Below are 72,089 nucleotides of genomic sequence, written 5' to 3'. Positions count from 1 at the left end.
GGCATCATTGCCAACTGGTAGCACCAGCATGAGTGCGTTGACATAAGCAGGGTCGTGAATCACCTATGCACGAGCGTGCTTGACAAGTATCCTTATTACGTGTCGACTAGTTATGACATGTGAAAATGGTACAAATGATTAGAGATCCGCACAATCTGTGTCGCCTTGGCACGCCCGTGCAAGTGAAAAGTTGTGTGTGAACGAATCAATCATAGTCGTGGTTGTCACATCAATATAGTTCTTATGTGTTTCTCAACTTGAACACGGTTATACCTCATACCAAGAACAGTTGTGCCTAAGAACAATCATTCCTAGGAACAATCGTGCCTTGTCCAATGAACAAATAAGGCGTTTGTTCAATGTTTGGTCCGGTTATGCAAACATTGTCAAAGATCTCTCTCTATGTCTCTGTATTGGCGATATTTCCCCTATCCTAGTGACCATCATCGATGCAAATCTCCATCCCCTTCCCTTTCCCTTTACGGAGAACCACTTTCACGTTCTTCTTCTACATTTGTTTCTTCAACTTTGACTTAAGCCTTATTTCGGCATTCTTACCACCCCCTAGTTTTATAGAGTTTAGGAGATCTATTTGCAAGTCTAAAAGTACGAAGATAGGAAGGGATTAAAAGGAAAGCGTTAAGAGGAAAGATAGATTCAAAGTGACTAACATAGGTGAAAAATAGAGGGAGTTTCTTCACACGTCTATTGCAAGTTGATTTCTACCTCAAGTATGGCAAGTAATGGGGTTTATCGGCAATGGTGAGCCCATTGCAACCAATATACTTTGATCGAATTTCCTCACTGTATGGCGTATGTGTAGAAATATAATCCAACTTAAGATAGGTATAACACCTCCTATATTAAACCCCAAAACCTCCATTCGGGAATCCAAATTGAGTCAATTTGGTTTTTCAATTACCTAGGCATCAGAGTTTGAGTTTTATATGAGGTAGATCATATTGTTACATCTGATCTCTCATAACAAATAATATTGTCCACATCATGCACTTATGTCTGTATTTTGTCTTCCTTGTTTTGCCTGAGTAAAAACTCTCCATGAGTTCACCCATCGTGGATTGCTCTCATAGTCTAACCCAAACATGACTAAAACACATTGGTGCTATGCTAAAAAGGGTGTTGCTGATGGCCTAATATATCTGATGTAAATATAATACAACAATGTGAAATTCCTATGTCACACATATTGAATTTTGTGACCTGGCATTTAGTCAAGTCACCATTGTTGGGACTCAAACTCTTTGTTCATTTTGACATTAAATGGCAATAATATCGCCCATGACATTATAGACTAGTGGCGATTTATTGAGTTTCTTTCTAAATTGGTGTATAGGCATTATTGCATACTGGAGATGGATATGATCGGGTGGTTCCACCGGTGACACGATGATACTCCATTGTTCCGTCATCCGTGAATGATCCAAATTTGCCGGTAAAAAATAGATGGGCAATAATATCTTACTTATTTTTAATAGTTAACAAAATTTCAAGAAGGTATACACACTATTCTAGTAAATAAATTTCCATTTGTACATAACTTGAAATCACTCTAGAATTATTAAGTCGATGATCAAAATGTTTATTTTTCTAAATGTCCACCAGAACCATTAAATTTGATATACCAATATTGTACCGGTTTCCTCTCTCCTTAGCACAGATACGACGAGGTTAAAGACTAATTACAGGTCGTTATAGAGAAAGAAAATTGAAAAGTCAACTAAATTTAAGAATCATGAAAAAGTCAACTATATCTATAATTTATATAATAATTCATGCCATTATTAGTAAACAAGTTGATTAACCAGCCATTATTGGTAAACAAGTTGATTAACCAAAAAAGAACAAATGGGGACCTATTTCTCATCAAGCATGAGTTGACCACTTCTGTAATAGACTCTCAGGGGTTGGGCACTTAAACTGTTGCAAGCGTGTATCTTATATCTGCTCGGGTTAGACAGCATTTGGTCTAACGAGTGGTGCTGGCGAGTGGTGCCAATAAGTATGTGTGTGAGGGTAGGAGAGAGATAGAGAAAGTGTTAGGACCGGTTTGACTCCGAAACGATTGCGTATGACACGTTCGACGTGCGGAAACCGTGAACGTGAATAACCGAAACACACGAGACGTACTATTAACGTGATTCTTTGATAGATCTGAAAAGATACAAGAACCGTGAATCACCTTTTGCCTTTCTCTCTCTACTTTCTCTCTCTAGCTTCTCTCTCTAACCTTTAAGCTCCAAAGATCAAAATGGCAAAAGTTTCTAACTAAAAGCCTAAGGCTTCTATTTATAGGCCAAAGGTGATAAGGAATCTTTCCTTATTTACAATAATGCCACCTTGCCTTTAGTAACAAGATATTACATTGTAAACACTATAGTTCTTCTGTTTCAGCTACGAACTGAGATGACGGAGGCGATAGACATTAATGTACCAACAGACTCCCCCTTGGATATTGCCGTAGTCAATCTCAAACATTCAGACTCGTAGCTTCTTTTCTTTCTCTCTCTTTAGCTTGAATAGAATCCTGATGGATCTGTCTTCAGCTTCAGCTCCCCCTTTCGGTAAACTCTTCAGGCTCCCCCTTTTGACAAGCTTCCGTGCTTTGGGATCGACACCTGGCTTTCCAGTTACAAACTCTTCCAGGAACGATACCTGGCTCCTTACACGCTTCCGTTGGAATTGAGCTCGTCTTCAGACTCCCCCTCAGACTCAGCTGTCAGGATCGTAGTCTGGAATAACATCTGCAACACTCATACGTCTATAAGTGACAGTGTTTTGAAATTGTCCAGGAATCGTAATCTGGCTCTTTAAACTTTCTAAATCAAGATTCTGGCTTTAAGATATAATAATATGAATATATCCAGGATTATCTTGACTCTCTCCCCCTATCAAAATGCTTTATAGATTTGACAGCGTTAAAGAATCCAAATCGAAAAACTGACTCTTTTAAGATTTTAACAATATGAGCATCCAAATCCTTCACGGTTGATCATCCAAGTCCAAATTAATGACCTTGGAGATATCACAAACTGTTTTTAAATTTTGATTTTAAATTTTAAAACTTCAAGTTTCAAATTAATGAACTTGATTTATTTCCAGAAACATGATTAGCATACTTAGATCTTGAAACTTAGCACTCAGACATCGGTTGTCGAAAATAAAACGGAAATCAAAATCTTTTTGTATTTTTCTGAAAATATAAAGCAGTAAAGAAATATGTACAACCATATTTACAGACAATATTTTTGTTTGAGTTCGTGTAAAAGGATCATATCAGTTTTTGAAACAAATCACTAGCACCGTTAAGCTTTAATCATTTTAAGTTCTAAACGATTTTCCTCGATTGACGATATAGTTGTCCTCTTAAGTTTTCACACAATTTTCAATCTATTCAGGATACATTTTATATGTCTTAGGAACTTAGCTCAATTTATGTGTCCCACCTCTTGAATATACTCCCGTATCCAGAATCTCAATATTCAGTCTTACAGGCAAGAGTACTACAATGATGTCTGTACATAAATTAGGGGTTTAATGCGAGAATTGAGGGATCTCAGGTCAGAACTTCCATTCAGCAGAGAGATATCAATTTCGACTTTGCGGTGTGTCCCCTTTAGAGAATCTTTTAGCTACAACAGATGATTATCAATTTTATTGTCTAATCACTGAGGGCTAGAATGCTATATTTCAAGCATTTACTGCAAAGCATTATCCAAGGACTAGGTCAGAACTACCGTTCAGCAGAAGTCCCGGAATAATACCCCAGACATCATAGAGTATTAATACCTAGTATATCAGAATACGAGACCTTTCAAACGAGATTTCAGGGGTTACCTATATATCCAAGTAGTGTTCCCCACAAATTTCGCAAGTTTGAAATTTTAGGTTTATATCCCGAATAAATCTACTAAATGTACGAAAACCTATCGTCACATCATCAGTGAGACCATTTATCACATTTGACATTACATTTCTTTAGCATGCTGTGATATTCCACTGATGTACTATCATTTCCTCTTTTATCAACAAAAACTCAAATTTTTGAATTTTATCATGTTTTTGGCTTTTTCAAATTTTCTAATGTTTTTGGATTTTCTGACAATAATATCTCTTACTCCCCCTAAAATTCAAAACCATTTAAAGAAAATTTGACAACCTGATACTGATAGCTTTGTCTCGCCATCCATTTTCTGCATCTCATGCATAGATTTGCAAATGTACCCCCATGATTTACAACACATTGATCTTTTACAGTTTGAAAACCGTTTTTCAATCTTGTGAAATTAATCATGTTTGTTCAGCCGTGAGGGTTTCGGCGTATTCAATCAGAACTTCCCCTGATAACAAACTATTTTCCCATTATGATTTCAAAACACTTAAGTTTGTTTTAATCAAAATGGTTTTTCCGGAAAATAAGTTTTGTTTAATTCACACACGGGGTTTATTCATCACCTTGTTCTTTCATTAACTAATTCGAAAGTTAAATCAAGTACAATTTAATGTCCTTGATAAAACATTTCTCAAGAAAGATGCCAATTCCTACTCCTCAATTACCAACCTGGGAGTTCCGGCAAATTCAAATAATATATTTTTGAATTTTTTTTTCATTTTTGACAAATTTAAAAACAAACATATTTTTTTGATTTTCAAATTTTTTGACAAAATGAAAACATATTTTTGGTTTTTAAATTTTTAAATTTTTAGAGTTTTTGAAAATATTGTTTATTTATGTACAGAAATCAAACAAACTCCCTGTTTAACCGTTGCAGGTATCAGCAGCCTCCGGTGCCAGGCTGCTTCGTTTCTCCTTTGGTTGACATTCAGTTTTCTTCAGAAACACCTGCACATTCAAATTTTATCAAATACGACCCAATAATTTTCTTTTCATTAAAGATGGATGCCGATTCATGCTTCGCGATAAAGGAAGCTCCGGCAAATCAAATTGTTTAATCAAACATTGAATCCACCCAAGCCTCACCAGCCTTGGGTGTAACCTTGACTCTAGCAATCTGAATTTTAAAGTTTTCAGCCTTAAGTGGTGGAAAATTTGCATCATAATCAATCGAAATTGACTCCTCAGCCTTTTTCACCTCATAAGTTGAACTTTCTGTTTCTGTTTTCGATTTCCAGATTTGTTTTTGTTTCTCATTTTTAACCAAATCAACATGTTTCTTAACACTCCATGTTTGACCTTTTGGAGTCCCACGTTTGTAAAAATGTGACTCTTTTTGAACATTTGGACTCTGAACAACATCTTTTGATTTCCAAAATTGTTTTGGTTTTGTTGCATCAACAGTTGTTTTCCAACTTTGTGTTGTTCTAAGTTCGGGTGTCACTGGTTTCCAAGTTTGTTGTGAGTCAGCCTTTGACAATTTTGGCTTCCAAGTTTGCTTTGATTCAAACTTGGTTGACTTTTGATTCACAACTTCATATTTCTGTTTTTGAACATAAACAGACTTCTTTTTCGTCTCAACACCAACAGGTTTCAGATTTGGACATTTGCGAGCAAGATGTCCTGTTTGATCACATTTAAAGCATGTTCTCTTTGAAACATCTTTGACCTGTTGTTGTTGCTTTTTCTGGGCCTGAAACTCTTCATTTGACTGTTGTCTAAATTTGAGTTCTTTCTCTTCTTCTGAACTTGTTCCGTGAACGAAGTTCATTTTTGCCTGAAAATTCGGAGTTTTATTTTTATTCCAATTTTGTTTCTTCTTATAACCCAACCCAGCCTTCATGTTTTTCTTCTTGTAACCAGGTTTGTTATAAAAAGTTTTGTGACCTTTACCAGCAAATTTTGGAATTTCAGATTTTTCAATCTCAACCATCTTGAAAACTTTGTCAATCTTTTCTGAAATCACATTCTGAATCGGGAATACAACGTCTAAGAATAATTTGTCCGATCCAATCATGGTATAAACCAATCCCTTTGAATCATCATTCAAACTTTTCTCAGATTTTGTGTTTTTCAGATATGCATCATGAAGATTTCCTTCATCTTCATCATGTGATTCAGATTTACCTGTATGAATTGACTCTTCGTTCAAGACACTTTCAACGACTTTACCTACCACCTCTGAATCATGAATATCATCAGATTTGGAATAGGTTATGTCAATGTTGTCTGGCAATTTGTCTACCATGTTGAAAGCTTTTTCGACCTTTTCCTCATCATAAAATGCAAACTTTTCCGGTGGTGGAACTTGATGAAACTCTGAGCCAATGCCTTTCTTGTTCTGCTCAGACTCACCATCACCCGGTTTTATATTGAAAATTCGTTCAAGCACATATGACGACACATGGTAACTTTTTAACTTGTTGTTTTCCTGTTCTAAATCAACAATCTGTTGCTTTAGCTTAGCAACATCCTCAATATAGGAATTAACAACATCTTGTTTTATAGCATACATTCGTTTAAGCTCTTTTGTTGTTTCAGACATATAATTCATTCTTGATTGAGCATATTTCATTTCGTCTTTCACTTTTTCATATGACTCTTTTATAATCTCATATGATAATTTCATTGAATCATATTCCTTTTTCATTTCTTGACAAGCAATTTCTTTTTGTTTACATTCATTTGTTATTTTCAAAACGTTTTCTTTCAAAACTTTATTTTCTTTTTCCAATTTGTTACATCTTTCAGAAAGTTTTTCATCATTTTCTTTAAAAACCTTTTCTTTTTCTAACATTTCTTTGCATTTATTTTTGAAAATGTTTTCGATTTTTGTGAATTCAAGTTCTTTTGTTCTGAATTGCTCATCTTTTTCAGTACAAGCTCTGCACTGTTCCATGCATTTCTTGCACTGTTCAGCTGGTTTTAAGAATTCAGAATCAGAATGTACCTCAGTGTTTGGCACTTCGGTGTTTTCAGCTTCCTCTGGCTGCTTCATCTCAGCATCATTCAGCTTTTGTTCAACACTGACTTCTTCGTCAACATCACCAACATCTGATTTTTCATTCTTCTTTTCTTCTTCTTCAATTTGCTGTTCTTCAACTTCTTTCACCACTTCAGCTTCTACAGCTTCTGTTTCGACTTCTTCAGCAACCTTCTTCAGATTAACTACCATCTCTTCAACACTCTTCTTCATTTTCTCTTCATCCCTTTTTCTCAAGCATGACAGCATAGCATATCGGATATCTTTCTCGTATTGTTTAACATATGCATCATCTTTCGTCACTCTTCTGTAATATTCAGCTCTTAACGGGACAGCAAGAAGAACATCATCAAAGATTATATCTTTCTTTGGAACAACTGGTTCTCCTTCTCTGTTGTAATAACACTCTCTCTTCTTGTCCCATCGTTTGTTGCTGACAGCATTCTCATATTCTTCCTGCATCTCATCCATTCTTCTGTAAACCACATCTCTTTCTTTATGTGTTTTCTCACTCAAGATCTCTTCTCGAGTTTTCTCTTTGTTCTCAATCTTTTCTTCATGGTTTTTAGCAGGTTCTTTTTCTTCTTTAATTTCAGCAACATTCGCAAACTTTCTTGGTGCTGTCGTAGCTTTCCCATGAGCTGTTTTGCGAACAATATCATTTCGATCTTCTTCTGGACAAATTTGAGACCAATCATATCCTTCATCAGGATATATGACAGGACAAGCTCTTGAAGTTGTTTTTGGTCTATCTTCAATCAACTTTGGCTCTTCTCTGCTTCGATGGTAGATTGCCTTTTGATAATAATCATCATTGAAAGGACGTTCATTTCTTTCATCAACTTCTGCATTCTTACACTCTCTTTTGAAATGACCTTTTTGCTTGCATTTGAAGCAGGTCACTTTTGACTTGTCGAATCCGAGCTTTGTTGATGGACCACCAAGAGGTTGTTTTCCAGTAATTTCCATGTATCTTTGAGCTCTCCGAATGCAGCTTGCTAAACACCAACGAATATCAATAAGTTCCATCTCCTCTGGATCAATCTGGTCGTAGTCTTCTTTCGTCAGCTCAGAATTACCGATTTTTCCAGCTACCAGACCTTCATATGATTCCAGGATAGATGCAAGAAAGCTCATTTGCTGCTTCGCTGCATTGATACTCATTGCTGGAGAATTTTTCAGTTTAAGAGCAATGTTGCATAAAATTTCATCTGTCTCTTCTGAATTTGTTTGTGAAGATGAATGATATCCAGAATGATGACTTGTTGACGTTGTTTGAGATTCATTCATCTTTTCACCAACGAATGCTGTTTTTGGTGAACCAACGCCTTTCTCTGAAAGTACACTACTTTTGTAATACAAGCCGACATTCTGTTGTCGTGAAGACTCTGTCATCTTGCTTTGTTTCTGCAGCTCTAGATCATGACTCTCAATCTTTTCAAACAATGCATCAAGAGAAATTGTATCATATGAATCATCATTTTTCAAAATAAACACAAACGTTTGCCACTGATCAACTCGTGGTAATGCTTCAATCACTTTATCGATGATTTCTTCTCTTGTTTTAGCAATTTCAAATCTTTCGAGTTCGATTTTTAGGTGACAGAATCTTTCTATCATTTGTCTCACCGATTCTCCTTTTAAACTATCAAAAAGATCAAATTCTTTTTTAATTAGCGCTATTTTGTTCTTTTTAATTTGTTTGCCACCCTCAGCTTTAATACGTAGAGCTTCCCAAACCGATTTGGATGTCCCGCTATGATTTAATAATGCAAATATATCGTTTCTAATTGCTGATTGTATCAATGTGATCATCCTTTGTTCAGCGGCAAATTCTGCTCTGTCGTCTCTGGAGAATTTTTTGAACTGTAGATCTTCACCTTTATCATCTTTTGGCTTTTCGTATCCGTATTCTAGACAAAACCAACTTTCATGTGCATACGCTTTTGCCCAATTAATAAATCTTTCTTTCCACCAAGTATAATCTTCAATGCTTTCAAGCGTTGGTGGTTTAGAATGCGTTCCGTAAAAGTTATCATGCTTGATGTTCTCATTGATTGCCTTCGTGATGGTTTTTGGTGTAACAGTTGTAACTTCGGACGATTCGGATGTGAATGCGTTGAAAAACGTGTTATAAAATTCCTCAGCCATAGTTTTGAACTTTGAGTAAACACCTGAATGAATTTTGTAAACAACCGATTAGTTCAAAGACTTTTAACAAACTTAATTTTGAAAGTTAATTGATTTGATATGATTAAAAATTTTTATGATTCAAATCAATTCTAAAATATTTATTCAATTTGATTTTTGTCAACCGATTGGATGGGGATGGTTACTAGCCGATCGAGTAGTAATGGATGCTAGCCGATTGAGTAGGGATAGGATGCTAGCCGATCGAGTAGGGATAGGATGCTAGCCGATCGGGTAGGAAAGTGATGCTAGCCGTTCGGCTAGGAATGTTGTGCTGTTCGATCGAACAGAGTCAAAAAGTCAATGGCTTTTAATGAATGCTGCTGTTCGAACGACTTGGAGGTGCTAGCCGTTCGGTTAGAAATGCTACACCTGCTGCTGTTCGATCGAACAGGAGATGCTAGTCGTTCGATTAGGCCAATCGATCGAACAACTGTTCGATTCAAAGGTATGCTTATTCTGTTCGTTCGGCTGAGTGTAGTTGCTGTTCGAGTGATAATTTCCTGTTCGAACCAATTTTAACCAGCTGTTCGATTGAATGACTTTCTAGCCGATCGAACAGCTGTTCGATTGAAGTGCACTAATATGCTGTTCGATCAAGAGTTTCTAGCCGATCGGTTAGCACTTTGCTAGCCGATCGGTTGGGAATGGATGCTGTTCGATTGGTTGAAAAAGGAGGTGAGTCCTAGTCGTTCGGCTAGGTCAACAAGTCAACGTTTTAATGAATGTCTGAGGTTTCTATTCGATCGAACAGGAGGTGCTAGCCGTTCGATTAGGCCAACCGATCGAACAGCTATTCGATTCAAAATTCCTGTTCGATCCAAAATTCCTGTTCGAGTGATAACTTCCTGTTCGAACGGTTAGCACTTTGCTAGCCGTTCGACTAGCCTAACCGAACGGTTGGTCTACTCGATTCAAGTTCCTGTTCGATTAAACTTCCTGTTCGAACCAAAATCCTATTCGATCGAGTGACCTGTTCGAACGAGTTGCTAGTTCGATCGAACAAGAACTGATGACCAGTTTGACGAACGGTTTCAGCAAAAAGTTCACAAAAACGCAGATTTCTCCCAAACGGCTTGGAATTTTGACCTGAAAATTTGTAGGATCATAGATCAGATATAGGCGCACAACATATCAAAATTTCATCCAATTTCAACCGTAAAAACACTGTTAATTTTGAGATTTTCAGATAAAAACGTGAAGAACAAGAAAGTTAAGAAGAATTTGACAAATCTGAGTAAATTTGACTCTGAATCTGAAGGATTTCTGTGCGAATTCGTGCGTTTGATCTGTGCAATCGAGCTCCTGCTCTGATACCACTTGTTAGGACCGGTTTGACTCCGAAACGATTGCGTATGACACGTTCGACGTGCGGAAACCGTGAACGTGAATAACCGAAACACACGAGACGTACTATTAACGTGATTCTTTGATAGATCTGAAAAGATACAAGAACCGTGAATCACCTTTTGCCTTTCTCTCTCTACTTTCTCTCTCTAGCTTCTCTCTCTAACCTTTAAGCTCCAAAGATCAAAATGGCAAAAGTTTCTAACTAAAAGCCTAAGGCTTCTATTTATAGGCCAAAGGTGATAAGGAATCTTTCCTTATTTACAATAATGCCACCTTGCCTTTAGTAACAAGATATTACATTGTAAACACTATAGTTCTTCTGTTTCAGCTACGAACTGAGATGACGGAGGCGATAGACATTAATGTACCAACAGAAAGTTATGTATATGAAGGGAGAGTATGGTGTAAAACGGTGAGGGGGGTCTATGTTTTAGGGTAATGGTGCCATCAAATTGGGTAGTTTAGGGCAGTGGATGTACTCACTGATGCGGCGGGTAACGAGTGTAGGACGCTAGGGTAGGGAGGGCAAGTGGCCTGATGACTGTCGTGAGGGTTATGCAAAAACTTAATTAAACTAAGTAGATAGCGTAAGCAGGATATCGTATCCACGGGTAATTTGTTGTCAGTGTAAAAGAATCTAAGTAAAAACTAAACTATCTAATTGGGGGTTTGTTTGTTTGATTAAAAAGAAAACACAATTTGTCACGAAAAGTAATCGCCACCCGGAATCCCGAACGTTTTAACACAAAAATCCGTTTATTGATTCAAAACACCACATAAATGCAAGTAATAACCCGTTTGATTATATCAATTACACACCAATTTACCAACCCGCTAAAGATGCAAGTATATCGCCAATACGTTTGATACACAATAAACAGTACAAATATAGTAAATGTTTCACAAAATCAACACAAGTGGTCAATCTTTACCAGTTTACAAGAATCAAAAACAAGATAGTTGTGTCAAACAAAGCATTCGCTCATGGTTGTCATCAAAGCTTCAGTTGTCATCCCGAATTGATTAGACATGCACGAGTAGCTTGAAAGATGAGAAGATAGTGACACGCCCTGGAATGCGTACCCGACGACTGGAATCAAAGTTGTCAAAAGTATGACCTATTTTACATATTTTGGCCGTTTATAAAATTTTTCCCATAAACGACTTGCTCCGCGCGTCGCGGAGACATGCAACATACCCCCCCCTGCGTGTCGCTCCTAAAGAACTCATCAACTTAAGGTATTTTATATCAATCCTAAAGAACTCATCAACTTGCTGGGCCTACCCACATATCCTAAATTAGACGTATGAACGACCGTTCGTTATCTCATATATATAATAATCAAATGCCACGAACAGATTATACCTATCATCTTCCATTTGCAAAAACTTTCTCGAAACATTTTCTATTTTTTCAATTTTTTTCTTAATTTTTAATAACTCGACACTAACACTAATTAAGACACAACTAAACGCTAGTCTCCCTCCCCGCACTTATTTCCTTCATTGTCCTCAATAGGCCAATTCATTGCAACTAAACGCTAAAAACTAAATAATAAAGCTAAAGCCCTAAAAAACCTAAAAAATCTAAAAAACACACAAAAAAATTTATATTTTTTTAATAAAAATAGCTCGTTTTAGTTTCCAACAAAAATAATTTTTTTTATTGACGAAAAGTAGAGATTTTTATTAAAAAAAATATCAAAAAAAATTTGTGTGTTTTTTAGATTTCTTTAGGTATTTTTGGTTGTGTTCACATTGGTTCTCGCGATTCTCGCAATAAGGGCTGGTTCCTAACAGATTGTTCACACATACACACACACACACACACACACACACATTTATATATATATATGGAGGGAGTTAGGTTAACGTACAAGAGCCCTTATCCTACATTACGTACGTGATCATCTCAGTCGTTAGATCTTCCCATATTGAAATCGCATGTTGGTTTTTTGTAACAATTTCACATGTTGGTTTTTTAACATGCAGTTTCATCAAAATTATCACATGCGAAATTGTTACAAAAACCAACATGCGATTTCATTAAAATTATCACATGCGATTTCACATCGCGTACGTAGCGTACGTTAAGCCATTTTGTACAATACACTTTTCTATCTATCTATCTATCTACATATATATATATATAGGTAGAGAATCCTGTACATTAATCAAAAAGTGTGAGAATGGTGAGAAATATTGTGGTGGTGACATGTGTGCTCAATCTAAATTAATTCAAAAGGGTAAACAAGTAATTTTCTTATTGATTTAATTAATTGATAACCTTCTATAACCACCACCCTTAATTATAGGAATACGAATTAAGAATTAATCTACGAATTTGTGTCATCTCGTTCAGAAGAACTGTATAGTGTTATATTTTTTTATATAGTGTTATATAGTTTTACATAGTGTTATATGTTGTTATATACTGTTTTTTGGTGTTATATAGTGTTATATGATGGATGCATGGTGTTATATGGTATTATATGGTGTTATATAGTTTTATTGTGTTATATTTGTCTGATAGCATGTCTATACTACATGTATAGTGTTATATATTGTTATATAGTGTTACATAGTATTACATAGTATTATATGGTGTTATATGGTGTTACATAGTGTTATATGGTGTTATATAGTGTTATATACTGTTATAGGATGGACGTATAGTGTTATATATTTCTTGTAGCAGTAACATATTTCTGGATTTTTTAGATTGTCCGAATTTTAAAATAAGTTTAAAATTGAATCGCTAGATTTTAGGAGTGAATCGCTAGAATTTAGGAGAGGTTACCTGATTTGACACATATACAAAGACGCTATTACCCCTACAATTTTCAAATTAGTCCAAATAATTAAAAGACAATTTATAATTTGGTCCCTATTGATCTCAACCATTAGATCAGAGATCTAATGGTTTAAAACACTTCTCACACTTTTGAATTAATATACACTATCCTTACCTTTATATATATATATATATATATATATATATATATATATATATATATATATATATATTAGCCTAAGACACCGCGAGCTTCGCCGGTGGCTAAACACCAACTAAACATATAAAATAATTTAAACATAGAAGCGTTAAAGTGTGATTTGTTAAGCCTAATATTTTGAGAGATTTGAGCACGTCCCAATAGTACATCTACATGATGTTCGTTATACATTAAGTATTTGTATATGAAACCTTCATTATTTTTTAAATATTACAAACCGACAAAAAAAGAAATGAGGTCAACACATAACTTCAAATGTTGTATTAAACCAATGAAAAAAGAAAATATAATAAGGTCTTTAGTTATTCAAGTTAAGAAGGATATAATATAAAAAAACTTGAAACAATAAAATAAAAATTTCTAAACTATAGGCGACATAGTGGTCTCGATAAATAAGGCTCCTATCGAACTAGTGTAGTCATCAACATGTTCAAGGTACTTGAAAGATTCGTTGCAAAGGTCAACTTCAACAATATCACCCCAAATGCTTGTTATGAGATATTAGTCCTTCGAAGCCTTTCAAGATAATCAACAATATGAGGCGTATTGAAAGAAAACACCTTGATCCAAGCCTCATCTTCAAATTTGAACAAATCAGCAAATAGCTTATCAGACTGTCCAACAACAATCACATGCAGCTTCATTGCAATGCTCAAAAAATGTTCTTGCCAAGGATTCACTTCCAAAACCTCGGGAAAAGGAAGAGTGCTGAAAGTTTCAGAAAGAACATCGAAAACTACTATGTCTCTCTCACCTGGTGGAAACCAATAATTGGAAACCATGAAATATATGTTTTTCCCCGAATAAATTCCGGGAGACCATGAGTAATATGTTGAAGCAAAATTAGTTACGTTCAATGAATTTATCATTCTCCATGACTCACGACGACGTGAGTAAACTCGAGCATTAACAACATTACGGTAACGTTTGATGTGAAGAATTTGAGATCGTTCGAGTCGTCAAAGAACATTCCACCAGTATCAGCGTTTCACTCGAAATTACGATCAAAGTAGTCATCGCCCAAAAATTTAAAGCGCCTTGTTGTTGGATTCCAAAGTATGAGCTCACAACAAAACCTTCCATTGCAAATTAATAGCAGACCTTTAAAGGACGCTATAACACGTAAGAAAGAATGATGGACATCCAATGGAGAAATTATGGTTTTGGTTGTATCGGCATGCAAATTCCCGCCTACTATGTTGTCAACAACAATTGAGTTATCTTTTAAGGAGAGAAGCTTCTTTTGTAGCGAACTTAGAATTCGCCGAGAATGCATAATCTCAAAATTATCATTTGGCAGTTCGTTACGATAAAATTTGGAAAGACCTTTGAAACAGCCTATAGCTTTTGCAGGCAGCCTTGTGAAAATTTCGTCCACAATCAATTCAGACCCAAGCTTTTCCATTTTATGATATACTTTTGCTACAATGGAAGATATAAAAAATGAAATAAAATAGTTTATGTATATGTTAAAAAATGTAATCAGAATTTCTATCTATGATGAAACAAAAAATTTATAATAGAAAGTGATTATGTGTAACAATAAAGGCAATTAACCTTAATATTAGAAACACGTAACCATCTTAAAAATTGTATTAAAACATATAAGAACGTTAATTTTACTTGTTACTTTAAACCATACATATATGTATAATAATGTCATTATAACAATGAAAAAATGAACAACAAATACGAATTGTAATTGTAATATACATTAAAAGTTTATGTATATGTTACAATAGATATAACAATAGAAGATATAACAAATCAAATAAAATAGTTTATCTATATGTTAAAAAAAGGTTGATCAGAATTTCTATCTATGATTAGAGACAAAAAATTTACCAAAAAAAAAAAAACAGATGAAAAGAAAGCATAATATGTTAGGTCGATATTAATATAAATTGCTGAATGATGAAATGGATAATACCCATACCTTTGATCGTAATTCGATTCACAGAAACTCCAAATGTTAGATGTGAATGAAAGAAAATGAAAGACAAGTATTTATAATAGATGGTGGTTAAAAATTTTAGCAATGAAATTTGAAATTTAAATTTTGATTCTGAACATTTACTAAATTAATCAAATCAAGGTAATCAAATTTATTTGATTAAGCAGTTCCCAAAAATAATGTTAATGTTAATAGTACTATAAAAGTGGTTTTTTAAACTATAAAAGTTAAACATATTAGGTAAAATCTTACTTCATAATAATACACTGTCAATTTGTAAACAAAATCATTAACTCAAATTAAAAAAATAAATCTATGTATCGACTATGGAGTATACATTGGTAAACATACACGAAATACTCAAAATTACAGAGACAAATTTCAATAATTTGTTTGATTTACAAAATATTTTATAAATTTATATTAACAAACGAAAAAAATTAAAGATACAATATAAATTATTAATGTTAAGTTTTTTTAACAAATTCGAAACCTTAAAGATATATATACTTTGATTTAAAAAATAAAAGAAAAAGTACTAAATTTTACGTTATTGTGGTTTTTAAATTCAAGTTGTTTGTTTTTAAGAATAAATTAATTTGGAAATTCAAATTGTTTGTGTAATAAAATATTCATGTGTCTTTATCGATCAAATAAAACATTGTATCCAAATGACTTGTTTCCCGAATATCTTTTTAAAGTACGTTCTAAAATTATTAGGTGGGTTGTATGTAAAATAATAGATGTTTACATTGCTTAGATTTATGCTTATAATTATAATGTCTTTATATAAATTAGGAAAAAAAAAATTTAAAAATAATATGTACTGGATAGATTAAATTGATTTCCAAAACCAATTAAATTTAATTAATACCTTTAAATAACATGGCTTCATATCATGATTGAAACTTAATCTTTACTTTGATAGGTAACATTTAGAAGATATATATTAGTTATCATAACAAAATCCAATATCGCTTCATACAAACAAAATGGTATAATTAAGTTATAGACATACATATTGAAAACATCAATGAGTAGCACAGCAACGCATATGATAATAAACATAAACAAAAGTACTTGTTCAAAACACAAACGTTAACCAACAAACAAAAGCTTAGTTCATATCAACCACCGGTTAACTACGAATTATAGATATATAGAGTTTTACTATCCGGATCGGGCGTTTCTCAAGATTATGGTGTTTTTTGAAGTAACAAAGGTGAAATCAAGCATCACACTATCAATCAAGTTGTTGTCAGCCATAAATTTTTGCCAGTTGTCGACCGAATAACGTTTCGCACATCCATTTTTTTCAGTCTTGGTTGTGTAAACAACAACATGTTCTTCCAAGTTCTGAACTTTCAACGAATGTTTCTTCTTCATAAACTCGGCTCGATTAGCAACCTCGACAAGAAGACGCTGCATTTAACAACGTACATTAAAAATCAAAGTTGTTTAAAATTATTTAATAATTACTAAAATGTAAATCGAAAGTTTAAGAAACGAAAAATCATACCAGCCTATATTCTCCTTTGTGTAAAGTCAAAATTTTTAGCATCTACGGGAAAATTCCATGTTTGACCTTTCTTCGGGAGGATATGTTTCTTCAAACTGGAAGTGCCAACCGAGGGTACATTTTGCTTTACCTATATGATTGGTTAAACATATAAGTAATATTATTCTAATGACAATCCTTAGGATTAAAAATTTAGATGATCATGTGGCATTAATAATACAAAGTAAATCATTAACAAATGCTTGTCTTCAGTTTGACAAAAATTTGAAACAATTGATGTTTTAAAGTTGATGTCTTAAACTTATAAATTAAAAAAGAATTGTTCACAAATTGAAGATATAGATTACCATTTCGGAGGCTTTTTTCGGTGCTTAGAACGTACACGACGACCATGAAAATAATTTTTAGCTTCTCGAATAAAAGAATTTTTCGAACCGAAGCACCTCTACATATCTTCAACTTAATATCCACCTACAAAATCCCAAAAAAGGAAAAATAATCAAATATGGCAAAATTGTAATAAGTTAGAGTAAAATCCTCATAATTGTATCCATCAAAATCAAAGTCAAAATCAAATTCAAATTATCTCAATTAAATGAGGTTTAATGCTCTTAATTGAGTAGCATTTGAAGTAAATCAATCAATTCAACTGATCACTTTCTTCAAAATTTGAAACAACTCCAAAAATAGCCCTACCAAGAGTCGTGTGTTGTAAGGCCATTCAGGTCATTTTGATTTTGAGAGCTGGCAAACATTTCCAACCAATGTACAAAAAACTAATGTACAAAAAACTGGATTAAAACATGTTCAATAAACTTGGATTGAAGATGATAAATATACAAACAATAAGAACACTTGCAAAATTTAATCAATAACTCACTTGCAACCAACTACTGCAATCAAAAGAAATTCCCCACCTGTATTATAAAGTAAAAACAACAATATGAATAAAAATAGATATGCAACTTGATACCATTTTTTATTAATGTTGTTTAGAAGGTTGTTGTATGCAACAAAAATGAAGCAGTTGACATTCTTTTCTAGCTATTTCTTTTATTTAAACAAATTTCCAATTACCTGATCTTGCAACTTGCACCAGCTCTGTAGAGATATCGAACTGAGATGAACAACGCCTAGCAACTTGCTAAGGATCAACTTGTCGGGACCATAGCCTTCAACATAAAAAACTTATAAATTAAAAAAGAATTGTTCACAAATTGAAGATATAGATTACCATTTCGGAGGCTTTTTCGGTGCTTAGAACGCACACGACGACCATGAAAATAAGATTTAGCTTCTCGAATAAAAGAATTTTTCAAACCGAAGCACCTCTACATATCTTTGAATTAAGATCCACCTACAAAATCCCAAAAAAGGAAAAATAGTCAAATATGGCAAAATTGTAATAAATTAGAGTAAAATCCTCATAATTGTATCTATCAAAATCAAAGTCAAAATCAAATTCAAATTCAAATTATCTCAATTAAATGAGGTTTTGTCACACCCTGGCTTTGCGGAAGCGTGGTTAATTTTGGTGTGACTTCTTAATACCATAGCTTAACCATAACAAGCTATATGAAATAAAAACCATGCAAGATCATCCATGAAATTAAGTTTTAAAAACCAAATACAACAACATTGTCTCAACGGAAACACATCCTAACAACATAAACAGTGTTCAACAGACACAAACATCAACATGACATAAACACAGTTAAGGGTTGTGACTTGTCCAGGAAAGAGTCACATCCCCTAAACCCGGATGACCTCGAAACTAGTGCAGCGGGAAAACGTGTCATACCGCGCCAGATCCTTTAATTCCCTGAAATACATGTAAGTTGGAAAAATCAACAATAATGTTGAGCGAGTTCATGTGTAAGTGAGTAAATAAACCTTTGTAAGTATAAAAATCCTGGTATGTAGCAAATAAGGAAAAAGAGATCACCAATGGTTTGCAAGGCCATTGATATGTGTGAAGTGCAAGTAGGGAGACTCAAACCTAGCGGATTTATGCGTTGGGCACAAAGTCACCCCGAGGTCCGTACTGTTGGGCCTGGGGCTGGGCTCGCTACACCCAGATAGATCTACCGCTCCTGTCCCTCGGTCCTACCCTGAGGATTAATGGCCTCAAGTTTCCGCCTACCCACTCACATGATCTAAGTAGTAAACCTCCTTACGCTAACCATACCATGTATAAAGTTCTCATAAATATAGTAACATGTATTTCACCCCCGCGGTTTAGAAAACTGAAAACAGTTAAGAGAAAAGGGAGACATGAACTCACAGTGGTGCGTCTCTACCAAGTATATCTCCTGATCAAGCAGCTGTGCGACGACCTACACGTACTAACTCTATTAGACGGATGGCCGTGCCTTAGCTTTATGGTTTAAGTTTTTGGGAAATAGTTAGACAACTATTTCGCGTTTACATTCTGTATACACTTGGTAATTCTTTTCCTTCCCAAGGATGGGGGATTTAATACATGTGCGTTCGTATACTTCGGAATATATTATTAAGTCTCACTTAATATATATTTTACTTCTTATTCCAAAATATAAATATTCTTCCCAAAAATATTATATTTTAATACATGTGATTTTCCCAAAATAATACCTTGACAAAAATACGCGTTCATAAATATTTCCTTAAATGTATGAGTTACGTTTTAAGGATCGAGTGGTAATAATAATTACCGGTGTAACTTAAATAATTATTGCGAAGGCGTTCGTATTATTTTGGAGTCGTTAACACGATAATATTATTTTTACCCTAAAAAGAATATTTGTATATTTCACGAAATAATCATAAACACATAACAAGTGACGTTATGAAAAATATATACTAAATATATATTTACCAAGTTTTATTTTGTGAAATCCCACCTCCGATATTTTGTAAATAAAGTCGTGGCGAAATCTATAATTTGAAAACATGTCAAAATGTATTTCTAACACTTGTAGTGAAAATATTTCTAACTGTTAGGTTTTTGGAAAAATTTCGCCAGAGTTTCCCCTGTAACTGGAGGTGGCCACGCTTTCAAGCGTATCATTTTCTTTTATAAATTCAATTCAACAATTTTCTTATTCAACCAAAACAATGTTCAGAGCATCAAACTTAGTCAATAAATATGTAATCGCAAGAATCACATGAACTTGTAGTTTTTCCAAAACTATGAAGTAAATCCCATTACTTTTAGTGGATCTTTATGTAAATCAATCCGGTTTCACAAAAATCTTGCTTTTAAAGAAATTCCATCTTTACAACTTCTTATAAAATTTGACAAAACTAGTTCTTTGTCGAAACTTAGTGTTACACAAGTGTTTACACACTTGTGTGTTTAAAAATCATTCTTGTTCATGTAAGATCCGACTTTAGAAAATATGATTTCTTGGACACTTGGTCCTTTGAAAATACCGCTTGTAGATCCGTAGATCTATTAGTTTTAAACACTATTTCGTAAGTAAAATCGTTTTTACACAAGTTCAAGTTTCTCGTGTGGTAGAGTTTCATCACTTAACCCTTGTTACACTTAAACAAGCTCTATGTCATGACCCATGATCATGACCAATCCGGGTTAAACGATGATCTGAGCTACCACAACATAGATCGGGCCCAAATAATTACACAAAACAAATCCTACAAGATTTACACAACAATCAAGCTTTTAACCATCATTATTAGCATTTTTAGTAGACTTTTACTTATCATTTTGCAAGTTCATGAAATTTAACCGTCACATATCGTTTTAACCACTTTAAAATAGATCGAGAGTGTGATTATAGTAACTTACTACTAGCTCGAGGCTAGGGAAGATTCTAGACGCAAAAAGAGTGGATAAAAGCAATGAGAAGAGGTCCTTCGCCTTCCGAATGCACCAAGCCTCCTCGTATGTGATCCTTAACACTTGAATGATCTTGGAATGGCTTGAACAAAGCTCGAAAGATGGATGGATGGTATAGGGGTGTTCGGTCGAGAGCCTTTGAGAGAGAGAGAGAGAGTGTTGTTGAGTTTAAGTGTTGGTGAAAATGATTAGTGGTTCAAGTCTACTACTTATAGACAACATCCTTGTTCATTAACCAATGGTTTGTATGTCTTCTAGATATTAGACATAAGTGATTAGTTAAATCAAAATAGGACATGAGGTGTCCCTCTTGGGGACGGTTTGGTTAAGGGGGGGGGGGGTCTTGGTTCATTTTCAACCATGTAGTTAGTATATAGTTAGGTTAGTTAAGTTAGTTTAGGGATTAACCCGGTTACTAGTGTGTTGTGCATTACAGTGGGTATTAGGGTATCCGGGGACCCTAACTGGCTCAGAAAAAGATAAATAATGTAAGTGGCAATATTTTTATGTTCCGGGTATAGTCCGGTTGTTCGGTTGGATAGTAATCCGTTAATGTGCTTAACAAAGCTTTAAAGTGTCGTTTATATTAATTTTTGTGACACAACTTATTCCCGACACTTTGGAAAGTGTCTAGTAATATCTTTCTCATGTTTTGGCACTTTATTAGTTAGCTAAAAGCTGAATTGTTAATTAAAGTGCTAAATTTTGTACTTAGAGTACGTTTTAGGCACATCCTGTCACTGTAACTTATTCCTAGTGACGCAGTTCTACAACCCTCGTATCCCTACACTCACTACTAGTGTAGTAACTATCTCTGGTTCATACAGACCTTAGAGGCAGTGTTTGCCTGATGCTGGCTATATCAGCATGTTTAATAGGTTATCCGTTCATAGTGCTACTGTGCTTTCGTGCATCAAGGTTGTCACTAGAGTTCAGTATGTAAATAATGGAGTGACAGCAAATAGAGTATGATGCAAGTAAGTGTACGTATCAGTATTTCAAGTAGCAGTTTATCCAAACTTTCAAGTAGGCACAGTAATTAAGCAGTAATTAATTGTTAATTAAGTCGTACAGATACCTGATTTAGTGAGGGTTGTCACATTCTCCCCCCGTTAGAAAAATTTCGTCCCGAAATTTTAAGTTCTGCTTCTAGAAGCAGGGTTTTTGGGAAATAAGTGGGGGTACTTTTCTTTCATCCGGTCCTCACGCTCCCAGGTGTATTTAGGACCATGTCTGGCATTCCAACGAACTTTGACGAGCTTGACACTGCTCCGGCGGGTCTTGTTCACTTTCCAATCCGTAACCTCAACAGGTTCTTCAACGAAGTGGAGCGTGTCGTCAACATGAATTTCGTCGGTAGGAATGACAACGGTATCTTGAGTTGGACTTTTCTTCAAATTGGATACATGAAATGTATCTTGAACTCCATTTAGTTCAGCAGGTAAATCCAACTTGTATGCTACTAACCCGATTCTTTCCAAGATTCTGAACGGACCAATATACCGCGGATTCAACTTTCCACGCTTCCCGAAGCGTGCCACACCCTTCCAGGGTGATACCTTCAACAAAACCATATCACCAACCTCGAACTCTAGAGGTTTCCTTCTTCGATCCGCATAACACTTTTGACGATCACGAGCCGCCTTGATGCGATCTCGGATCTGTGCGATCTTATCCGTGGTTTCCTGGACCATATCAGGACCAACCAATTGTCTATCACCTGCGTCAGACCAACAAAGCGGTGATCTGCACTTGCGGCCATAAAGAGCTTCGAATGGCGCGGCACCAAGTGGTGTGGTAGCTGTTGTTGTATGAAAATTCGACCAATGGCAAATGTTAATCCCAGCTACCGCCCAAATCCATCACACATGCTCTCAGCATATCTTCCAAAGTCTGTATCGTCCGTTCACTTTGTCCGTCGGTCTGTGGGTGAAATGCAGTGCTCAGATTCAATTGTGAGCCAAAAGTTTCTTGGAAGGATTGCCAAATCCTTGATACGAACCTTCCGTCTCTATCAGAGATGATTGAGAGAGGTACTCCATGGCGCGTAACGATTTCTCTCATGTAAATTTCAGCCAACTTGCTCGTATTATCCTTCTCCCTGATAGGTAAGAAATGTGCAGATTTCGTTAATCGGTCCACTATTACCCGAATAGTGTCATGGCCTCTTGGCGTTCTTGGCAACTTTGTAATAAAATCCATGGAGATTTGTTCCCACTTCCACTTGGGAATCTCGGGTTGTTGCAGAAGTCCTGAAGGCTTCTTGTATTCCGCTTTCACTTTAGCGCACGTTAAACATTTGCTCACATAAACAGCAACATCGCCTTTCATCTTAGGCCACCAATAGTAATCCTTGAGATCTTGGTACATCTTATCCGCTCCTGGATGGATAGAGTACCGTGTTTGTGAGCTTCATCAAAAATAACTTTCCTTAAACCTCCAAACAGAGGAACCCAAATCCTTTTCTCAAAACATAACGTTCCTTCCTTGTTTGGAACCAATTGCTTCTCCATCCCACGGAGATATTCTTCTTCAAGGTTCCCTTCCTTGAGAGCTTCTTTCTGCGCGGCACGAATGCGCAAGGAAAGATCGGTTTGGATAATCATCTCTAAAGCCCTAACCCTTATGGGCTTGATACTTTCTTTTCGACTTAAGGCATCGGCAACCACATTCGCCTTCCCTGGATGATACTTTATCTCGCAGTCGTAATCATTCAATAATTCAACCCATCGTCTTTGCCTCATGTTCAACTCCTTCTGATTGAATATGTGTTGTAGGCTCTTGTGATCTGTGAAGATCGTACATTTCGTACCATAAAGGTAGGGTCTCCAGATCTTTAATGCAAAAACCACTGCGCCTAGTTCCAAATCGTGCGTTGTATAGTTCTTTTCATGTACTTTCAATTGACGCGATGCGTAAGCAATAACCTTTTGGCGTTGCATCAACACGCAACCCAATCCTTGACGTGAGGCGTCGCAGTATACCACAAAATCATCTGTACCTTCCGGTAGTGCTAAGATTGGCGCATTGCAGAGCTTATCTTTCAATATCTGGAATGCTTCTTCCTGTTTGATTCCCCAATCAAACTTCTTATCTTTCTGCGTGAGGAGCGTCAATGGTTGAGCGATTTTCGAAAAATCCTCAATGAATCTCCGATAGTAGCCAGCCAAACCCAAGAATTGTCGAATCTCGGTTGGCGTCTTTGGCGTTTCCCAATTCTTAATTGCTTCGATCTTGGTTGGATCCACGTGGATTCCATCTCCATTCACCACATGTCCGAGGAACTGGACTTCTCGCAGCCAAAACTCGCACTTAGAGAATTTGGCATACATCTGTTCCTTCTTCAGCAATTCCAAAATGGCTCTTAAATGCTGTTCGTGCTCAGCCTTTGTCTTTGAATAAATCAAAATGTCGTCGATAAACACAATCACGAACTTATCCAAGTACGGCTTGCAAACTCTATTCGTCAAATCCATGAACACTGCAGGTGCGTTTGTCAACCCAAACGGCATAACTAGGAACTCGTAGTGTCCATAACGAGTTCTGAAGGCTGTCTTCGGGATACTTTCCTCCTGTATCCTTAACTGATGGTATCCAGATCGAAGATCGATCTTAGAGTAAGAGCTTGCACCTTGCAGTTGGTCGAATAAATCATCGATCCTTGGCAGAGGGTATCTATTCTTGATCGTCAGCTTATTCAACTCCCGGTAGTCAATACACATTCGAAAACTACCGTCCTTCTTCTTGACAAACAGGACCGGAGCTCCCCAAGGTGAGAAGCTTGGTCGGATAAATCCCTTGTCTAACAACTCTTGAAGTTGTGTCGACAGTTCTTGCATCTCAGACGGGGCAAGTCTATAAGGTGCCTTAGCCACAGGCGCGGCACCTGGAACTAAATCGATGCGAAACTCTATTTGCCTCTGAGGCGGCAATCCAGGCAAGTCCTCTGGGAAGACTTCTGGATATTCCCTCACAACAGGGATGTCTTCGATCTTTGGTTCTGCAGCTTTCTTGTCTACAATATGTGCCAGAAAGGCAGCACATCCCTTCTGCAAACACTTTCGCGCTTTGAGGCAGCTGATAATTCTTAACGGCGTATCACGCTTCTCTCCATGGACCACAATTGTTTCACCATCTTCGGTTGGGATACGAACAACATTTTCGTAACAAACTATCTCAGCCTTGTTGCCTGATAACCAATCCATTCCTACCACCACGTCGAAACTCCCCAGTTGGACTGGTAGTAGATCCAGAGCAAACTCACGTTCTCCCAATTCGATCACACAGCCTCTGACAACTTCATTGGCTTCTACTAACTTTCCATTGGCCAATTCGATTGAGTATGGAATATCTAATTTACTAGCGGCTAACCTAAGCATATTCTTAAACTCTAATGATACGAAGCTATAATCGGCACCAGTATCAAATAAAACGGATGCATAGCGTTGGTTTACAGGGAACGTACCAGTAACGACATTGGGATCCTGGCGCACTTCCCTTGCTTCAATATTGAAAACTCTTCCATGGGCTTGGTTTAACTCTGGGCAGTTCCTCTTGTAGTGCCCAGCATCACCACAGTTAAAGCATCCAGGTCTATGCCCGTTTCCACCACCATTTCCAGCTTGATTATTCCTCTGGTTACGATTCACAGCGCCCGCTTGATTCTCATTGTTGCCTCGATTCCCATTACCTCCAATGTTTCCTTGTGGGCGATTTCCATTACCACCCCGGTTATTGTTTCTGTTTCCGAATCCTCCTTGGCCTCCCTGGCCAACAGTGGCCCAACAAGAATCCCTCAAGTGGCCAGGTTTTCCACATGCTTCACATACTTTCACACTACAACGGCCAGAATGGTGTCGCTGGCAGGTATTACACTTGGGTTGGGTGCCCATATATCCTTTTCCTTTCTTTCCACTGCCAGCCGTAACCGGAGCTGGCGTGTTTGATCCTTCTTTCTTAACCACACCACTAGTGCCTTGCTTGAAGTTCGAGAACTTCCGTTTGTTACCTCCGGATGACTCGACATGAGTCTCCTTCTTCTTTGGCTCAGAATCATCGAACTTGTTTAGGCGGATAGTCTCCTCAGTGAGAGCCACGCTCAGATCAATTGCCTCAGTAATTGTTGCAGGCTTGGAGGAGGTCACCATGCTTATGATTTGAGGAGCTAAACCCCAAATGAAGCGTTCAATCCGCTTGAATTCTGGAGTGACCATATAAGGTACCACATGCGATAAGTCATGAAACCTCTGAACATATTCCGCGATCTTCGGTCCTTCCATCTTCAAATGCCAGAATTCAGTTTCCAGTCTTTGGATTTCAGCGCGAGAGCAATACTTTTTGCGCATAAGTTCTTTCAGTTCGGTCTAGGTTAGTGCGTAGGAAGCAGCTTCTCCAAGAGTCTGCACTTGCAAATTCCACCAAGATAGGGCTCCATCCAAGAATAGCCCAGAAATGTAGGTGACTTGCTGGTCCAGTGCGCATTTGCTCATGCGAAGAACAGATTCAGTCTTCTCAGCCCAACGAACAAAGGCGACAGCACCTCCCGTGCCATCAAAGTTGACAGGCTTGCAGTCTAGAAACTGCTTGTAGGTGCACCCTGCACATACGTTACAACATATGAATGGCATTAGCATCTTTGCTATAGATATCCAGTTAGGTCATGGTATGTCTTAATGACTTAGTATTACCATGAGGTGGATTGTTGTTGCCAGTATTGCCAGAGTTACTTCCACTAGTCCCTCCTTGAGAGGCGGCGTATTGTGCGATGGCAGCAGCGATGATTTACTGGAGTTCTGCCTCATTGGTAGGCATCGGCGTTTGACGTCTCGGCATCTTCTAAAGATGTGTTCACGTTGGTCAGGCCATAGTAAAGCGTACGTATATAATGATAGTAATAGTACATAACATCTCATGTTACAAATGGACCAATCACATAACATCCCATGTTATAAATACATCAATCACACAACATCCCATGTCCTAAAACATAAATAATCAATCAAACATCAAATATGATGAGAATACTGCGATTGCCATATATCGAGACCACATAGTAAGTGTACAGGTACATCATAGTGTCATACATCATCAGTGACTAAGGGCTATATCACCCTAGTCCAAAAGAATATCAAATCAGTGTCAATACATCCCATATACATGATCAACAAAAGTCAGAATCAGAATGTAGTCTCCAAAAATGTTGTGCGGTCAAAGCAATCACCGTCTTCTCACCAACGTCTACCCATACGGTACTGAAGAGCTCTACACTGATGGCGGTGGAGGAGGGGGAAAATGGGTGTAGAACAAATGACGCAAATGGAGCCAGTCCTCCCCCATGGCTCTCTGGGTACGCAACCAAGAAGCAACCTGCTGCTCAAGTGCCGAAAGGCGTACAACATAGTCCGGTGGTAAAGGTCGAGGGTGCTGCGAAGAAGTAGGGTGGGCCTGATCCTAACACTGGCACGACGGTGGCTGAGCTCTCTCAAGCTCCTGAATGCGCCATGTGTGTGCCTCGTGCTGGACAACAAATGACATCAAAACGTCCTCAATGGAATACCCCATATGGAAAGGATGGTAGGGGTCGGTCGGTGGCATAACAGGTGGTGACGACCAAAGGAATGGCTTATTGGCTGGATCGAAAGGTGGCACAGAGAATGGTGGAACAGGGGGAATAGCAGGTGAAAACTGTGGTACCACGGGGATAGGTGCCGGTACGTGTCCAAAAGGATGAGCCGAAGAACCCTCTCCAGGTCGAGCTGGAGGTGTAAACTGAGGGAATGTAAAAGAGGTATCAACGTGACGTGTATCGATGGCAGGAGGGGGAATAGGTGGAATCTCATCATCAGCAGGAATCCACCCATTCTGGGTGTGCGCATACCTAGGATCAATGTGGGTCGCGAATAGTGCATACTCGGGCTCCAGGGGAACCGGATCAGGTAGGGGAGCAACAACAGGGTCAACGGGTGCATCGACAGGGTGATCATCAATGGGTGGGTCAGCAATCACAGGATCGATGGGTATGCCAGCATGAACAGGGTCATGCTCAAGCACTGGGTCAGGAGCGACTACCGGCTCAAGGGCCACGGCAGGCTCGGGGTCAACGAACTCCATATCAAAATCTGCATCGTCAGTGAATGCAGGGTCAACTGGGTCTACTGGGTCAACCAAGGGCTGATCCAAGTGGATGAACTCTATCTCCTGGTCTGGGTCGAATCCTGGGGGAAAGACACGATCGGAATCCTCCTCAACATCGTGGTCGAAAGCAAAAGTAGGAGCAGGGGCTACAGAGGATACTCTATCTGGGTCTGAACCGTGAGAAAAGTGATGCGCACTCTGAGTGTGTGAAGGTGCGGAGGCCACAGACTCGAAGGAGTCTGGAGCAGGTGACTCCTCAGCTGGAGCATCTGCGAGCAATAAAAGTCCTCCGTCGGCTATAAGGGCCTCGCCCTCATCATCGTCCTCTAGGAGCTCATCGTCAAACAGATCGACGTCGCCATCAGCGTCCGCGTCGAGAAGCATATCATGCGCAGGATATGAAGCAAGTGGTATGGGCGCAGGGATCTCTACAAGCGGTAGTTTCTCGGCCACAGGGCCATCAGCGAGCTCATCAGCACCATCAGGTAACGCAAAGGGCTGAAAGTCATCCTTGTCTGTACTAGTAACGTCGGATGTGTGAACCTCGCGCCCTGAAGACTCTAAGTCGTCTGATACTATGGGTCTAGGGCCCGTGGTGTCTGAATCACCAGTGCCGGACGAGTCCATGTGTCTGTAACATAAACACAAATATGCACAAATAATCAGTTATACAATCAGGTAAACACATTAGTCACCAATTAAGCAATCAAATAATTCTCCTAGTCCCACTAGCCTCCCAGCCTCCCAGACTGACTTTCCTAGTCCCACTAGCTAAATTCTCCCAGCCTCTCAGACTGCTCTTCCTAGTCCCACTAGCCAAATTTTTCCCAGCCTCTCAGACTGCTCTTCCTAGTCCCACTAGCCAAATTCTTCCAGTCTCTCAGACTGACTCCCTAGTCCCACTAGACAACTACCTCGGTCTCTTAGACCGAGCCTCGGCCTCCCAGACCGAGCCTCAGCCTCCCAGACTGAGCCTATAAATAAGAAATAAAATGTGCTTAACATTTGTTTATAAAAACGTTTTGGATCTGGACTTAAGTGGTATGCAGTGAAAATGTTTTCGTGAGAGCCCTAGTGATCATAGTCTAGACTCGAGAAGGAATCCTAGTTCGCTATGATCAGAGCTCTGACACCAAGCTGTCACACCCTGGCTTTGCGAAAGCGTGGTTAATTTTGGTGTGACTTCTTAATACCATAGCTTAACCATAACAAGCTATATGAAATAAAAACCATGCAAGATCATCCATGAAATTAAGTTTTAAAAACCAAATACAACAACATTGTCTCAACGGAAACAAATCCTAACAACATAAACAGTGTTCAACAGACACAAACATCAACATGACATAAACACAGTTTAAGGGTTGTGACTTGCCCAGGAAAGAGTCACATCCCCTAAACCAGGATGACCTTGAAACTATTGCAGCGGGAAAACGTGTCATACCGCGCCAGATCCTTTAATTCCCTGAAATACATGTAAGTTGGAAAAATCAACAATAATGTTGAGCGAGTTCATGTGTAAGTGAGTAAATAAACCTTCGTAAGTATAAAAATCCTGGTATGTAGCAAATAAGGAAAAAGAGATCACCAATGGTTTGCAAGGCCATTGATATGTGTGAAGTGCAAGTAGGGAGACTCAAACCTAGCGGATTTATGCGTTGGGCACAAAGTCACCCCGAGGTCCGTACTGTTGGGCCTGGGGCTGGGCTCGCTACACCCAGATAGATCTACCGCTCCTGTCCCTCGGTCCTACCCTGACGATTAATGGCCTCAAGTTTCCGCCTACCCACTCACATGATCTAAGTAGTGGACCTCCTTACGCTAACCATACCATGTATAAAGTTCTCATAAATATAGTAACATGTATTTCACCCCCGCGGTTTAGAAAACTGAAAACAGTTAAGAGAAAAGGGGGACATGAACTCACAGTGGTGCGTCTCTACCAAGTATATCTCCTGATCAAGCAGCTGTGCGACGACCTACACGTACTAACTCTATTAGACGGACGGCCGTGCCTTAGCTTTATGGTTTAAGTTTTTGGGAAATAGTTAGACAACTATTTCGTGTTTACATTCTGTATATACTTGGTAATTCTTTTCCTTCCCAAGGATGAGGGATTTAATACATGTGCGTTCGTATACTTCGGAATATATTATTAAGTCTCACTTAATATATATTTTACTTCTTATTCCAAAATATAAATATTCTTCCCAAAAATATTATATTTTAATACATGTGATTTTCCCAAAATAATACCTTGACAAAAATACGCGTTCATAAATATTTCCTTAAATGTATGAGTTACGTTTTAAGGATCGAGTGGTAATAATAATTACCGGTGTAACTTAAATAATTATTGCGAAGGCGTTCGTATTATTTTGGAGTCGTTAACACGATAATATTATTTTTACCCTAAAAATAATATTTGTATATTTCACGAAATAATCATAAACACATAACAAGTGACGTTATGAAAAATATATACTAAATATATATTTACCAAGTTTTATTTTGTGAAATCCCACCTCCGATATTTTGTAAATAAAGTCGTGGCGAAATCTATAATTTGAAAACATGTCAAAATGTATTTCTAACACTTGTCGTGAAAATATTTCTAAGTGTTAGCTTTTTGGAAAAATTTCGCCAGAGTTTCCCCTGTAACTGGAGGTGGCCACGCTTTCAAACGTATCATTTTCTTTTATAAATTCAATTCAACAATTTTCTTATTCAACCAAAACAATGTTCAGAGCATCAAACTTAGTCAATAAATATGTAATCGCAAGAATCACATGAACTTGTAGTTTTTCCAAAACTATGAAGTAAATCCCATTACTTTTAGTGGATCTTTATGTAAATCAATCCGGTTTCACAAAAATCTTGCTTTTAAAGAAATTCCATCTTTAGAACTTCTTATAAAATTTGACAAAACTAGTTCTTTGTCGAAACTTAGTGTTACACAAGTGTTTACACACTTGTGTGTTTAAAAATCATTCTTGTTCATGTAAGATCCGGCTTTAGAAAATATGATTTCTTGGACACTTGGTCCTTTGAAAATACCGCTTGTAGATCCGTAGATCTACTAGTTTTAAACACTATTTCGTAAGTAAAATCGTTTTTACACAAGTTCAAGTTTCTCGTGTGGTAGAGTTTCATCACTTAACCCTTGTTACACTTAAACAAGCTCTATGTCATGACCCATGATCATGACCAATCCGGGTTAAACGATGATCCGAGCTACCACAACATAGATCGGGCCCAAATAATTACACAAAACAAATCCTACAAGATTTACACAACAATCAAGCTTTTAACCATCATTATTAGCATTTTTAGTAGACTTTTACTTATCATTTTGCAAGTTCATGAATTTTAACCGTCACATATTGTTTTAACCACTTTAAAATAGATCGAGAGTGTGATTATAGTAACTTACTACTAGCTCGAGGCTAGGGAAGATTCTAGATGCAAAAAGAGTGGATAAAAGCAATGAGAAGAGGTCCTTCGCCTTCCGAATGCACCAAGCCTCCTCATATGTGATCCTTAACACTTGAATGATCTTGGAATGGCTTGAACAAAGCTCGAAAGATGGATGGATGGTATAGGGGTGTTCGGCCGAGAGCCTTTGAGAGAGAGAGAGTGTGTTGTTGAGTTTAAGTGTTGGTGAAAATGATTAGTGGTTCAAGTCTACTACTTATAGACAACATCCTTGTTCATTAACCAATGGTTTGTATGTCTTCTAGATATTAGACATAAGTGATTAGTTTAATCAAAATAGGACATGAGGTGTCCCTCTTGGGGACGGTTTGGTTAGGGGGGGGGGGGAGGGGGGTCTTGGTTCATTTCCAACCATGTAGTTAGTATATAGTTAGGTTAGTTAAGTTAGTTTAGAGATTAACCCGGTTACTAGTGTGTTGTGCATTACAGTGGGTGTTAGGGTATCCGGGGACCCTAATTGGCTCAGAAAAAGATAAATAATGTAAGTGGCAATATTTTTATGTTCCGGGTATAGTCCGGTTGTTAGGTTGGATAGTAATCCGTTAATGTGCTTAACAAAGCTTTAAAGTGTCGTTTATATTAATTTTAGTGACACAACTTATTCCCGACACTTTGGAAAGTGTCTAGTAATATCTTTCTCATGTTTTGGCACTTTATTAGTTAGCTAAAAGCTGAATTGTTAATTAAAGTGCTGAATTTTGTACTTAGAGTACGTTTTAGGCACATCCTGTCACTGTAACTTATTCCTAGTGACGCAGTTCTACAACCCTCGTATCCCTACACTCACTACTAGTGTAGTAACTATCTTTGGTTCATACAGACCTTAGAGGTAGTGTTTGCCTGATGCTAGCAATAACAGCATGTTTAATAGGTTATCCGTTCATAGTGCTACTGCGCTTTCGTGCATCAAGGTTGTCACTAGAGTTCAGTATGTAAATAGTGGAATGACAGCAAATAGAGTATGATGCAAGTAAGTGTACGTATCAGTATTTCAAGTAGCAGTTTATCCAAACTTTCAAGTAGGCACAGTAATTAAGCAGTAATTAATTGTTAATTAAGTCGTACGGATACCTGATTTAGTGAGGGTTGTCACAGGTTTAATGCTCTTAATTGAGTAGCATTTGAATTTGAAGTAAATCAATCAATTCTAACGATCAATTTCTTCAAAATTTGAAAAAATTCCAAAAATAGCCCTACCAAGAGTCGTGTGTTGGAAGGCCATTCAGGTCATTTTGATTTTGAGAGCTGGCAAACATTTCCAACCAATGTACAAAAGACTGGATTAAAACATGTTCAATAAAATTGGATTGAAGATGATAAATATACAAACCATAAGAACACTTCCAAAAAAACATTAATCAATAACTCACTTGCAACCAACTGCTGCAATCAAATGAAATTCCCCACCTGTATTATAAAGGAAAAACAACAATATGAATAAAAATAGATATGCAACTTGATACCATTTTTTTATTAATGTTGTTTAGAAGGTTGTTGTATGCAACAAAAATGAAGCAGTTGACATTCTTTCCTAGCTATTTCTTTTATTTAAACAAATTTCCAATTACCTAATCTTGCAACTTGCACCAGTTGTGTAGAGATATCGAACTGAGATGAACAACGCCTAGCAACTTGCTCAGGATCAACTTGTCGGAACCATAGCCTTCAACATAAAAAACTTATAAATTAAAAAAGAAATGTTCACAAATTGAAGATATAGATTACCATTTCGGAGGCTTTTTTCGGTGCTTAGAACGCACACGACGACCATGAAAATAAGATTTAGCTTCTCGAATAAAAGAATTTTTCGAACCGAAGCACCTCTACATATCTTCAACTTAAGATCCACCTACAAAATCCCAAAAAAGGAAAAATATTCAAATATGGCAAAATTGTAATAAATTAGAGTAAAATCCTCATAATTGTATCCATCAAAATCAAAGTCAAAATCAAATTCAAATTCAAATTATGTCAATTAAATGAGGTTTAATGCTCTTAATTGAGTAGCATTTGAATTTGAAGTAAATCAATCAATTCTAACGATCAATTTCTTCAAAATTTGAAAAAATTCCAAAAATAGCCATACCAAGAGTCGTGTGTTGGAAGGCCATTCAGGTCATTTTGATTTTGAGAGCTGGCAAACATTTCCAACAAATGTATAAAAGACTGGATTAAAACATGTTCAATAAAGTTGGATTGAAGATGATAAATATACAAACCATAAGAACACTTCCAAAAAAACATTAATCAATAACTCACTTGCAACTAACTGCTGCAATCAAATCAAATTTCCCACCTGTATTATAAAGTAAAAACAACAATATGAATAAAAATAGATATGCAACTTGATACCATTTTTTTTAAATATAAGGGTTTTTTTTTTCAAACAAATTTCCAATTACCTGATCTTGCAACTTGCACCAGCTCTGTAGAGATATCGAACTGAGATGAACAACGCCTAGCAACTTGCTCGGGATCAACTTGTCGGAACCATAGCCTTCAACATAAAAAACTTATAAATTAAAAAATGATTGTTCACAAATTGAAGATATAGATTACCATTTCGGAGGCTTTTTTCGGTGCTTAGAACGCACACGACGACCATGAAAATACCTGTTGAATATTGACCAAACATGAGATAGAGTGATGAACAAAACGGCGATAGATTCTAGGGTTTCGAGAAGCAGCTTATTAGGTCAAAATCCAATCAGAATCAAAATGCATGAATCAACAACAAAAAAATGATTAAACAAAAATCAAACATACAGTACCATCGGTCTTCAACATTAGGGCTTTCGAATTTTAAAAAACCCCCCAAAATCCACACTACGATTGAACAAAAACATTAATATAACCTGAATCAAACTATAACAAATACAAAAACCGGATGAATTAGACAATAAGATGGATCGTATTTGTGGCTAAAAACTTACCGATTTAAGAATTCTTCGATTCACCAAGATACGACAGAGAATTGTGATTCAGAGTAACCTCAAAACTGGAGGATTGTGGCTAAAAACTTACCGATTTAAGAATTCTTCGACTCATCAAATAAGAGGATTGAAGAAATCAATTGAAGAAGATGAAATGTGCGGCGTTATAGATGTAGGGTTTTTTTATCAGATGGAAACTCTTTTGTGGTTTGAGAGAAGATGAGAGAATGATTATGTGGGATTTAGGAAATTATTTTGGTCTGAGAAACAAAGAATACAAAGCGTGTATTCAATTTGCCGCTCAAAAGAAAAATTGGGGAAACAATACAAAGCCACGTGTCAACTGATGGGTTAAGCTAATAACAAGTGGCTAAAGATTATTTTGCTTTATTAGAAGTAGTAGATAGAGAGAGAGAGAGAGAGAGAGAGAAAAAAAGTGTAGTGTACAAAATGGCTTAACGTACGTTACGTACGTGATGTGAAATCGCATGTTATAAAATAGCATGGATGAAATCGCATGTTGGTTTTTTGTAACAATTTCGCATGTGGTAATTTTGATGAAATCGCATGTTAAAAACCAACATGCGAAATTGTTAATATTTCAAAGCTTTATAGAATTTTTATTTAAAACATTGTACACGTGCATATAACCTTGTATGTAATGGAGTCAAGTCAAGTTTGAGCTCGGCTTCCTTCGTGAATCATATTTATAGAAGTTTGAACTCGACTAGTGAGTATTTTCTTCAACATCGAACCCAACTTGTTTATCATTAATTAAACATTTGATCAGTTGAAGTCATTTAATCTTTCACGTATAATTAACATTTTATCGAGGAACACAGCACACGTTGCTTTAATCAACACATGCAAGAAGTGGTTACAAGACCGTTTACTCATCTCTCGTCATCTATCTATTTAAAAATGACTAGTAGTCGAGCACGACATACAAATATAGTATATGATTCTCACGGTTGTTTACGTACATTGATGTAACACGTCGTTTTAAAATCATACTCTAAACGTTTCCTAACATGGCAATAACTTTTTCATGATATGTTATTTTCTTGGTTATATTTTTAACTTTTTTTTCCTTGGTCGTTACCCTCATGACAAACATGACCCTCTACCTAGTCGTCATGTCATCCACCTCTAATTCACCGTCTAAAACCATTACCCAAAGAGGGTGGTCATGACCCAAACCACTATCCCCTTTATTATTTTAATATATTTTTGTCTCAAAGTCATCAAATGTGTTAATCGTGGTTTAATCCATACCCACCACCATCAATTAATCAAGGAGGTGGGAGGTGTAGCCTTCCATTAATATTCCTACTTAGTGAATTATGTTCCAACCATTATCTCCACATCGACTCGTTTAGACCGAACGGTGTGGGGATCGTCCCCCACCGTCTCCCCCTCGTCTCACACTGCCCCTCTCCCCCTCGTCGCGTCGCAATCGGCAAGAAACAGACGTTGGAGACGAGGTTTGAACATTTGAAAAGTGGGGCCCTTCCTTCAACTGGCTAATTTAAAAAAAAAATAAAAAATTTACCCAATACCACTATATATTTAACCCACCACTTTTTACACACAGCCTTAACTTTCTCTCTATTTTTATAAACCAATCTCCTTCAACATTAAAAAAAATATGGATCCCTACAACCAAAATAATCCCAACTCAAGTTCACTCCCGTTCTCGTCACATCTTAGAAAAAATGAAGGAAAAAATCAAAAAATGGAGTGGGTAGTGTAGTTTTTTTAATGTAACTTTAGGTTTTTTTAAGTGTGTTGTATTTTTTTTCAAATGTAACTTTTATTTACTTTGTTTTAATTATTTAACGAAATCAATAAAAATAATAAAAAAGGGGGGAGGATTATCCTCCACGCCCTTGGATAGTCCTCAAAAGGATAATCCTCCACCCATGCTGACGTGCCGCCTACGTGACGAATAATCCCCGAAGAAACTATCCAAACCACACCCCATAGTCTTACACTTTATCATCCTTCAACCCTACCAAAATTAGCTACAGGTTTCGATTCTACTGGTTGTTTTTCCTTTAAATATTTTCATGAGGTGGATTTGAGCATATATTCTGATTATAAAACTACATACATATATATAGGATTATGATCGTGTAAAAAGTACTAGGCTAATTGAGAAACTTGAGAAGCATCATGGACCACATTTTTCCTAAGTTTTTTTGTAATATACACAAATTTATAGTTTAAAATTGACTATATACATACGTGTATAATTCAAGATTTGATAATATACATATGTGTATAGTCATTTTAAACTCTAAGTATGTGGTCCAAAATAATTCTTAAGTTTATCAAGGTGGATTTCTCTTAGAATCTCTGTCCTAATATATATATATATATATATATATATATATATATATATATATATATATATATATATATATATATATATATATATATATATATATGGGATGGTTTAAATGAAAACCACTTTTATTGTGAAAACTCGAAAACTAACTAAAAAAGCCTAAAAAACATACATTTTTTTTTTCTTTTTACAATTTTTTTAGAAAAATTGCTACTTTTTATATATGGAAAAAAATTCAAAAAAAAAAAAATTTTTTTTGTTTGTACTACACATGTGCACTAATACGGAAAGCCTAAACCACTTAACCCACCCCCCCACCGACACCCCCCAAAAACCTAAACCCCCCACCCCCCCCCCCCCCACCCCAAAACCTAAACCCCCCACCCCCACCCTCCCGAAAACCTAAAACTAAACCCTAAACTTAAACCCGAAAAAAACCTAACCCCCCCACTCCCACCCCCCAAAAACCTAAACCCCCCTCCCCCCCACACCCAAAAACCTAATCCTAAACCTCCAAAAAAACTAACCCTAAAAGCTAAACTAGACTCAAAAAGCTAATTTTAAGCATGTAACGCACATTGTAGTACATGTTATATTGCACATGTGTACTACTATAATAATAGTATTGAAAACAAGACGACACCATAAATCTTTTTTTTATGTCATAAAAAATATGCTCGAATATACTTGAATGAAAGATAAGAAAATTTGTGATCTTATGGTGCCATTTTTGTTTTAAAATGATAACGTATGGAGAAATAGGAAATGTTTGAAAAGTTATATATTTTTTGTTCCAATTTTACCCCTCCTTCATTAAAAGTTTTCCCCCTCTCCTTTTTAGTGGGTTTTAGTTAGTTTTCTAGTTTTAACAATAACTAGTGGTTTAGCTATACATCCTTCCCCTATATATATATATATATATATATATATATATATATATATATATATATATATATATATATATATATATATATATATATATATATATATATATATATATATATATATAGGGGAAGGATGTATAGAAAACCCACTTTAATTTAGAAAACCCGGGAAACTCAAAGCTCCTGATGTTTTTTTTTCTTGAAAAAATTTACACATGTTATATACATGTTTTTAAGGGTTTTGGGCAAAAAAATCAAAAAAGCGCCGAGTAGATATTTTAAAAAAAAATAAACAAGTTTTGGTGTAACACATGTTACATTCATCTGACATATTTGTAACATGTGTTACACCAAAACTTGTTTATTTTTTTTTAAAATATCTACTCGGCGCTTTTTTGATTTTTTTTGCTCAAAACCCTTAAAAACATGTATACAACATGTGTAAATTTTTTCAAGAAAAAAAAACATCGGGAGCTTTGAGTTTCCCGGGTTTTCTAAATTAAAGTGGGTTTTCTATAGATACTTACATTAATTATATATATATATATATATATAGAATAAGTATAATGTACAAAACCGCTTATCATACATTATCGTACGCGACAATAACTATAACGTGCGTGATTATTTTTTTTGCCAGTATAACGTGCGTGATTAACATACTCATGCGTGATTATCACCAAAAAATAGATCCCATGCGTTATTTTGTGTCTGATGCGTGATTAGGGCAATGATCTGACGGTTGCGCGCGTCGCCTACATAATGTACGATAAGCCTTTTTGTATGTTAACCTTACTCTATATATATATATATATATATATATATATATATATATATATATATATATATATATATATACCCCATTCCACAACACACTTTCCTCACAAAACATAAGAACACATATTTCTCGCTTCCTTACATCTCAGGTCAATTCCTTACATCTCAGGTCAAATCATGTCCGGCTACCCTCATAACCCCTCCGGCTATGGCGCCCCAGCCCAACCCTACGGTGCACCGCAACCCTTAGCCGTGTACGGTGCACCGCCACAAACAAAACCCCAAAAAGACTACCACAAACCCTCCTCCTCACCCTACGGAATACCTCAACGAGACGAATACTATGGTAGTGTGCCGGTTACATTTCCGCCGGGGACAGAAACTAACGCAATGTCATGCTTTTATACCATCGATAAGGACAGTGATGGAATCATCGACGATAAGGAGTTGCAAAAGGCGTTGTTATCGTACAATGATCAGAGCTTTAGTATCCCTACTGTTCGTCTTCTTATGTATGTGTTCACCAAGACCAACACTAGGAAGATCGGTAAGCCTCTCTTTTTCTCTCTCTCTCTATATATATATATGATGCCCTCTCCTAAAACTAAACGCTTAGTCATATAAACAAGTTTTGACTTGGTAACGAACATGCATGACACTTATATTTGTATGGACTGGATAAAATATCATAGAATGTTAAATGTCCATAGCTCATGCGTGCATCAAGAAAACATTGAAAAAAATGAGAATCTTTGAATCTAAAACGATGCAATCTATATTTTACAATGATTTTTAACAAGGGAAAAAATACAGGTTTTGTACTTTATCTTAATACCAATTATCAGGCGGTGTCATTTTTAACGAATTTTAACAAGTTTTGCCCTTTACAAGGAATTTTGTTGCACATTTTGTTTTTTAGGCTTAACTCAGTTAGATTTTCTTGTCATCTAAGGGTATTTTAGTCTTTTTACCTATTTATTTCAATAGTCAACCCTAAAATATTTTGTTTTATTCTTTTAAATAATATTAAATAACTGGGTAAAAAGACTAAAATACCCTTGGGTGACAATATTTAACAAGAAAATCTGACTGAATTAAGCCTAAAGGACAAAAAGTGCAACAAAATTACTTGTAAAGGGCAAAACTTGTCAAACTTCGTTAAAAAAGACACCGCCGGATAAGTGGTATTAAGATAAAGGACAAAACTTATAATTTTTCCTTTTTAACAAATAAATCTCTCTTTTTCAGTTGTATCAATAAAGAATTAAACGTCTTCCATGTGTGTTGTATGTGTGTGTTTATGTGCATAATCTTTTTTTAAATGGATAGCTTTTGCATTAACGACTTGTTCTTTAAAATGATATCAGGACCTAAAGACTTCCCTCAAGTTTTCCGCACTTTGCAGAGCTGGAGGGTGAGTTTTAACGAGTTTCTAAATCATCATTTTCAGAATTTTTGCAAGATTAGTTTTATAATAAAATAATAATTTTTATTTATTTTAGGGGACTTTTGTGAAATTTGATATAGACGATAGTAGAATGATCGATGCCAATGCACTGAGAGATGCACTTACTAGCTTGGGCTTTGTGGTTTCGCCTGTGGTTTTGGATCTACTGATGTCCAAGTTCGACAAGACTGGTGGAAAGAATAAGACGATCGAATACGATAATTTCGTCGTGTATGTTTATATGATTCACAAATTTTTATAATTTTTTTTTTTTTTTTTTGTTGTCATCTCAAACAATGTTCTTGTTTTATGTTGACAATTTCAGGTGCTGCTTGATCGTTAAGGTATGTACCAAGCTTTACTATTTTTAAAACTACTATTTTTTTGGGTAGAATGGCTGGTTGGGGGAATGGGTCATTACGAGGGGAGAGGGGGTTGTGTTGATCTGAAAACATTTTCGACTATTTTTTGTCCATCCTTTTAAAACATGTCGGATCGGATAATGGGTCGCATGATTTGGGTCGATTGGATTGACAAGTAAACGTTTTCCTCTATTTTTGGTTAAAGAAGATTGGGTAATGGACTAATGGTCATATGGATTTTGGTCGAACCAGGTCGGGTATTAGGTCATATGGGTTTTGGTCAAGCCAACTCTTGACACCATATGGATTTTGGTCGAACCAGGTTAGGTAACGGGTCATATGGATTTTGTCAAACCAAGCTCTTAATGAGACTCTTGAGCATTCAAAAATCGCGTTAAACAAATTTGAATTTGAACCCGTTCAACTCATGTGACCCATTTTCTTTTTAGTTGAATATTTTGATTCGACTCCTCTAACTCAAACCGTTTATTAAGCTGAAATTGCCACTACTCCTTGATCTCCATAGAAAAGTTCTGATCTTGTTGGCAAAACTTTTAAGGTGTAAAGTGTTTGACTTTATAAGTCAAAGTGAATTTTGAGAAGTCAAACATGTGTTGTTTGGTTATTGCAGGGGCTAACGGAAAAGTTTATGGAGAATGAGACGTCGTACTATGGCCAAGTCACTTTTAGTTATGAAGCGTTCATGTTGACCATTTTGCCCGTCCTCATTGCTTAGATTTCTGTTTATATATTTTTCTCAGAACTTTTCTTTCTTAATGTTACTTTTATTTCTTTTGTGATGCTTTGTTTATTAATAACAATGTTGACAACTTGTTAATTGTTCTAATATATTATAAAGGGCTCATCAATTTTGTTTGGTTGGCTTAAACCATTTGGTATATTTACATCTGGTCTATTAACTTACTTACTTATGCATGATCAGTTGATTTAAAAAATAAACCTAGTTTTTTTTACGTCGTGCGTTGCTGTGAAACGGAGCACATGATAATGTAAAACAAATGTGATTTAAAAATAAAGTATGTTGTTTAGAAAAAGAACTCATTAGAACGGTTTAGTTTATCATCATACCGCTGATACCAGATAAATACTTTTTTTAGTAAAACTTCGTTTTTAACAAAACTTATAACGGAATGCTAGGGAAAAAATCAAGTGCAATTAGAAAAAAGTTATAGACGTAAATTATAAAAAAAGTATCAAATTAATCGATAAATTAATATATGTTCTAAAAAAGAAAAAAATATATTAAAAAATAATAAAGGAAATATATGGTTTTAGAAAAGGAAAAAAAATAAAAATTTGTTATTAAAAGTAAATATAATAATAAACTATTATAATATATTAAATAAAAAAATAATAAAAAACTATATATTATTATAAAAATAAAATTACTATTCATTATTTTTATAAATATATAAAATATAAATATAAATATAAATATAAATAAATATAAATATAAATATAAATATAAATATAAATATAAATATAAATATAAATATAAATATAAATATAAATATAAATATAAATATAAATATAATGTAATGTAATGTAATGTAATGTAATGTAATGTAATGTAAGGGTAGGGATATGGTAAAAAGTGTTTAAAATGTGAGAAGTGTAAGAAGTGTTTCAAACCATTGGATATTTGATCTAATGGTTGAGATCAATAGGGTATAAAAATGTAAATTGTGTTTTAGTTAGAGGGACCTTATGTAAAATTGAAGGGTAATAGTGTCTTTTCCAATGTTTCAAATATGGTAACCGTATCCTACACAACCAACAACACCTACATTCACTCCTTTTTACTTAAAAATCGGAATTAATGACCAAGATCTAAATCGGAAGCCTCTTTGTTTTATATAAGATTCAAGGTGTGGTGTTTTACGTTTAGAAAAACTGTATTCAGATTCATAGCGTGGTGTTTTAAACATCTGGATAAATTGACTATGATTCAAGTCATGGTGTTTTATCTGGAATCCAGAAAACATTGTATTGTGATTACATCCATGGTGTTTTAACATCTGGACAATCAATACAAAACATTCCCAGATTTTAAAACACCATGACTATGATTCAAGTCATGGTGTTTTATCTAGAGACATTGTTCATGGCGTGGTGTTTTAAACATCTGGAGACATTGTTCATGGCGTGGTGTTTTAAACATCTAGAGAGATTGACTATGATTCAAGTCATGGTGTTTTATCTGGAATCTAGAAAACATTGTATTGTGATTACATCCATGGTGTTTTAACATCTGGACAATCAATACAAAACATTCCTAGATTTTAAAACACCATGACTATGATTCAAGTCATGGTGTTTTATCTGGAGACATTGTTCATGGTGTGGTGTTTTAAACATCTGGAGACATTGTTCATGGCGTGGTGTTTTAAACATCTGGAGACATTGACTATGATTCAAGTCATGGTGTTTTATCTGGAATCCAAAAAACATTATAACACCAATTCACGAGTATACTTTCATCACCACGATCCGTTGTGTGTATTCCGAGAGTTAAATAAAACTTGAGAATTGTAGTGATCAAAATCCTTACGTTCATCAATTAAATAATGGCGTCGATTTTATGATGAGAATTACGATCAGTATATAGGAGATCATGTATAAACCAAAAAGATATGTATCTCCTAAATTAACTCCAAAACCGTTACATACAATTAATTGATAAGAAAGGTAAATTACTAATGTACCCTTTTGAATTAATTAAAATAAAGGACACTTGTCATTCTCAAATTATTTCTCATACTTCTCACAAAAATAGGATTTTGTACAGGATCCTTTACCTATAATGTAATATAATGTAATGATTGCTAATGGTTGCACCAACTTAAGTATAATTTTCATGCTAGAAAGTCCATTTAGGACACGATAGTTGATGGGATATTTCCTATTATTCTTTTAACAACATCTCACATGCAACCTACTTATTTATCCAATATCATTGTCATAACAATTCAAAAGCTTTAGTTTATCTATTACAAAAATTTTATGATAGTTATTGTGACAATATATTATTGTTAATTACATGTTCACTCAAATCTTAATCTAACACCTTATCTTTTGATCTTTCGGTTAATACAAGAACATAACATATGATCATATAACTATCATCATGTAGCTAGTATTTATCCAACATAATGTAATTTAATCATCATTAAAATATAAAATTAACATCTAGATATGTATGCACCAACAATAAGTGGTGATTAGTACTGAAAGTGCAGGTTTTGTTACTGAAGCTGATTATGCTGAAAAGTTACTACTCAAGATTTTGTTGATAACAAACACAAAATTGAAAAAACATTATAGAGATTTGAATAATACTTGCTTGAATTTCAGAAATTGTTCGATACATTCATACAAATACGGTTTGGGTTTATATAACCCTACATACATACCAATGCGTCGTCGTTTAGAGAACGACACAACTATGTGTTGACTGTTGGGTTAATCGGGTTCGTTTACGGTCACGGTATGGGTTAGTAGCTATTGGGTCACATGTCCGGTTCACGTAGTAGTTACATGGCTGGAACATTGACGATATTTATGATTTTATATGCTATGTTTTATTTAATATTAGTTAGAATTGGTATCAGTTTGACTAGATCTTAACAAAGTGTACGTTAGTGAAAGTGCATGTGTAGAAGAGTTGGTCATAGCTTATACCGGTTCTTTAGGATTTTGTTAGTCCCACGTTTTTATATGTAGGCTATATAAAGCCTCATTTATGTTGTAAATAAAGTACCCCATTTTCTCATTCAATACAGAAACTTTTAATATTCATATTCACGTATTGTGTGGTGTGTGAGGTTGTTGTTGAGTGAGTGTGATTTTTTGGGGCCTGAGCCAATATTTGGTATCAGAGCGAAGGTTAAACGAGGGCCGGTTTGTGAGTCAGTTTCGAGAAAGGGATGTAGCCCGTCGCTGCGGGGTAAACGCAGCAGGAAAACGACTGTTCGGGATTGGTTGCAGCGTTAGATGGAAATAGAAAGATGTTTCGGGTCAACCGTTGTTGTGGTAGACGTACCGGTTTAGATAACGGGGTGATCGACATCAGTTTTCGGTGCTGTTTCGGGACTATTATACAGCAGAAGGCGGAGGGTGTTCATGTCAGTCGTTGTAGAGGGTGAAGTACCGGTTTGGACGATGGGGGTGACGGGTGAACACCGGTGTGTTCCATGGCTGTAAGCGGTGATCATAGAAAGACGATTCAGGGCTGTTTTGGTTAATGGTTGCGGGTTTGCACAGCGGGTGTACAACCAGTAACAACAGCAGAAGTGTTATGATGGTGCCTTGATTAACTTGGTTCGTGATAAGAGGACACCGGCGTAGGTGCGTGAAAAATGGGCAGAAAAATCCGTCAAAGCAGGTGGGCTTTGGATTCGTCTCGTTTGGCAAGGTGAGAAAACGGAAGAAGCGGGTGGCTTGTTTTCTTTGTCGGTGGAGAGCCTCTTGAACAAGGGTGATCGGAAAAAGGTTGTTGAAAAAAATGAAGAACATGGTGGTGAAATTATGGCGTTGGAGTTCAATTGGGTGGCTTTGGATGTGACTGGGGAGAGGTCGTCAATCCGTGATAAGTCGTGATGTTAATGAATGTGTGTCCAACGGGATGTCATGTGACATGTTACAAGTGTAGCGGGTTTTTTATTGGGGTTGAACCGAGAAGACTTTGGACGTGATCGAGGTGAAGATCGGGTGTCCGGTAGAAGTCGAGATGGTTCGAGAAGAGAGGGTGATTCGGCCGTTGTGAAACCGAGGTGGTTCGGTGCTACGGTGAAGCCGTAAACAAACACCGATTAAGGGGGTGATTGTCGGGTTAATCGGGTTCGTTTACGGTCACGGTATGGGTTAGTAGCTATTGGGTCACATGTCCGGTTGACATAGTAGTTACATGGCTGGAACATTGAAGATATTTATGATTTTATATGCTATGTTTTATTTAATATTAGTTAGAATTGGTATTAGTTTGACTAGATCTTAACAAAGTGTACGTTAGTGGAAGTGCATGTTTAGAAAAGTTGGTCATAGGTTATACCGGTTCTTTAGGATTTTGTTAGTCCCACGTTTTTATATGTAGGCTATATAAAGCCTCATTTATGCTGTAAATAAAGTACCCCATTGTCACACCCCAACCAATGGCGGAAACATCGTGGTGCGGCACTAGGCGAACAAGATTGCTCAAGAGAATCCATAACAACTGCATATTACCAATATTTTTAACATTCATTGTCCCATACCAACGAACAAATATTTAACACATAATTATTACAGACAGCAAATTCTCAAAAGCAAAACAAGTCCGACAACCTAGATTTCTATTAGTGGAGTTTCTAGACTGCCTATCTTGATTCCAGCAAAACAAATCCATCAACCTGTCACATACGTTAAAATAAAATCAACAGATAAAATGTAAAGGTGAGTACACAAGTTTGCATAGTAATAGTAGTAAAAGCGTTTACGCATAACCAGCATGTATCACGTAACGGGCGAAGCATGTAACTATCAAACAACGTTTACAACCTAACCACGAGACTGCGTTGTAGAGTATGTGCGACACATGTTCAGCGAACACGTGAAGTAAAGTAATGTGTTTCCTAGCAACCCCTGTCCACGACAGATGTTGAGTCCAAACTATAGTACTATCGTTGCTAGAGGCGGTCTAGTGTAATACTGTATAAGCATACTACAAGCATTCATAGATCACATATAGCATGCGGGAGCGGTTAGCGTTCATAAAGTGTTTGCGTTGTGTGTTATGTTTTGATGTAGAACGTATGTAACATCCAAAAGTGCGTTAAACGAAAATGGGTTCGAGTATACTCACAGTGTGTGTTTAACGAGTAAACACAAACGGTATTGGATTGAAGGGAGCGCGTTAAGTTAGCCTGTGAATGGAAACAGTAGCATAAGTCGTTAAGCGGAGCGTAAACAGAATGTCGGATGGTTAAGTGTTCGACTGGTGATCCGAACGAATGGGCCCCATCCGAACGGATGGTCATCCAGACGGATGGTCATCCGGTCGGATGACCATTCGAACGGATAGCTATTCGAACAGTGGTTGTGTTTGTAAATCGTTAAAATTTCGAATTTAGTTATAAGTGTTGAAATAATGGAAATTATAAGGCTCAGGTCATCCGAACGGATGGCCATTCGAGTGGGATGATCTGTAGTTTGAAATTTTGTAAAATTTTCTAAGTAAAACTTTTGAGTTACGGAGACGGCGTGACGACGTATCAAACAACGGAAACATACCAAACTCAGTTCATTCGGTCGGATGGGCACCACCCTTTCGGATAGACGAACTGTTATTGGTGGAATTTGATGTTTGACCCATTAATCGGTCCATCCCTCCGGTGGAAATCCGTTTTCAAGCCGACTTTCCACTAAGGAACGAGTCGAGAGTCCGGTTGAGTCCAAATTCCATCGATATTGTGAGAAAATTGAAGAAAAGTTGAAAACAGATGAAAAGATGTTGAAATCTTGTTGTGTTTAAGTTTAAAAAGTGTAAAATCCTTTCGATCTATAACCATTCTCGATCAAATGGTGTTCCACAACAGTTTGCCTTAGCAAAACGGGTGGAAACCACCTTCAAGAGGTCTAAATCAGTCGATTTCGAAGGAAAGTTAGTGTTTGTGTGTGATTTTGATGAAGAAGATGATGTAGAAGTGATTAGAGATGAAGATTGATGAAGATTTAAGAGAAAAAGCTTACAAAAAGACCTTGAATCGCGACTGAGAGCTTGGTGGCGGATAGGAGAACCAAAGTGTTAAAATGAGACACAATGGCCCTATTTATAGGGGAAGGCGAGGGTTTAAGTCGGTGCGAGAGGGCAGTGTCGGATGGCTCCAGCCGATCGAATTGCCATCCGGTCGGATGGTCATCTGAGCGGATGTCTATTCGGACGGCCTGGTTTGCGTGTGTTAGTTTTCTCACTTCTGGTTCGTTTGGTGCATTCTGTTGCGTTAACCATTGTGGATACTTTAAGCGTTTTAGTGAGATAAGTAGTATCGTGTAATGTTGTGTTTCAGTGCGATAAGTTGAGTTTCGCGTGCCAGCGTGTGCACATTTAAACAAGCTTTAATACTTTGGTATTTATATCTTACTATTACTATAATATAATAGGTCATAGCATAAGTAACCGCATTTCGAGTTTGCGTTTGTGAGTAGCGTAGCGATAGCGTAATAGTATATGCGAAAAATGTAACCGTTGTGATATAGCGTGTTGTAATAAGCGATGTGTTTGCGAAAATATGCGAAGTAGCGTAGTAAGCATTATAGTTTACATTATGATCCGAATCTCTGGTGCTAGGCATAATGAGAGTAACGAGAGAAACAAGCGCGAAAGTGCGGGTTGTTACAGTATCCCCTGCTTAAGGAAATTTCATCCCGAAATTTATTCACACGGAGGACTGCGAGAATTGACATAAGCAAGTAGTGATAAAGCGTCAAGGTAAGCGAAGAGTGAGCGAGCGATCGTTCGAGGATTGACGAGTAAGAGCGTCTTGGAGACATGAGGAAAGCGATGAGTAAAGCGTTTCGTTTGAGTAAAGAATGGTAATTCACGAGTTAGCGATCCAAAAATGTTTTTAAGTTCTCGAAAGGTTTCATCGAAAAGAGATTTTAAGAAATACTTGGTTTACGAAAATTTCTTACGGTGTGGCATTAAACTGAGTCAATGTTCACACCAACATTGTAAGAGAAGTTGTGTTAAGTTAAATAAAGATTTAAGAAGAACTTGATTCGCAAAAAAAATTTCTTATGACGTGGTGTTAACTGAGTTGACTTGTTAAACCATCGTCGTAAGAAAGTTTGGTTTGTCCAGCAAAATGTTTTTAATTAAAAATTTTCAGAAGGATTTTCCATTTATTCCAAAAAGTTTTCAAGAAAAATTTCGTTTTTACAAAAGGTTTTAACAATACAAAAGTTTTAATTAGCGTCGAGCCCCACATGGCACCTTTCCACGAAAGTTTTTTAATATGGCTAAAACACTTATATATAGGAAGTGCGAGCGGCGTATCCACCATGTTTTGGCCATATTGTCTCTGTCCCGTGGAGCAACGTCATGTGTGTCGACATGGTACGGATAGATTTTTGCATCCCCGGTCCAAGCGATTAGTGGTTGGACCAAGTTTGAGAGGGAGATTGAGTAAACTGAGCAATGAAGTTGTTTGCAGACTCAGTTTAGCGATATGAGCGTGCGCGAATGATTCAGCGATTGAAGCATTGAGGCAGCGTGAGTGTTGAGTGCGACGAACGATAAGCGATAGGCAATACGCGATGAACGATAAGCGGTATGCGATAAGCAGTAAGCGGTACGCGATAAGCGATAAGCGTCGAGGGGGAGAAGTGATGCGAGCATCAAAGCGTTGAGATTGTGCGATAAGCGTTTAAGCGTTGGAGCGTTGAGAGGTAAAGCGTTAGTGGAGCGAGTTAGATTCCAGCGAAGGTGCGATTGCGTTCGTGTAGACTTACGACAAGTCTAGCGTTGACGTGTTGGAGATGCGATGAGATGTTACGCCTTGCGAAGGAGTTTAGCATGTAGAAAGTAGTCTCAATAGTTTAAGAGTTCTAATAACGTTCAACTCCACATGGAATTTTCTTCACAGAAGTTCGTTAGCATGGCGAAGCACTTATATATAGGAAGTACCAGCGGCGTATCCACCATGCTTCGACCACACCCCTTCCTTCCCATGAATAGATGTCACACTTTGTCGACATGGTTAGGACGCTTATATATAGGAAGTACCAGTGGCGTATCCACCACGCTAAACCATGCTTAACGTTATGGCATCATTGGAACTTACTACGGTCTCCGTGCACTTACCAAAATAATCCCGTGTGCACCGTTGATTAGTTTGGTCCTTGCACGTTTATCGTAACTTATTCCAAGGACGCATAGTTAGGGTAAAACACATTATACCGTGATATGCTATATAGTGCTAGTAATATATTCTGTGTGCGAACTTAGACTAGGTGTGAGGACGAGAAAGAGAGAGAGCGCGGGTGTAACAACCCGCATGTTCGTGCGTCGTTACTACTCGTTATACTCGTTACGCCTAGCACCAGAGATTCGGATCATAATGTAGCTATATCGCATACATCGCTATTTTGCAGTATTTTCGCATATTACACATACTTTATCACTATAAGACATCACATCGCACGTACTAACACTCACGATGACATTGAGTGAGGACCTATTCTACCCTCCTTGATAGCCGTGATGTGTCGCAACGCAACGCATATTCGAAACGCGCAACTCGATTATCTCAACGTAGACTTGAAATATGGATATTTATACGACCCTTGGTGATTAATAAATATATGAATGTGGGTATGAAAATGTGTAACCAAACTATCGCAAAGTTAACGAACAAAATGGAACATCGAAACGCAATTCACCGGAGACCACCGATCGAGCGACTGATCGATCGAGTGGCCACCTGATCGGATTGCCACCCAATCCATTGCACTTCATCACCTCTTCTCCTCTCCACCTATATATATCCCTTGTCACATCACTATTCAAGTGATGTGACATCTCCCACCCGACCAACACGCTTTGGGACTATTTTCTCTCTATTTCTCGCAATTCTTGTAAGTTTCTACCCCAAATCCTGTACTTCTATGTTCTACACGCACTTCTCCATCATTTTTCTCTTTCGAATCTTAACTTTTAACCGTGAAATCAATGGATTTGAGGTGTTCTAGGATGATGTCATCATGGAGTTCTTATGAACTTAAAGTGTTGGCCTCATTCCACCAAAAACAACTTAGATCTGAACAGTTTCCACATAAATAAACAAAGATCTTGCATATATCTGAACATATTCATGGTGAAAAAGGATTGAAAGATGGTTTCTAACTTTCTTCCAACTCTTTTACACATAATACACTCAAAACTGATGGAATCGGAGCTTGTTCGGACTTCATTCCACCAATAACTGAGTTGACTTGTTAAACCATCATCGTAAGAAAGTTTGGTTTGTCCAGCAAAAGGTTTTTAATTAAAAATTTTCAGAGGGATTTTCCATTTATTCCAAAAAGTTTGCAAGAAAAAAATTTGTTTTTACAAAAGGTTTTAATAGTACAAAAGTTTTAATTAGCGTTGAGCCCCACATGGCACCTTTCCACGAAAGTTTTTTAATATGGATAAAACACTTATATATAGGAAGTGCGAGCGGCGTATCCACCATGTTTTAGCCATATTGTCTCTGTCCCCTGGAGCAACGTCATGTGTGTCGACATGGTACGGATAGATTTTTGCATCCTCGGTCCAAGCGATTAGTGGTTGGACCAGGTTTGAGAGGGAGATTGAGTAAACAGAGCAATGAAGTTGTTTGCAGACTCAGTTTAGCGATATGAGCGTGTGCGAATGATTCAGCGATTGAAGCATTGAGACAGCGTGAGTGTTGAGTGCGACGAACGATAAGCGATAGGCAATACGCGATGAACGATAAGCGGTATGCGATAAGCGGTAAGCGGTACGCGATAAGCGATAAGCGTCGAGGGGGAGAAGTGATGCGAGCATCGAAGCGTTGAGATTGTGCGATGAGCGTTTAAGCGTTGGAGCGTTGAGAGGTAAAGCGTTAGTGGAGTGAGTTAGATTCCAGCGAAGGTGCGATTGCGTTCGTGCAGAATTACGACAAGTCTAGCGTTGACGTGTTGGAGATGCGATGAGATGTTACGCCTTGCGAAGGAGTTTAGCGTGTAGAAAGTAGTCTCAATAGTTTAAGAGTTCTAATAACGTTCAACTCCACATGGAATTTTCTTCACGGAAGTTCGTTAGCATGGCGAAGCACTTATATATAGGAAGTACCAGCGGCGTATCCACCATGCTTCGACCACACCCCTTCCGTCCCATGAATAGATGTAACACTTTGTCGACATGGTTAAGACGCTTATATATAGGAAGTACCAGTGGCGTATCCACCACGCTTAACCATGCTTAACGTTATGGCATCATTGGAACTTACTACGGTCTCCGTGCACTTACCAAAATAATCCCGTGTGCACCGTTGATTAGTTTGGTCCTTGCACGTTTATCGTAACTTATTCCAAGGATGCATAGTTAGGGTAAAACACATTATACCGTGATATGCTATATAGTGCTAGTAATATATTCTGTGTGTGAACTTAGACTAGGTGTGAGGACGAGAAAGAGAGAGAGCGCGGGTGTAACAACCCACATGTTCATGCGTCGTTACTACTCGTTATACTCGTTACGCCTAGCACCAGAGATTCGGATCATAATGTAGCTATATCGCATACATCGCTATTTTGCAGTATTTTCGCATATTACACATACTTTATCGCTATAAGACATCACATCGCAGGTACTAACACTCACGATGACATTGAGTGAGGACCTATTCTACCCTCCTTGATAGCCGTGATGTGTCGCAACACAACGCATATTCGAAACGCGCAACTCGATTATCTCAACGTAGACTTGAAATATGGATATTTATACGACCCTTGGTGATTAATAAATATATGAATGTGGGTATGAAAATGTGTAACCAAACTATCGCAAAGTTAACGAACAAAATGGAACATCGAAACGCAATTCACCGGAGACCATCGATCGAGCGACTGATCGATCGAGTGGCCACCCGATCGGATTGCCACCCAATCCATTGCACTTCATCACCTCTTCTCCTCTCCACCTATAAATATCCCTTGTCACATCACTATTCAAGTGATGTGGCATCTCCCACCCTTGTCACATCACTATTCAAGTGATGTGGCATCTCCCACCCGACCAACACGCTTTGGGACTATTTTCTCCTGATTTCTCGCAATTCTTATAAGTTTCTACCCCAAATCCTGTACTTCTATGATCTACACGCACTTCTCCATCATTTTTCTCTTTCGAATCTTAACTTTTAACCGTGAAATCAATGGATTTGAGGTGTCTAGGATGATGTCATCATGGAGTTCTTATGAACTTTAAGTGTTGGCCTCATTCCACCAAGAACAACTTAGATCTGAACGGTTTCCACATAAATAAACAAAGATCTTGCATATATCTGAACATATTCATGGTGAAAAAGGATTGAAAGATGGTTTCTAACTTTCTTTCAACTCTTTTACACACAATACACTCAAAACTGATGGAATCGGAGCTTGTTCGGACTTCATTCCACCAATAACTGAGTTGACTTGTTAAACCATCATCGTAAGAAAGTTTGGTTTGTCCAGCAAAAGGTTTTTAATTAAAAATTTTCAGAGGGATTTTCCATTTATTCCAAAAAGTTTGCAAGAAAAAATTTGTTTTTACAAAAGGTTTTAACAGTACAAAAGTTTTAATTAGCGTTGAGCCCCACATGGCACCTTTCCACGAAAGTTTTCTAATAGGGCTAAAACACTTATATATAGGAAGTACCAGCGGCGTATCCACCATGTTTTAGCCATATTGTCTCTGTCCCGTGGAGCAAAGTCATGTGTGTCGACATGGTACCGATAGATTTTTGCATCCCCGGTCCAAGCGATTAGTGGTTGGACCAAGTTTGAGAGGGAGATTGAGTAAACTGAGCGATGAGTTGTTTGCGGACTCAGTTTGGCGATATGAGCATGCGCGAATGATTCAGCGATTGAAGCATCGAGGCAGCGTGTGTGTTGAGTGCGATGAACGATAAGCGATAGGCAATACGCGATGAACGATAAGCGGTATGCGATAGGCGATAACAGGTAAGCGGAACGCGATAAGCGATAAGCGTCGAGGGGGAGAAGTGATGCGAACATCGAAGCATTGAGTTTGTGCGATAAGCATTTAAGCATTGGAGTGTTGAGAGGTAAAGCGTTAGTGGAGCGAGTTAGATTCCAGCGAAGGTGCGATTGCGTTCATGTAGACATACGAAAAGTCTAGCGTTGACGTGTTGGAGATGCGATGAGATGTTACGCCTTACGAAGGAGTTTAGCGTGTAGAAAGTAGTCTCAATAGTATAAGAGTTCTAATAAAGTTCAACTCTTATGGCATTTTCTTCACGGAAGCTCGTTAGCATGGCGAAGCACTTATATATAGGAAGTACCAACGGCATATCCACCATGCTTCGACCACACCCCTTCCGTCCCGTGAATAGATGTCACACTTTGTCGACATGGTTAAGATGCTTATATATAGGAAGTACCAGTGGCGTATCCCCCCACGCTTAACCATGCTTTTAACGTTATGGCATCATTGGAACTTACTACGGTCTCCGTGCACTTACCAAAATAATCCCGTGTGCCCCCGTGATTAGTTTGGTCCTTGCACGTTTATCGTAACTTATTCCAAGGACGCGTAGTTAGGGTAAAACATATTATACCGTGATATGCTATATAGTGCTAGTAATATATTCTGTGTGTGAACTTAGACTAGGTGTGAGGACGAGAAAGAGAGAGAGCACGGGTGTAAAAACCTGAACGTTCGTGCGTCGTTACTACTCGTTATACTCGTTATGCCTAGCACCAGAGATTCGGATCATAATGTAGCTATATCGCATACATCGCTATTTCGCAGTATTTTCGCATATTACGCATACTTTATCGCTATAACACATCGCACGTACTAACACTCACGATGACGTTGAGTGAGGACCTATTCTACCTTCCTCGATATCTGTGATGTGTCCAACCGCAACGCAACGCATATTTGAAACGTGCAACTCGATTATCTCAACGTAGACTTGAAATATTGATATTTATACGACCCTTGGTGACTAATAAATATATGAATGTGGGTATGAAAATGTGTAACCAAACTATTGCAAATTTTAAAGAACAAAACGGAACATCGAAATGCAATTCGCCGGAGACCACCGATCGAGTGACTGATCTATCGAATGGCCACCCGATCGGATTACCACCCGATCAGATTGCCACCCGATCGGACTGCCACCCGATCGGACAGCCACCCGATCCGTTGCACTTCATCACCTTTTCTCCTCTCCACCTATAAATAGCCCTTGTCACATCACTATTCAAGTGATGTGACATCTCCCACCCGACCAGCACGCTTTGGGACTATTTTCTCTCGATTTCTCACAATTCTTGTAAGTTTCTACCCCAAATCTTGTACTTCTATGATCTACACGCACTTCTCCATCATTTTTCTCTTTCGAATCTTAACTTTTAATCGTGAAATCAATGGATTTGAGGTGTTCTAGGATGATGTCTTCATGGAGTTCTTATGAACTTCAAGTGTTGGCCTCATTCCTCCAAGAACAACTTAGATCTGAACGGTTTCCACATAAATAAACAAAGATCTTGCATAGATCTGAACATATTCATGGTGAAAAAGGATTGAAAGATGGTTTCTAACTTTCTTTTAACTCTTTTACACACAATACACTCAAAACCGATGGAATCGGAGCTTGTTCGGATCTCCTACTCATTCTTAGTGTTTTGTTGGTTCAAGATCTGGATTCTATCCAAGAGATTACTGATTTTGGGTTTGAACATGAACAACCGACTCGAACCGGGAACTGTTCGGACTAGGGTGATTCTTGTTCGGTCGGGTCACTTGGGACAAGATAAGGGTCCTGTTGTTTAAACAAGATATCAAAACATCTCATTCAAAGCTACAACACTTCAAACGGAAACAAGGGTTAGGACGATCAGACCGTCGGAATGGATTGCCGCCCGATCGGGTTACCACCCGATCGGATTGCCACCCGATCAACCGGCCGTCCGATCGGGCTGCACTTGGTTCCATACTTGAACTATTTCTCAAACTATTCAAAGGATCGGAACGGATTACCACCCGGTCGGATTGCCATCCGATCGAGTGACCGTCCGATCGTGTGACGTTTCGAACTTAAATGATTTTCAACATAATGAGTTCCAAATGGATTGCCACTCGATCGGATTGCAATCCGATCGAGTGACAAACTGCTGTGAACTTGTTCTCACTAAAGTGTACTACCAATCGGATTGTCGCCCGATCGGACCGCCATTCGATCGACCGACCTGAAAGGTAGAGATACTTCTCTATTTTTAAAATGTTACAACGAAAACTTCAAATACAAGCCATCATACATAAACATATCCATCCAAACAAGGTAACAATTCAATCGAATGGTCACCCGATCGGATGACCATCCGAACAGATTGTCACCCGATCGACTGGCCACTCGATCGGACTGCCATCCGATCGGATTACCGTCCGACACTTGGTTCACTGCCACCATTTAACGCACTATTCAACGCTTACGCTATTAATATGTAATCAGGTTAATCTCAGGCATGCTCCCTTCAATCCAACCAAGTTGTGTTTACTTGCTGAACACCGAATGTGAGTATACTCGATCCCTTTTTTACCGCATTTTGGGTGTAACATACGTTCCTATTAAATTGAATATATCAAACGAATTATTCAACCAAACTATTTATCACTTGCGAATGATTGTTATGCATATTTACACGTGATGCTAGTTACATATGTGCTAGGACATTTACTCGCGAGGTCCCGCCTTAACTAATATAGTACTATAGCACCCGACGGGGTCTAGTTAGGATGAATAGCAATCACAATCACAGCTCGAGTGACTTAGCTGGTAGTATCTGTCTTGTGTGCATGTATGTTGAGGTATCTCGTTTATGTATTTGGTAATTCGCAGCACCTTTAACTATTTACGCTACACTATCAAAACTTATATACTCGCCAATACTTTTGTATTGACGTTGTTTTAACGTATGTTGCAGGTTAGTCGTAGTCTACATCAAATCAAGCTAGGAAGTCTAGAACCTCACCTAAAATCTAGGTTGTCGGATTTGTATTGTTCGAGAGGACAAGAAATCTGTGATAACTTATGTGATTGTATTGATTGTTAGTATGGGATAACAAATGTAATAAATACTGTCGCCTTATAGTTGTTATGGATTCTATTGAGTAATCTGATTCGCCTAGTCCCGCGCCCCGATGATTCCGCCATCGGTTGGGGTGTGACAGCGGGAGAAAGTCAACGCTGCATATTGTGGCGACATCGGGCAATAGAACGAGTATGACATATAAGAATTAACAACGAGAATCGTACCATCTATAGCGTCATCCTGCGCCCGGTTTGTGTTGATGTTGAAGACTCCAGCTGGGGCTGTGGTTGCTGCTGGAGCTTCTACTACTTGTGCGGAAGCTGCTGTTGCTTCTGGTGTGGCGGGTGTAGGGGGTGTGAGCTGCGTTGGCGGTGCGGGGAGTGCTAGCATTCCTTGATGTCGTGGCCCTGTGCGGCAGTGATGGGTGAAGTGACCAAAACAGTTGCAATTTGCGCAATAGCGACAATTAGCTCCTGACTGGCGATGATAAGTACACTTCTGGCATAGGGGGAGAATTCCAGTGTAGGCACGCTTTTGGTGGACTGGAACTGATCGGAGGGTTTCGGGGTTTAAATTGTTTGGGGTGGAGCTGTTGCTGAGCAATTAAAGCTCGAGTTCTTCCACTTGCGGCTGGGCTTGTCGGTGTCTTGCGGCTGTGCGGCTTCGTCAGATGACTCGGTGGTAGCCTGGTTAGCCTTCTTGGTGGCATTCTTGGAGAAGAATCCAGCCAAGACTCGCTTGTCATTGATTTCTGCGGCCAAGAGATAGGTTTCTTCGATGGTAGCCGGTGTTGCAGCTTCGACAAAATCGCCCACACACTCAGGCAAAGCACAGATGTACTTCTTGATAGCCTTTTCGGGAGTGTCGACTTGGCTTGGGTAGATGATGCTAAGTTGTTTGAACCTTGCTGTGAGGCCAGCGTTATCACCTTCAACTTGCTTGATTTCCCAAAATTTGTTTTCTTGTTTCTGAACTTCATGGGGAGGGATGTACTCTTCCTTCATGAGTTCTTTCAACTCGTTCCAGGAGAAGGCGTAGGCTGCCTCACTCCCACGTTCGTTACGCTCAGCTGTCCACCAGCCAAGGGCTCTTGATTGAAATACTCCTGTAGCGCATGTGGTACGAAAATACTCGGGGCACCCACTCTGATGAAGGGTAACCTCGATGGCATCAAACCACTGAAGCAACTGAGATACACCTCCTTCGCCCGTGAAGACTATCGGGTCACAGGCTTTGAACTGCTTGTAGGAGAATGTAGACTTTGGTGCGTTGGTTTTAGAGTCTTCTGATGTTTGAGAGTCGTCGAGGGATTGAATCTGCGAGACGATTTGGGGAATAACCTTGGCCATTTCCTTGGCCACGAGTGAGGCGATCCTCTTATCGACGTTTCTTCGAGCTTGACGTCGCGAGTTGGAAGCATTCAAGGACATCTAGACAAAGAGGGAGATTTGGAGTGAGATTCGAACATAACGATTTTGAGAATGTGTTAGGATCTGAGTTTGGTTTTGATTGTGTTTTACATTTGAATTAAGATGAAGATGAATGAGTTGTGCAGCGGAATTAAGATGGAAGCAAACTTTTCACAATCAAACAGGAGAATTGCTTTTAACATACAAGTTTAACATTGAACCGAATGATTGAATTTATTTCAACAACGATTAAAATTTTGCAAGTATGCAACAAACTCCCCCTCAGCCTGAGCTCACAGTATTTGTTCGTGCAGGAAGAAGATGGTGAAAGAGCTAATAGAACAGTACAGAGCACTGTTCTATTTATAGGCACGAGCAAACCACTGAAGCATCTAAGCTGACGTCACCATGAAAGTGACATGTAACCTCCTAACAAACTCTAACATCTGACCTATACAAACACTGCTATGCTAACAACTGTTATTACAATACAATTCATAAAGTGAACTAAATGACTGTTGCATCCTTCCACTGATGTGAACCCAACGGTGCTTTATACATCCAGCACAGCTTGACTTATGGCAGTTGATTGAACAACAGAGTTTAAGTCTATCATCAGCCTTTGTCTTGGGCAGCAGTTGTAGAACAGCAGTTTAGTAGAGATCAGTAGTTTAGAGGTCAGCAGATGTTGAAACCACTTTCAAGGGGAGAGATTTGAAGCATAACATCTGCTTATTCTGGATCCACTACCCTGATCCAGTTTTGGCTTTAATTATCTGTTCCTCTGATAGGGTTCAATCCCAATAATCTCCCCCTGGAACAGATAATGCCAAAACTCTTCATTATTGGAAGATCTTTATTACCTCATCAGCAGTTCCCTTATTTGCCCATTGAGTTGAAGTTCAAAGGCTAAGGCATCTATGTCATCATCATCCCTGCTAAGTGGAAGATCAAGGAGATCCTGCAAATCTTCAAGACTCATGCCAAGAGCTTGTTCCCTTGATATTTTCTTCACTTCTCCACTAGACTTGATCAATGTCAGTACGTGGGTCTGTTTGTCAGTTTTCCACTTTAGTACTTTTGAGTCTGGTGGGTTTCTTGGGAGATTTTTATTGGATGAGGTGTTTGGTGATCCAGGCCTATTCATGACTGTCTGAGCAGTGTTTGCAGATTGTTCCAATCCAAGATCTTCTTTAATCATTATCTTAATGCCCTATTTTACAAGGTCATCACCAGCCATTAGTTCTTGGATTTTTTCAGCACCCAACTGTTTTTGTGGCCTTCTTTTAAAGATGGCTGCACCAGCTGGAGCAATGGATCTCCTGATTTGCAGCTTTGATGGTCTTTTTGAAACCTCTGCTTCAGGATAGTCAGGCTTTCGTGGAGCAGTAGGATCTGTTTTTCTTAACTTCTCTAAACTTTTGTAGGTAGCCCTAACTTTATCTTCTTTCCATCTCATCACTTGATTCAAAGACCCATAATCAGCAGCAGCTAATTTCTCTTTCATTCTCCTTAGCTCTACCTTTTTATCTGGTACATTCTTTTTGAACTTTGCCCAATCTGGAGGAGTGTGCTTGACCTTATTCTTGATCATTTCATGAATCCTAGCAGCTTCACTTTCAAGCTCAGGAATGGTCCACTCTTTGTACATGTGTTTTTCTCCTTTGTACTTCTTGTTGCCATGATGCTTTCAATGTAGTCTTTTCTTAGAGTTTCATCTGCTCTCTCTGAGATTTGTTGACACACATTTTTTGCAAATTGCTCTAAGGATCTAACTTGTGTGAGTAAGAATTGGCAATTCTGCTGAATATCTCTATCAGATTTTCCTTGTGCATTTCTTTTTGAGATATCCTTTGCTTGTCTAGCTTTGACTTTCAAATATTCTTCAATATTGTTTGGCCTTGGATATCCTTCAACTGATGGCAAACTCCTTTTAGTAGGGTCGTCCTCATAATAAAAAGACTTGATTTCTTCTCTGACTGTTATAAGTTCAAGAGGAAATTGAACACCTACAGGAGGTAAGGGCTTTTGAATTTGAGTTGATGAGAGAGGAACAGGCTTGTGTATTGTAACAAGTGGTAGAGATTTTGAAGATGTTGGTGCTGGTGATGGAGAATCATCATCTGGTATGAAAATCCTTCTCCTTTTTATTTTAGGAGAGGCAGATGATGTTTTGGGTGAAACAGTGGTGGTGGTTTGAGTGGTAGTGATTTGTGATTGACAAACAGCTGTTAAAACAACTGGTGTTTCAACCACTGTTGTCATTACAGCAGATGTTACATCTGCTGTCTTCTGCTTTTTGGCAGGAGATGATGGTGGAGATGTTGTTTTTGGTGGTGATGGTGGTGGTGGTAAGGCAGTGGTTGTGGTGTGTGTTGAAGTGGTGTGTGTTGAAGTGATAGCAGATGTTGAAACATCTGAAGTACCAGCAGATGTTGATACAACAGGAGTTACAACAACTGTTTGGGTTAAGGTTTGATGTTGGGGGCTTTTGGACGGTGGTTTTGGAGTATGCTTTGTGATTCTGGATGGTGTGGACTTGGGTTCCTTCACTTTTCTAGTGAGATTTCTTTTTGGCACAGGATTTTGAGCATCCTTTAGCCCAGAAAAACCTTGCGCATTCAGCTCCATGTAAGGTCTTTTCTCCTCATTCCATCTTGACATATCCTTTGCCGCTCTGTCCCTTTTTACACTTGTTACTCCTTCATCAAGTGCATTTTGGGTAACATCAACCTTTTTGCTACCATCTGGCAAGGGAATGTTTCTAGTCATAGCATCCTTTTCTGGTTCAACATACAAACCATCATCTATACCCTTCTTTTTCCACTCCTGAATTTTCTCCCCCTATTTGGCATTATCTAGGGGCAGTTGATCAATGAATAGAACAGTTGGAGGAGCAGTGCCAGTGGTTGTCAATAGATGGGCCTTTATAGCCTTGATGTGAGCTTATGTGTTCTTGAACCTAGACTCCATTGTGTTTCTCAGCTCTTGGACATGTTTTGCGTGTTGCTGATCAGCCATTTGTTGTTGTTGTTGGAGAAAAGGTTGGAAGAAGTTCCATAGCTCATTTGCAGCAGATGCTTGTGGTGGAGTAGGTGCTTGAGGTGGAACAGCAGTGGATTGCACCTTTTATACTGTCAACAACTGATGCAGCATTTCTTTGATTTCTGCAACAGAAGTATCTAGTTTTTCAACTCTTGCCATCAATTCTTGGTACTTTAAACCATCACCCAACTGAATGGGATCATCTGATTTCCCACTAATAGTGGTTGTATCAGTGGTTGATACAGGGAGTGTACTCCAAGCATTATCCACTGATGCCCCCTTTTCTTGGTACTGGGGATTTCTTCCTTCAGCACTTGATAACCTTTTGATAGTACCAGTGGTCAAAACAAACTCACCAGTGGTTAGCAGAGGTGCTATAGATGGAATTGCCTCCAAGGAAGTCTTATTGATGTAACCACTGTCCAAATGTAAACCAGTGGGTTCAACACTTGTAGTGGCTGCTTCACTTGGAATACCACCAAGAGTTACTTGTAACTCAAGGGGTGTAACCTCCTCAGGTTGTGTTGGTGGGTTAGCAAGGATTGATGCATCAAGCCCAGTCTGTTGTTGAGACATATTCTCATGGACAGGTGATTGAGAAGGACTGGTTTGTGCCTGGTTCAAATCAATTGCATCCAACAGAATCTTTGTATTTGGTGGAATTGTGGATGTGAGGGTAGGTGTAGAAAGAGAATTTGCCTCGGGCATTGGGCTATGGATGATGGAAACAAGTGATTCCAGAACATCATATTGTGGTGTCCCTATTTGTACAACCTGTTCTTTTTTAGAAGAAGCAGGAGGAGTTTCAGCCATGGGTTGAGATATTTCTACCAACTGCTGTGAGGAAGCAGCAGCAGTGGTTTCTTGTGACTTTTGTGCTGTCACTGGCAGTTGCTCTGGTATCTCATCCTCCAGAGTTGCCTTTTTGGTGGATTTGGGGAGTTTTTGAATATTCTTTTGTTTTGGCTTTTTGGGAATTGTAGGTGTGGGTTTCAAAGCAGTTGTTTTGCCACTTTGATCACCTTGAGCAGTGGGCTCAGCAGCAGATACCTGAGGAGCAGTGGGAGCTGCTAAATTCTACTCAGGCACCTATGCTTGTGTTTTGCAAGGTATGAACATTCTTGTAAAAGTTTCAGCAGTTAAGCTGACCTTGGTTTATTTCAGAAATATCATCCTTACTAAATTTCTTTTCAAAATAATAACTTAGAAACCTTGGAAACAGTAAGAATGACTTATTTTCAACATTGTTAACTAAATCATTAAAAATTTCCTGAGAATAATTGAAATCTTCATCTTGAAGAATAGCATATCCCAGATTTTGAATTTTTAATGGTATTTCATTAAAAGAAGTTGTTTTATTTGAAATGCACATAAGCAGGATATGGAATAAAAATCTTGTTGCAGGAGGGAAGTAACCTTTTTGTAAGGTATCCCTCTTCATCATTGTATCTGCATACCCTCTTTCAATGAAGTCAATTTTTAACTCATTTTTTGGAAAAGAATTTTTACCTTCGTGATCATTGAGTTCAAAGACTTCCGAGATGGATTGTGGTGTGATTTTGACAGCTTTACCCTTTAGAGAAGAGTTAATGGTAGTGACAGTCTCACCTTGTTTTTCAATGGTTGCATTTTTCCAAAACTCTCTTTGGGTCGTCAAATAAATTGGTGCATCTGCTGTCAACAAAGTTTTGTACTTTGAAGCAGTCATCATATCGAGGATGGAGTCGAAAGCATCGGTGGTGCCGGGTTTTGTGAGAAGACCCAGAAGATTATGAGAAGGTTTGTGGAATTTCTATGGCTTTGGCCTTTTGAGATTCTTCTTTGGAAGATGATTTTGTGGTGGATTTTGCAGAAGACTTCGATTTAGTCATTTTTGGAGAAGACGATCGAAGAAATTTGTGAAGGAATTTGATGAAATGTGAAGAAAACTGCTTTGAGAAGAGAATTTTTAAGAATTCAATTCGACAGTAAAACCCTGTTTGGGGTTTAGAAAGGGGGTTTTATGGAGAAAAAGTGAACGCTGACGTAGCAGTGGTTACAAAAGGTCTGACCACTATGTACTGTCCACGTGCCATCCCCTGATGAAGTGAAGGACAATACTTTTATGAAAACTACTGATGAAAGCAGTGGTTGCAACGGTTATGAAGACAGTGGATGATTTTTACTATCAGTGGATAGCACATCAGTAGATACAACACTGATTTTGAACAACAGTGCTTATCAAAGGAATAAGAGAACAGGGGATGACTTTCAGCAGTGGACATACTTTTGAAGTAGAGCAGACTTTTGAACTCATCACTGGTTATGGTAGACTTTTAAGGATTTTAATGAAAATTCATTTTTGGCTATTTTTAAGGATGGATTTTTTATTTTCTGAAAACATTTTAATGCTTTTATTCATAGAAAAACAGGATTTTGCCTGTTATTCCATGTTTAGCATACCAATCCTAGAGATCAAGCTTTCAAAGGTGGATGTGTCTAATGCTTTAGTCAGCACATCTGCCAGCTGATCCTTAGTTGGAAAATGATGCAGAGAAATCAAACCTTTTTTCATAGCAACCCTCATAAAGTGATGTCTGATGTCAATGTGTTTGGTGTTTGAATGAGAGACTGGATTTTTGATGATATTTTCTGCTGCCTGGCTGTCCAACATGAGTGGTGTCTTCAAGGCAGTGATACCAAAATCCAGCAACTGATTTTGAAGCCAGAGCAGTTGGGCTGTACAACTTGCAGCAGCTATATATTCTGCCTCAGCAGTGGATGTGGAAACAACTGCTTGCTTTTTGCTTTGCCAAGACACTAAGCAATTGCCTAGGAATTGGCACCCTCCTGAAGTGGACTTCCTTGTTTTGTCACATCCAGCAAAGTCGCTATCTGAGAAACCTGAAAGCTCAATTTTACCATCAGCTGGATACCAGATACCAAGTGTGGGAGCACCTTTGAGGTATCTGAATATCCTTTTTACAGCAATAAGGTTTGACTTTCTAGGGGCTGATTGGGATCTTGCACAGACACATGTTGCAAACATGATGTCTGGTCTAGATGCAGTTAGGTACAATAAAGACCCAATCATGCTTCTATATAAGGTTTGATCAACCAATTCATCCTTCTCATCAGACATGACCAATTTATTGGTTGCAATGGGTGTACTGCATGGCTTACAATCATCCATATCAAATTTCTTTAAAAGTTATTTGGCATATTTTCCTTGATGGATAAAAGTGCCATTTTGCAGTTGTTTTACTTGGAGACCAAGAAAACACTGGAGTTCACCCATTGCACTCATTTCAAACTTAGCTGTCATGAGTTGTCTGAACTCCTCACACATTTTGTTACATGTGTTTCCAAAGATGATGTCATCCACATAAATTTGGACAATCATCAAATCCTTCCCTCTCCATTTTAAAACAGTGTTTTATCAATTCTGCCTCTGGTGAAACCAATGGAAAGTAGAAAGGTGGAAAGAGTTTCATACCAGGCCCTTGGTGCTTGTTTTAGGCCATACAAAGCTTTATTCAACTTGTAGACATGATTTGGATTAAATGGATCCTCAAAGCCTGGAGGTTGACAGACATAAACCTCTTCTTGAATTTTACCATAGAGGAATGCACATTTGATATCCATTTAATACACCTTGATGTTGTGGTTGACAGCAAAGGCCAGAAATAATCTGATAGCTTCAAGTCTTGCTACAGGGGCAAAAGTTTCATCATAATCAATGCCCTCTTCTTGTTTGTAACCTTGAACCACAAGCCTGGCCTTATTCTTGACAACAATGCCCCTTTCATCAGTTTTGTTTTTGAAGACCCACTTTGTGCCAATAGGACTTACACCCTCTGGCAGTGGTACAAGCTCCCATACTTGTTGTCTTTCGAACTGTTAGAGCTCCTCTTGCATGGCTTCTACCCAGCTATTGTCTTTCAGTGCCTCTTGGTACTTGACTGGCCGATGGAGAGATAAAAAACCAGCAAAAAGACAAATGTTTTGGGATTGACTTCTTGTGAGCACCCCTTCATTGATGTTGCCAGTAATTTGGTCTGGTGGATGAGATTTCAAGAAGATTAACTCCCCTTGGTATGGAATAATGGCATTAAGTGGTGAGGACTGCAGATGTGCATCATCTGAGCTAGCCACTGCTGGTGACTTTGATGATCCAGCAGTGGCTTCAAAAAGTGGTGGAATATGAGGTAAAGGTGTGGACACATGCTGACTTTGATCCACTGTTTGATGACTTTTGCCAGCAGTTTTTGATGTTGTGGAAGCAGTGGTTAAGAGGCTACTTTGGTCAACAACTGTTGACGTAGCAGTGGTTGAGCTTTGATAGCTGTTTTGAACATCTGCTGCTCTTCCCATTTTGACAGACTTTTGAGGGATGATGATTTCATACCCATAGTCTGGTGTTGAATCCTCTGATGGTCCTGCACTGTTAGTCTTGACAGCAGTGTTTCAAAAGTGAATTTATCAAGATCAAACAAATCAGTAGGATTTGCTGGAATTTTCATATTGATGGAAGTTCATTGAACTTTACATTCAAAGTCTCCTCCACTGCTTTGGTCCGTGTATTAAACACTTTGTAGGCCTTGGCAGTGGTTGAGTATCCCAGGTGATAACCACAATCTACTTTGGCTGCAAATTTTGAGATGGAATCTTTTAAATTCAAAATAAAACATGGGCAGCCAAATACTTTAAAGTATGAGATCAGTGGTTTGATTTTATACAGAATTTCATAAGCAGTCTTTTTGTGCCTGGGGTTGATTAAAACTCTGTTTTGGACATAGCAAGCAGTGTTTACTGCCTTTGCCCAGAAGGTCAAAGGCAAACCCGAGTCAGCAAGCATGGTCCTAGCAGCTTCAATCAGAGTCCTATTCTTTCTTTCGACTACCCCATTTTGCTCTGGTGTTCTAGGGATGCTGTACTGCCTTACAATCCCTTTCTTCACACAGAAGGCATCCAACTCCTTATTTTTGAATTCTGTGCCATTGTCACTCCTGAAGACTTTTACTGGAAGGTCAAATTGCTTTTCAACCTGTGTCACAAAGTCTTGCAAAATGCCTGTAGTCTCATCTTTTGAGTGTAAAAAGAAAGTCCATGTAAACCTAGAGAAGTCATCAATAATAACCAAACAATATCTCTTCTTTTTGAGACATATGACTTGAACTGGGCCAAACAAATCCATGTGCAGCATTTGCAAACACTGGGTTGTTTTGGACTCTTCAATGGACTTAAAGGAGCTTTTATGTTGTTTTCCTTTTAAACAGGAAACACAATGCTCAGGACATGAAAACAATTTTTGTGGTAAGCCTCTTACTAGGACATTTTTTGAAATTTCAGTGATTGTCTTGAGATTTGTGTGCCCCAGGCTTCTGTGCCAAAGTTCTGTCTCTTTGTTAGAGGCAACTGAGAACAGACAAGCATCAGTTCTGGGACACTCTTTTGACATATCAACAACATAAACATTGCCAGTTCTTTGAGCAACAAGTTTTGTTTTTCCAGTTTTTATTATTGCTTCAATCTTTTCAACCATTTCTGGTCCAACAATCCTACAACACTCCTTTGTGAAGAATGATCCATACCCCTTATCACTCATTTGTGACACACTCAGGAGGTTGAATTTTAGATTGTCTATAAGATTGACATTTTCAAATTTTACATTACCAGATTTCACTGTACCAGACCCCAGAACTTTCCCTTTACTATTATTGCCAAAGGATATATCACCCCCTTCATGAGTTTTGAAATCTTGAAGAAGGGCTTTACATCCTGTCATGTGCCTAGAGCCTCCACTATCTACATACCAAAGACTATCTAAGCATGCAGAAGCTCCCTACACATGAAGTAAAAGGATTAGTTCATTTAGGTCTCCAAAGCCAATAAGGCTTTGGATGGGGTCTCAACAGTGTCTGGGATGGTGGCAGGTGCATGGACAGTGGTTAGTTCAGGGGTTTGAACATTTTTGGGAATGTTTTTCTCTAACCAGTGTTGGGGGTCTTGGCCAATCACTTGTTGATAACCAAAAGGATGCATGTTCACTCTTGGTTTAGTGGGCCTTTTGTAAGCCTCATAAACATGTGGGATGCTTTGGTATGATGGTTGTCCTTTACCTCTCCTGAATTGATTTGCAGGAGGTGCATCAGTCACTTGACCATCTCTTTGAACAGATGTTTGATTCAGCTGTTTTGTGACAGCTGTTTGGACTGAGACAAACAGTGGTTGTTTCTTGGTGAATTTGACAGAGGATGCTGATGAACTTAAGGATTTTTTGCAATGTACTCATTCTTTTTCTCATTAAAGTTTTTAATATACACACATTCCTTAGTTTTGTGGTTATTTTTACCACAGATGGTGCAGCTTTCAGCAGGTACAATGACACTTGTTTTGTTTAGATCATGTGCTTTTAGACGAAAACGGTCTTTTGTTAGATGATTCCTTTTTTCACAAAAATCAGAAAACAAGTTTTTAATCTTTTCTCTCTTCTTCCTTTTCTCAGATTCTTTTGCAACAGAATTTTGAACCACTGTTGGGATATCTTTGATAGGAATGACCTTTGCTTTTGGAGCTTTTACACCATCAGTGGTTGTGAAATCCATTGATTTGAAGTTTTCCAGGATGTCACACTCATCAGACCATGTGGGTTTAAATTGATATTTCTCAATCTCTTCAAAAGTTGAGGATCCCACAGATCTTTCCAGAGTAATTTTGTTACCAAGTTTGTCAGTTGTTTTAATCTCTTGGCTATCCTTGTTTGTGGGAATAACTTCAACAATGGTTTGAACAGATTCTTTGGAAGCATTGTTTTCAATTTCATCATGTTTTCTAAAACCAACACCAAATTTTACATTGTACTTAATCTGTTTTTCAAGCATGACCTCATAACCTTTGCATGATTCCACCCATTTTTCACATGTGATTTGGGTGGATTCTAACTCCTTTTTGCAAACTTGGTATTTTTCTACCATAGTTTGGAGTTGAGTCTTGGTTATGCTTTGCTCTTCTTTGAGACTGCTGATTTCTTTGTCTTTTTCAGCTAATTTGTTTTTAAGTTCTTTTAATGACTTTTCAAATTTGACTTCATCAGATAAGAACTTATCTCTAAGGTTTTCATTTACCTCTTTAATGTTAGCAAATGCAATTATGCATTTATCTAAACACATTTTTTCAAGAACTTGAGGTGTTACCTTAGCAGCAGCCATCATGGCACAATCACATTAATGATTACCTTCTTCATCAGCTCTAATTTCTTTCACACCTGCTTTCTTCTCTTCCACTTTTTCTTTGTTTTCCTTGGACCAAGGGTCTGACAGTGGTTCAATCAGGGTTTCTGAATTTTCTCCCAGCAGTGTTTCACCAGCAACTGCAGTAACCACTGCTTCAGCTACTTCATCCACTGTTTCAGCACTTAGCTCTTGTAGGATCGAATTCTGACCTAAACGAGTCGTTCAGAGGTTAACTCCTACGTTTCAGATGCGAAATAATAAGAAATGCAAGTAGATATAGCTTGTTCTTCCTCCTAACTGCTTGTTTTACTGATTTGAAATGATTTACAGCTCGATCTTCACACCGGCAAAGCTTCGGCGTGGAATACAAGGACTCGCTACTAAGGATCGCTCTTACTCACCTATATATAGACCTCTGGGACCGCTCATGTGACACTTGTCCATATGAGCGATCCAGACTTGTTCACATAAGTGACCCACATGTGCCCAATAAGCGACCCAAGCCTCTAAAGACCCTATGAGCGATCCATGCTCCTAAAACCTATACAGACTCCTGTTTTCTCGTAAAACGTGCCCTATGCTATACAATACAATGCAAGACCTGATCCTAGACTCCTAGACGGAATCAACAGATGTAGTGCACCAACAGACTCCCCCTCAGATGTTGATGGAGTCGGTTATTGAGCACCGTCTTCACATCTTTAATCTTGATCAGTCTTTGGGCTTTCTTTTTTTTTTTCTACTTTCAGACTCCCCCTCTCGATTTACTGGCATTCTTTTGTTCTTCAGTAACATCTTCAGGATCAATGCCTGGCTATAAAACTCTCTAATTCTCTTGATCAGATCTCTTGATTCCTTAAGTTCATCAGCATCAACAGTTGACATGATCTTTAGAATCATAATCTGATCTTCACAAGCTTTCAGAATCTATCAATCTGACTCTAACAGAAATCTTCTGTATTGATTTCCAGGATTGAAACTTGGCTACCTGCACAATCTTATCCTAGAAATAAATTTCTTTCACTAACATTTCAAATCACTATATACTAACACATAACTCTCCTCAAAACAATTTATGATGAACCACTTGAAGAAGATTAGAATTAATGAAAACAATTTGATTTACACAAACACTCCCCCTCAAATTCTGCTCATCATGTTCAGCAATTGGAATTTTGAAAATCAATTTTCCAAAGTCAGTTGTCGAAAATCTTTTGACTTTTTCAAAAAAAATGCTAAAACACACACAAAATCTTTTTGAATTTTCTGAGAGATATTATCTGACACCTCGTGAAAGTACAAACATATAAAAATGTAATATTTACAAACAATATTTTTGTGAGTTCGTGCAAGAGGATCATATCAGTTAATGAGACAAATCACCAACACCATTAAGCTTGATTTCATTTTAAGCTTTAAACAATTTACCTAGATTGTCAGTATGTTTGTCCTCTTAAATTCTCAACACAAATTTCAATCGATTCGAGATACGATATTAATGTTTTAGAGACTTAAGCTTAATTGTGTATCACTCCACTTGAATATACTCCTGTATCCAGATCCCAAATATTCAGCCTTACAGGTGAGTATACCACAGCTGATATCTGTAAATGGGTTAGGTGCGAAACCGTGAGAGCTCAGGTCAGAACTTCCGTTCAGCAGAGAGATGACGGCTCGACTTTTGGTGGGTCCCCTTTAGAGGATCTTTTTGCTTTTCAACAGCAGAGACTATCAATTTTATTGTTTCATCAGCATACTGAGGGCGAAGCTTATGTTTCAAAGCTTTAGCAGAAAGTATTATCCGGAGACTAGGTCAGTACTTCCATACAGCAGAAGTCCCGGGATAATAACCCAGATATCACTGAGTATAAAGACCTAGTATCTCAGAATATGGGACCTTTCAAACAAGATTTCGGGGGTTACCCATATATTCAAGAATAGTTACCCACGAATTAAGCAAGTTTGAATTAGGTTTATATCTCGTTTCAATTTACTACATGTGCGAAAATCTACTGACACATCCGCAGTAAGATTGTTTAACACTTTTTAACTTTACATTTCTTTAGCGTGCCGTGATAGTCCACTGATGTACTATCATTTCCTCGTTTTCGCAACAAAACTCATTTTTGAATTTTATCATGTTTTTGGCTTTTTTCAAATTTTCAAATGTTTTTGGATTTTCTGAAATTTCCCTACTCCCCCTAAAATGCAAACACATTTTAAAGAAAATTTGAAAACTTCTAGACTCTTGACCTACTAGAAACATAAAAACAAACTGAAAAAAAAACTTGACAACTGACACTGAAACACATCAAATCGCCATTCACTAGGCATAAACAATCTGAACTCCCCTTATCACAAACCATTTTCTCATTTAGATTTCAAAACACTTAAGTTTGTTTTAATCAAAATGACTTTTCCGGAAAATGAATTTGTGTTGATAACAACCACTTGTAGGTCTATCTTAAAAAAAACAGGGATGTGGTTCAACATCTTGTCTATCTTTTGCCACAAATAGTAAATCAAGTACAATTTAATGTCCCTGATTTACCATTTTCATTTAAGAAGCTTCTGTACCACTTGTAAATGTAAACATCTCAAACCATAACCACTAATATCACTTGTAATAGTAGGAATGTTACGTCTACATCACCATTTTACCAATCAGAATGCCGATTCCTGCTTCGCACTTACCGACCTGGAAGCTCCGGCATAGTCCTTCAACCTGCAAACATCCAAACATTTCAAAATTTTACAAACAAACTTCTCATATACTAGAAAGATACCGATTCCTGATCCACGATATAAACTTGGGATCTCCGGCGTAGTCCTTCAACTATTATGGGAAACAAACTTCCCTCCAAGTCTTCTCAGACTTGAGGGCTTTCAACTCTTCAGCTGTAGGGTTGTATGTCGCCTTTTTAGTTGTGTAAAAATCTTTTACCCCTTTAGCTCTCCCACTCAACATTTTCCCAAATATTTTCTTAACATTTCCGTTGAATGTTTTCTCGACATCAAATTCTTTTTCATCATCATAAAATTGATTTGAAATTTCAATTTTACCAATTTTCTTTTTAACTTCCTCAAACATCAGTGATGGAAGAACATCATCATTTACTGAAATTTTCTCCACAACTTGTGGCTCTTCTGGCTTTGTGGAACCAGATTCATCGCCGACTTTTTCTTCTACCTTTTTTGCAACCCACACTTGGTTGTCTTTTCCTTTCCTTTGGTAAAAATGTTTCTTTGAACATTCCCCAACCTCATTTTTCGAATTTTCAAAAATTTTAGATTTTTCGACAACTTTTTCTTTCAACTTCTGAGAAACTCCCTGTTTTGCTTTGATATCTTTCGGACAATCCGATGCAATGTGACTGGTTTTATTGCATTTAAAACAGGTTTGAGCATTTCTCAGATGAAATACTCCAGTTCCATTCCTTCTCCTCTCAGCAAGAAACTCTTTGTTAGACTGTCTCCAAAATGGTTTCTGCTGTTCATCTTCCGAGCTTCCACCTGATACAAATTCAGTGTTTGATTTAGAATTTTTCTGATTTTTATGATTTTCTGGTGAAACAAAACCTAAACCTTTCTTTTTGTAGCTACGATTTGGATAAGTTTCTTTGAAAAACCAGAACCAGAATTGTAACCTTTTTTCTTGTTTAGACGTTGTTGAACTCTAGAAGTATATTTTTTAGGTTTATCAAAACTTTTCAAAACTTTTAATTCAGGAATATTAATCTCTATTAGTTTAAAAGTTTTGTTGATTAATTCCGTTTTGATACTCATTATCGGAAACTTTTTGTTGTAATATAATTTGTCAGAACCATTCAAAGTATACACAACTTCGAATGTTTCATCATTCAAATCTGCCTTTGATAACAAAAATTCTTTACTATAAGACCGTTTAACCAACGAATTTTGACTGTTGACTGACGACTTTGGCTTTTCAGACTCAGATTTCGACTCTGTCTCCTCATCAGTATCCAACACCTGATCGACCACCTTTTTGATTAATTCAGACTCATGATCCGTATCGGATGAGGTATGTCACACCCTGGCTTTGCGGAAGCGTGGTTAATTTGGTGTGACTTCTTAATACCATAGCTTAACCATAACAAGCTATATGAATTTAAAATCATGCAAAGTCATCCATTGAAAATAAAATTGTCAAACATTGTCTAAACGGGTAAACACCCAACAACCATTACTATAATGCAACATAAATAAACATGGTTCAGAGGCTATGGCTTGTCCAGGAAAGAGCCATAAACCTTGAACCCGGATGACTCTGAATCTAAATGCAGCGGGAAATCCTGCTAAACCGTGCCAGATCCTTAATTCCCTGAAATACATGTAAGTTGAAAAATCAACAATAATGTTGAGCGAGTTCATGCGAAAATGAGTAAATAAACCTTTATCTTTATCAAAAACCCTGGTATGTAGC

At 37.7% G+C, this 72,089-nt stretch overlaps 1 protein-coding gene across 1 annotated transcript; it reads left to right on the top strand.

Moving 5' to 3' along the window:
• Positions 1-38,463: 38,463 nt before the first annotated feature.
• LOC110902776 (calcium-binding protein CBP) lies at positions 38,464-40,946 on the top strand. Its single transcript, XM_022149183.2, has 5 exons — positions 38,464-38,884; positions 39,705-39,751; positions 39,840-40,015; positions 40,110-40,128; positions 40,778-40,946. The coding sequence occupies exons 1-5, from the start codon at positions 38,515-38,517 to the stop codon at positions 40,880-40,882; spliced, it is 717 nt and encodes a 238-aa protein (XP_022004875.1). The 5' UTR covers positions 38,464-38,514; the 3' UTR covers positions 40,883-40,946.
• The last annotated feature ends 31,143 nt before the right edge of the window (positions 40,947-72,089 follow it).

This window comes from Helianthus annuus, chromosome 13, assembly GCF_002127325.2.
Source record: "Helianthus annuus cultivar XRQ/B chromosome 13, HanXRQr2.0-SUNRISE, whole genome shotgun sequence".
Lineage (NCBI taxonomy): Eukaryota > Viridiplantae > Streptophyta > Magnoliopsida > Asterales > Asteraceae > Helianthus > Helianthus annuus.
This window is presented reverse-complemented; position numbering and strand designations above follow the sequence as displayed.

Coding starts and splice junctions, on each gene's coding strand:
- LOC110902776 (XM_022149183.2), top strand. CDS start 38,515: ATGTCCGGCTACCCTCATAACCCCTCCGGCTATGGCGCCCCAGCCCAA. Junction 38,885..39,704: donor GACCAACACTAGGAAGATCG/GTAAGCCTCTCT, acceptor AAATGATATCAG/GACCTAAAGACTTCCCTCAA. Junction 39,752..39,839: donor GCACTTTGCAGAGCTGGAGG/GTGAGTTTTAAC, acceptor TATTTATTTTAG/GGGACTTTTGTGAAATTTGA.